This window comes from Myotis myotis, unplaced genomic scaffold, assembly GCF_014108235.1.
Source record: "Myotis myotis isolate mMyoMyo1 unplaced genomic scaffold, mMyoMyo1.p scaffold_m19_p_3, whole genome shotgun sequence".
NCBI classification, from domain to species: domain Eukaryota; kingdom Metazoa; phylum Chordata; class Mammalia; order Chiroptera; family Vespertilionidae; genus Myotis; species Myotis myotis.
The window spans coordinates 31,766,574-31,831,880 of record NW_023416335.1 but is presented as its reverse complement, the minus strand read 5'-3'; the positions used below and the strand labels follow the sequence as shown (position 1 = coordinate 31,831,880).

General features: G+C 38.9%; 1 protein-coding gene and 1 long non-coding RNA gene across 7 annotated transcripts; one reads left to right on the top strand and one right to left on the bottom strand.

Annotated features, from left to right (window-relative positions):
* Positions 1–6,889: 6,889 nt before the first annotated feature.
* Positions 6,890–28,291, bottom strand: ARGLU1 (arginine and glutamate rich 1). 6 transcript variants are annotated; one of them, XM_036297929.1, is made up of 4 exons: positions 27,710–28,287; positions 20,082–20,307; positions 17,705–17,788; positions 6,890–7,723 (listed from the first exon to the last, which is right to left on the bottom strand). In XM_036297929.1, the coding sequence occupies exons 1-4, from the start codon at positions 28,054–28,056 to the stop codon at positions 7,559–7,561; spliced, it is 822 nt and encodes a 273-aa protein (XP_036153822.1). In that variant the 5' UTR covers positions 28,057–28,287; the 3' UTR covers positions 6,890–7,558. The 6 variants fall into 6 exon arrangements, 5 of the variants coding, with proteins under 5 accessions (XP_036153822.1, XP_036153824.1, XP_036153823.1 ...); XR_004965852.1 differs by having other exon boundaries at positions 7,658–7,723; positions 17,705–18,280; positions 27,710–28,291; XM_036297931.1 differs by lacking the exon at positions 6,890–7,723 and adding an exon at positions 18,156–18,280 and having other exon boundaries at positions 27,710–28,291.
* Positions 28,292–28,340: 49 nt separating this feature from the next.
* LOC118650097 lies at positions 28,341–60,846 on the top strand. The gene is made up of 3 exons (XR_004965853.1): positions 28,341–28,475; positions 36,144–36,226; positions 60,625–60,846. It is a non-coding gene; the product is annotated as an uncharacterized LOC118650097 (long non-coding RNA).
* The last annotated feature ends 4,461 nt before the right edge of the window (positions 60,847–65,307 follow it).

Sequence of the window (65,307 nt, the reverse complement as noted above, 5' to 3'; positions counted from 1 at the left end):
AGTCAGCGCGGCCGGCGCGCTGTCAGAGCGCTATAAACGCGGGGCCCCGCCCCGCACAGCGCAGCCCATTGGTCCTCCGCACGCCGCGCCTGTTGGTTGGGCTGCTGGCCCGTCGGTCATCCGCCCCCGTCCGACATTGGGCCCCGCCAGGCGGGGCGCCGGCTGACAGGTGAGCCCCGCCCCCGGCCCCCGGCGGCAGAGCGAGCGGAGCGCAGGGAAGTCGGCGAAGGAGAGGAGCCGGCTGCTCGCCGCGCAGCCCCTGAGAGGCGGGGCGGGGACGCGGGCAGGGCCGCGCCGGGCGAGTGGGAAGCGGCGATGCACGGAGTCACCTGTCCCAGTTCCCAGGTCGCGACTTCATGGCCTGGCAAGTGTCCTAACTTTGAAAGAGGGACAACGTAGAGGGCGAAACTTTACCGACAGAGTCGAAGGCAGTGCGTTTCCCCGTGCGTCTTCCTTCTTTAAATGAAGTGATCCCTCTCTCTGGTCTGACTCCACTCCGCACGCGCATCCCTTCCTCTACCAGGCCTCTCAGTGATGCGTGTCAGACCTGATTTTGGTACCAGACGTCAGCAGGGGCCCAAACTAAGCCCATGGGGTCTAGAGTTGCCAAATGATTCCCAGGGACCGGGCGCGGTGGGGCAGCAGACATTGAGGGCGTGGACGTCCTGGCCCTGCATCCTCCGCGCCTCGCTTAGCATCGAAGGCAGCACTTCTTGGAAGTGTCGCCGGCCGCGGGACTTTTCCTTAATTAGCCTCCGGGACACACGCCTCCCCAAGGTGGCTGGGAATTTAGGGGTGACGGTATCAAATAGCGCCCAAATGGAGAGGTGGCAGGAATTCACTTGGGTTCTTGGCGAAGTGCTTTTCCAAAGAACCGCTTGGACAAGCGCCACCCTGTCGACTACTTCCACGGACCCACAGCGCCCACTAGCGGCCAGCTTGACATCTCTGCGTGCGAGAGCACAATAGTCTGTCTACCCACCCCGACCCAGTACAGCCCCCACCCCCACTTTTCCCCTCCATCTAATCGCGCAGAAAAAGTCCAAAAGACAACCTTTCTTAAATGACCAAGAGCTGACGAACACGGAGGAAATTAGGCACAGTACAGATGTACAGTTCAGTTTGGAAAAAAAAATTATGCCGTATATCCACAATATGCTTTCAAAAACCCCAACCCGTTTACTCCAGAATTTAATGTTTCAGGTGTAAAGAACTGAGCATATTCCTACAGTTGTAGTTCTTTACCCAACTTATCCGCTAAGCTAAATTTAAAACAGAAAATGTTAGAAAAATCGTGTTTAGATACTAGTTTGCTTTCACCCTTGTTTTTAACATTTGAAGATTTTTATGATGCATTAAGTATTCTTTTTTTTTGAAATATTAGCCATAAATTAATGTATATTTCAACTGGGCATGTAAAAAAATAGTAAAGGCTAGTTTAAGATCGAAAAGGTTATTTAGGATACGCAAGGTTGTGAAAACATATTATTCCAAGTTGATCTTTACTCGAGAAAACTTTATATTCAATTGCTAGTTTTAAACAAGCCTCAACTCAAGGAAATAATTTTTAAAAGACTCAAAGGCGGTAAAACCGATTCCAGGGAATCAGCAGATTTCCAGAAGGGCTAAAAAAAAAACACAGGAAAGGATAGGCAGTATTATTCATAAATTCACAAGGGTAAAAATAAGTCGTTTTTAATAAGCTTAAAGCATTCAAGAAATATATTTCTTAAATTTCTTAAATATTTCTTTTAAAATGTTCTTAAATTTCTTAAAATTTTATTTAAAAGCTACTAGCTTAAAGATCTTGTAAAGGAACTGAAAGTGAGTGTCTTAGTACGTTTTTATTTAGCAACCATACATTGTGAAGTTTAAGTTGTGACCTCTTAGCTCCTACATCCTCTCTTCAAGTTAACTAGAGGAAATAAAGGAAATTTGCATTGTCTGAAAATAACCACAGCTTCCATTTTTAGTAAATCAGATATTCTCACGTCCACAGCATTTTACCTTGAGAAAAATATAAATGTACGTATAAACTCGCTTCCTATTTTTGACAAAAAATTAAAATCCTACACAAGATTCCTGTTGTATAACTTTGGATTGTGTGAACATGTATCAACTTTCAGTAAATATGAATAATTAGCTATATATACTACGTGAAAAGCATCAGCAGCAACTTCAACATGGTAATGTTTCACTGCTGCTTAGATAGTAATTTCAGCAATTAAAAGCATCACCTCAAATCGTATGTCATGCCACGCCAAAAAAAAAAAAAAAAAGTCGTATGTACAAAAGACAAAGCTGAATTTTTAAGTATGGGAACCCAAGAAGAACCAATCACATCAGTTATTTAATACTTCTTTGCATTTAAAGGATTTCTATTTTACAATTAAATTGTTGGAGAAACATGGTATTTTTTGAAAATCTATAATTTACCAGCACATTAACCCATCAAAAATAAATTTTATTTTAGCATAAAAAGTTAAACTATTTCTAGAGTTAAGGAAGAAATTTCTAAAAATCAAATAAAAAAATGGAATTTAGTCAATTACAAAAATAGATATAAATTTGAATGTCAAATGAGGTGGCAAATGCTTAATGCAAGTTTAAAAAAAACAAGAGGGCAATCAATTCTGCCCAAGTAAATTCTCCTTAGTAGTTATGTTTCTGCCCCTTTGAATTCCTGAGCATGCATTTATCTTTAGAACTTAAGTTTCTTATATATTCCTTGCATGGTAACCTATCAATTCTAATAAGTACTTCAAAAGACATCTTTAACATACTTCTGTAAAAACAAAGAAAAAAGCCTTATCTAAATTTAACATTACTGAAACTTTATGTACTTAAATGTTGTCCAAGCCATGAACTTTCTATGGAGCTCTATATTTCTACTAAAACTGTACCTTTGTTTCCTGGCATTGCTTGCAATTTACTTCATACAAGTCACTTAAGTTTTTAGAACTCTTATGCAAATGCTCAATTTACTGGGGAAAACTTTGAAACAAGTAGAAAATAAAACCCTTCCTTAGATCAACTTTGTCATACACTCCTGCCCCATCAATAAAGCTCCTAAAATACAGATCACACATTAAAGCTTCTTAAACCTACTTATGAGTTTGGTAGAAAAGTATTAATTACAGTGGGTTCTTGGTCAAAAGAAAAATTTTCCCATTGGGAAATTCAGTGATAAATCATACATTATAGACCATACAACATATTCCTTATGAAACCAAAATATCATTTTCCACTATAGTTAGTAGTCATCTAAATCTCTAGCTCAATCTGCCATTGCTTTTAACATTAATGCAAAAAAAGGCAGCACAAGTGGAAAGAATACAGTTATGGCTCCAACTATCTTGTGCACCTGGCCTGAAAGAAACCTCATTTCCCTATTTGCAAATGAAGAACAGGTTAAGAGGACCAACCAGTCACCATTCCGAGTGGAATTGGTAGTTTGGTGAAGATATACTCACAAATATCTAGCTGTGCAGTTCTGATTTTGTCACTCAATTGTAGTAATTTAAATTCTCTTAAGTAGCATTCCCACTTTATGGACTGATATATATATACTGCAGATTATAAAGTTAAATTCTGCCCTAAACATATAAGGGATATTACTGACAGCAGTCATTTGATAAAAGGTCTCCTAAAATGGGTTGATAAAATTATTTTTGCTCCCTCTTTAACCCACTTTATAGTAAGACATTTAACAGCGTTTAGAAATGGCTGCAATTATATATTCCTTTAATTCTTTGTCGTCATTAGATCCATAGTGAAAACCTTTAAAGTGAAGGAAGCAATCATTATCCAAATGTGTACAGAGTGCAAACCCATTTTATTCTGATGTTAATAAAGTATGTTTAGTCAGAAACAATAGAAATATACTGACACTATTAAACACACAGGCTCACTCTTGCCTGATAGTGAAACTGCTGGGTCAGTGAAGTTGTAATTTTCAACTTACTGGCTTTCAGGTATAGAAAGACTAAAATATGTATAAAAGATACAACCATTTGAACATCCTCTAGTCCAGCGATAGCTAACCAGTGGTCCTCAGACCATTGGTCCCTTGAGGTCCGAGTGTTTGGCAACCGCTGCCTAATCAACCATTGAAGACCCAGGAAAAGAACCACCTTTTCGAGACTTCCAATGATGTTCAATCACACACACAATTTTGATAGTGGGTCCTCTGTATCCCATTCCAGTGTTTCCCAGCTGCAAATCAGTTATTCTAGTAACTATAGATACTAAATATATAAAATCAGGCAATGAGATCTAATATTCTGAAAATCAATGGCAAATCTGCTACAAAATGTATAGTGCAGTGTAATAACTACTCCAAGATTATGGACAATTATCTCAGTTGTGTTTTTTTAAAAAACATGAGTAAACATGAAAAACGAAGGTAATAGCAAAGGAATCAAGACCACCATTAGTGGCAATTCAACAAATGAAAAAGTTAGGTCTACTGCTTGGGCTTTCAACACACATTCCTGATTTCTAGGTTGAGGCCCTTAATTTTTTTACCTTCAGTGGTCCTCTTAGGTCCTTTCACTAATTAATAACAGTGTGATAATTGAGTGTTCATAAGAATACTGGAGGGCTCTAGCTGGTTTGGCTCAATGGTTGAGTGTTGGCCTGTGGACTGAAGGGTCCCAGGTTCCATTCATCAAGGGCACATGCCCGGGTTGCTGACTTGATCCCCAGTGTGGGGCCTGCAGAAGGCAGCCAATCAATGATTCTCTCTCATCATTGATGTTTTTCTCTCTCCCTCTACTTCTATGAAGTAATATATATATATATAATTTTACACAGAATACTGGAGAGAGTGACAGGTCTCAAAAATTAAGATAGCCCATCTTCAAAATTTCTCATGGCCAGTAATATAAAACAAACGGTTCTGGGTATAAACAAAGAGAAAATTGAGAACTGAAAACAGAAGCTCTAGTTAATAGTAAAGCTTTGGAGAAATTTTAAGTGACAAATGGAGGATCCTTAATATAAAATGAAACATTTCAAATGATATATAGAGTTCAATTAGCCAAGATTAGCCAAGATTCTATGCTATTTTACTTCATAAAATAAAACGTTTAAAACCACTGAAAATTCTTAAGTTGCTGGTGGCCACACAAAAAAGGCTATGTGCATATATTAGCACAAGTAAATGACTCAATATTAAACTGAGGACAGAAATGGCCTAAATGGCTACATCTTTATAAGGAAAACTGAAGCAGTAAATCTTTAAATATAAACCCTTTCCCCTCTTTGCAAACATTAACCAGTCCTCACACCAAACTAATTTAAAGGTTTAGTTTATACAAATGAGTTAATTCTGCAAACTCCACAATATAAATGGCAATAACCACTTATTTTAAATACTGTAATAAAAAGTCATTAGTTAATTCTATAATGCATTAATAACCTAAAAAACAAAATTGTAAATAAAGGCATATTTAATAAATTAGGGAACATCCAAACTACTAATAGACTGAGAATCTGAACTTTTATAATAGATACACAAAGGCAGTGAAAACAAATTACTACACATTGTTGCAGCACAGAAAAAATCAGGTGTATTTTATTAACAATTACATCCTCTTTCCTATAGCCTGGCACAGGAACAATCTCAATATCTGATGTGAGTCTCCAACAGCAAGCAGATACTGCAATATGTTATTACCAACTTACTGCAATGTGATTCCACACCAGATGTGGCAGTAAGATATTTTTTAAAAATTAAAGGCACGTGTAAGCTAATGTCAAATATTTTTAGTCTGGGTTACTTAGATACAATGTTTAAAACATTTGTATAGCAAAACAATTTTTCAATAAACATTTCCCAAAACTTGAATACACAACTTAGGAGCAATGGATCTGTACAAAAAAACAAAACCAGTGTAAGAATCATGAAATTAGTTAACCTATACTTAGAAGTTGAAAAATAACTTGTAAGCAACCTATATACTTTAAATAAAGTGAATGGTTTAGAATAAGTATCATGTTTATTAAGTCAGTTCTCACTACAGTTCATGCCTATTTAAAATTCTACCTTTAAAGATGTGTAAACTGAGTTTATTGTTCCGTACCACACAGACTCAGAGCTCAAACTAAAGCAACAGCGTTTTTCTTGGCATGCACACACAAAGTAATCCACCACGTAGTCGTTTCATTAACTTCTGTTTTCACTTTTAAGGACTGATCAAACTGTCTCAAAATATTGGAGAACATTTCCTCTATTTTGATGACATGTTTATGCATCTCAGGTAACATTTTTATATTCATATCCTTTTCTTTAATAAATGTTTTAATACCAGTACACTTAGAACATATGTAAAGATAAATGAGGCAGACTGTACTCTGTAAGAGTCATCCACATCACATGCAAAAACAAAATAAAAACTTGAAATAAGTTTGAATGTGTTTGTCCCCAAAATAAACGTGCAAGTACCCTACATTGCAGATGATTTGACTGCCTTAGCCTTTTGTGAAAGTACAAAGCTAAGTTCTTTCTGATGGCCCACTTTGAAAATAATCTAAGATCTATAAATTTGAGAAGCATTTTTCTGTAGTTTTCATTAAGTACAATTTATTGAGGTGATATTTATATCCTAAAATAGAGGTACAGGATTGAGAATTTAAATCTTTTTCTGAGTGCTTAGTACTTCTTAAAGGTAATACTGATGTCATAATTGCTGTATCAGCATAAATATTTGTAAAAATAGCCATTAAATACTAGTCCATGAGTATATTTAATATACATATAAATCCTATGTTAAAAGTATGAGAGGAAATATAGCATAGTTCTAGGATTTCTAAATTGCTGACCATCAAAAAGTAAACCACCCTCTTTAAGACTTAACAGAACTTTAAAAAAAATTGCTTCAACATATGAATTTAAGACGACTTTATTCAGCAAAATCATTTATTTACACAATGGGGAATGCTGGTTTGATTTTGTCAGTGAAATAAAAACAATTTGAACAGAGACAATACTGAACTGTATATATTTTGTGTTAGAGCTGACCAACTGTTTCCTTACCTGTATCAGGAACATCAAGAGCAACAGTATCATGAGGACACTGATTTAACAATATACCACATAGGTCCAACAACACCCCAGGAGCTTCCAATGCAATTACCAACTTTTTCTTTTTTTATAAATATATAAAAAAACAAAAAGTCAGCAAAACCAGCATTACGATATAGTAAACAGAGTATAACTCCGAAGTCTGTGGGTCAGTAAAAACCTTATCAGACCATCCACAATTTATAAAGTGATCTGCTCCTCTTCAGATCACTAACACAGAATCCAAACAGGTGAAAAATATATCACTTTCTAGAAGATAACAATGATCTGATAAGGATTTCACTTAATAGAAGTTAAGGGGGAAGAAAAGGAACTGCAGAGCATAGCCCCTATTAGAACAAGCTAACTTTCCAGATTTTCCAAATTAAAAAAACAAAAACAAAATGAAACAAACAAAAAAAAACACTTCAACATGAAGCTACAATACAAAGTTTTTCCATTTTTCTTTGTAAAAAGTTCAGAGTTTGCAATTTAATCCTGGGTTTTTAAGGAGAAGGACAGTTTGGGCCTGGACTTCCCCTTGCCCAGGATAATTTTTTGTTCTTCTTTTTGTTGACGTTGTCGCTCTTGTTCTAGTTTCATCCTTTCCTCATGAATCTTTCTTTGTTCTTCAACAATTCTCAACTGTTCTTCAGCCTGAAAGTTAGAAGTAAAAAGTTGAAAATTCTGTGAATTTCATGGCTTTCATTCGTGGTATTTGGGAAATTAGATGAGAATTTATTATCAATAGAAGCCAACAATAGTATGTTTAATAAAACTTGGCCTAACATCACACAAACAGTGAGAAGAAAAATATTGAGAATTAGAAAAGAATTTATTAATTATTCCTACATTTTCTAATTTTTAAAGAAATTATAAAAAAGCATTTATATATTTTGAAAATGAAAATTTCTACAAGCCATGCTTGAGATCAGTATACTTTTAGTCCTGTTACATATTTTTATAGATACCTTCAGTACCATTAGATTAACAGATTGTCAGTTACAAACCATGGTATGGATTTATTCAGAATATTTTACCTACCAACTATGCTAGCTAAATACATAATTAGCAAGCCATACAAAAAATTATAGGAGAAATCCTCACTGGGACTACATTACATTGTCAATATACAACCAAAAAATAATAAAAGCCTCTTTCTTTGGAAAGAAAAAAGTTAAAGCTTTTTTAACCTGGCTGACTATAAAATGGTGTCAATTTCAAATGGACACTTGTATAATTAACTCCTGCAGTGTGTTCAACTCCTTCAGTCTCATAGCAACCACTTCCTTTAAGCATTCACTATAGATTCCCCCTCTACCAAAAATACAGGCCGGTCACATGATCTTCTTCCTCAACAAGTCTCTCCTTGCACCCCAAAGGTACCATGCCTTCTTCCTTATTAATTTACAACCAGGTGCAACTTTACTCCTCTCTCAGGGGACATCAAGCAAATGTGTGGTGGTGATTTTGGTTGTCACAACGGGGGAAATGGCTCCTGGCATCTAGCAGATAGAAGACAGGTATGCTGCTAGACATCCTACAGTAATACATGGGACAGCCCTCCACAACAACGAATTATCTAACCCCAAATGTTAATAGTGCCAAAGTTGAAAAAACATTTTCTAACCCTTGGATTTTTAATCTCAATGATCAATGAGTTGTCCTTTTTTCTGTATCTTTTCTGTATATTTAAAATATTCACAGAGTCCTCTGAATGCCTACCTATTCGCAAACTCAACTATTAATATGTCATTACTTCCATCATCTCCATTAATTCTACTGAAATTATTTTTTACATGGTCAAAAACTAATAGTAAGTTTAGTGCCTGTTCTCTTCAGTTATTCTCCTGCCCTTGAACTTGAGTCTCCTGTTTATTTCCACTGATAGGTAATGGACTCAGAATGCAAGATAAAATGTTGAAATTTTATCTTGCGGGTAAGAAAAACACCATTTTTTTAAATACATAATTAACACAAAGAGGTTTATTTTACCTTTTGCTCTCAGATGGGGAGCGGTGGTGGTGACAGGCTAAAAGGTGAAAGGTTAAGACAGTGGGGGGCAAATCCACTGTGATCAAGTAAGGTCAGAGATGAGGAAGATCAGAATTATAATAGTGGGAATCTGGTGGGTAGGCAAGATGGAAAAGTAGATTTCCATGTATTTCTAGGTCTTCATAGTCAAATCCAACACAGAACTGAAATCTATCTTCTTCCTCTCAGATCTTTTTCCTAAGCTACATTTTCAGCTGGCTAATGTAAAGCCACCTGGGAAAGCTCTGGGCACCTTCAAATTTCAACATGTTCAAGATTTAAATTTCAGTAGCCTAACCCTAAAATACACCAGCCCTTTCAACATTCCCCACTGCCATCCACATACTATAGTTTTCTGTCTTTTTCCTCTTTCCCTGCCAACATCAAATAGTCATAAAGTTATGTTCTCTCACCTAGAGTTTTTTTTTTCCATTTCCAATTGTTACCGTAACTGTTCAGGGCATATCTCTTACAAACTTAAAATCGTTTCTGTTTCCAGTCCCTGCCCTTTGACCCACCCTACACAATGCTGCAAGTCTCAACCTTCTTAAGCATTGCTCTCTCCTGCCCTCAAACTTCCAATGATTTTCAATGTGCACAGAATATAGCTAATTTCCTAAATTAGCATCCTACCTAGGACTTCCTTTTATACGGCCCCAACTGTTTCTACTATTCTCTCTTAAATTGTCCTTTCTATCTTGCTTCCCCTCCTCCTCCTTTGCTCATGCCACTTTTCCTCCTATTGAAATCCAGTCTGTACACCAAAATCCACTTCAAATCACCTCTCTCTTGCTTAGACTTTCACTGGTAATTACAATAAAAAATTATCTGCTTCTGACCATCTTCAGTAAAATCATATGCCAATTACTTTACCCACAGTTTTAATAAATTATCACACATTTGGAGGTAAGAGCTGGCATGTGCAACTGAATCAAAGTGAAGCTTCTTAGTGTATGCGCATATCCTTGGGAAACCCTCACCAACACCCAGACTCACTTTTCCCTAAGGTTCTAATTCAGCCCTGAGGAAAGTAGATTATAACCTTGGGGAGTGAAGGGTTTGAACATCACAACCTCAAGACATAAGAGAAATCTATTTACAAATAGCATTTTTTACCCTATCACATTGATAGAAATTCAAAAGTATAGTATCAAGTGCTAGCTTATGAAGAGTATATTGGCAGTAATCTACTAAAATTGCATCTTCATAGTAATTTTACCCAGCTATTTAATTTTCTGGAATTTATTCCATAAGTGAACTTGCACGCATGCAAAATTATACAAAGTTATTTATTGCAAACATAGTTTGTAAGAGACTGAAAAACCCAAATATTCACCAATATGGAACTATCAATAAATTACAGATCTATAAAACAAAACATCATGAACTTTTTTTAAAAAAGGTGTCCCCTATATACTAAAATAGAAAAAAATCTCCAAGTTACACTATTAAGCGAGAAAAGCAAAGTACCAAATACTATGTATCATATGTTACTTTTGTGCAAAAAGGGGAAAATAAAAATGTATGCTGCCCTAACCGGTTTGGCTCAGTGGATAGAGCGTCGGTCTGCGGACTGAAGGGTCCCAGGTTCGATTCTGGTCAAGGGCATGTACCTTGGTTGCGGACACATCCCCAGTAGGGTATATGCAGGAGGCAGCTGATTGATGTTTCTCTCTCATCAATGTTTCTAACTCTCTATCCCTCTCCCTTCCTCTCTGTGAAAAATCAATAAAATATATTTTTTAAAAAAATGTATGCTATTTGTATCTGCCTAACAATGCATTATAAACTCTGGAAAAAAAATTAAAACATAATTGAATATACCTTTGGAAATGGGAATGGTTAGTGGATGGACGGGAAAAAGGTAGAAGATTTCATTGCTTATTTTTCTAAAACAAATTTTTGAATCATACAATCACATTACCTAATCAAAAAATTAAAAACAAGATTTTAAAAGTAAAGTAATTTCTTTTATATACAAACAATCCTAATTCTACTGCACTGAAATTACTTTTAGATTGGATAAAGAAAAAGTTTCAGTTTCACTTAGGTCTACAAATATAGGCGATAAAAGTATGTATGTATGTACAGCAGTTGTATTACCACAGGTAACAGGGGTACCCTTAGTGTCTTACAAGTAAGTACTTGATAATGGAATAATTTTTTTTTTTAAATATATTTTATTGATTTTTTACAGAGAGGAAGGGAGAGAGACAGAGAGTTAGAAACATCGATAAGAGAGAATCATCGATCAGCTGCCTCCTGCACATCTCCTACTGGGGATATGCCCGCAACCCAGGTACATGCCCTTGACCGGAATCGAACCTGGGACCTCTCAGTCCGCAGGCTGACGCTCTATCCACTGAGCCAAACCGGTTTCAGCAATAATGGAATAATTTTTATAAATAACTTAAACAGGGACTATCCTGTCTTTACATTAAATATTTGTATTTTGTTCTATTATAGCTTTAAAATAAGCTTAAACATTATTCAATCACAGCTTGGCAAAAACAAACAAACAAACAAACAAGAAAGAAAAAGTAGACTTGTCTAGTAAAAACTAAAGCCATCTCTCATCTTAACACAGTGGCTCTCAAGTGATGAAAAACCGGTTTCCTGCCCATCCATCTGTATGGTCCGACCCTATACCTTATTTGTTTGGTACTCTTCTAAACCCTACCCTCTCTCTGCAGTAACTGCCTGACTTGCTGTATCGTTCCTGATGACTCCATTTGCTAGAGAATATACATTGTTCCTTCCCCTCTTGTTTCAAATTTATGCAAAAGGCATTATTCGCAATGATGGAGGGAGGAAGGAATGTGCATATGTGTAAATATGAACAATACTAAGCTCTCCTATAAGAATTACGTAGTAGGCATCATGGAGGCCAAAGAGAAAGCTAACACCCATAATATTAGAGTCATTACACCCAGGGTACTGTTATGTCTCACAAAGATGGCTTTCAATCCTATACCTCACTCCAAAAATTGGCGAGATGAAATACATAAAAGCAAAACATACCATTATAGAAGGGCCTATTTATCCCTCTCAGTATCTTCTGTTCCAACTTCCTTTACCTAGAGGTCTTACTGCCATTTAAAAAATTATTTATTGTAAGCGTTCTTCTTTGCAGCAGTCTCTAACAAATAAGAATACTGAAATCTACTACTCTCCACCTGAAACATGTATTAAATTTAAAAAATACAGATATAAATATTTTACATAACTTATAGGAATGATGGAAAAAAAACAAAAAGTATTATAATTAGAAATCATGCCACTAAGAAATAACTCAAAACTATTGGTTCAACAAGATAAACTAGCACTACTGACCTAAAGTCTCATGCTGCCAACAACATTATCATATTTCCCTTCTTTCCTTAAATATTTATTATTTTAATGGGGCTTTCAATAGGAAGATGAAAGGACAACAAAAATAGAAATCTCAATATGTGTCTTGCATCTTTATATAATAACATTTCAAAAAATACATTTTTATTGATTTCAGAAAGGAAGGAAGGGATAAAAACATCAATGATGAGCGAGAATCACCAATTGGCTGCCCCCTGTACACTCCCACCGGGGGTCTAGCCCAGCATGTACCCTGACCCAGGAAATGGACAGTGAGAAACGGTGACCTGGGTCATAGGTCAAGATTCAACCACTGAGCCACACCAGCCAGGCTACAATAACATTTTTTTGTGTCCTCCTACACAAAGGATATTCTACTTTCCTTGAAAGCATATAGAACCAAATAAAAGTTTCTCCAACATCAATAGTAATTTCTTATGCTTTCAAATTTACTGAACACAAGAAGTAAATTAGTTAATTATGTCTAAATTCTTTCCAAAATTTCTCAAATTCAAACTTCTTTTTCCAAAAGATACCTTTTCACTGAAGTTTTATTGATAACATGAAGTCAGAATAGTGTCAAACACAAATATTCTAGAACCACTAGTGCTAAAGGTCCATGGACCAGTGGCAGTCTGCAAACTAATAGATCCACAGGTATAAAAGTGTTTTAGAAGCTTTAAAAACAATTATTTTTCTATTATTTGTCTTAACAGTATTATGCAAAAGTAGGACTCTAAGGCAAATTGAAATTACAATACAAAAAATAACTGAACAATTACCACCACTTGAGCAATACTGCTCTGTAATGTACTTGTGCTCATCTTTTCCCAGACACACAGAAAATAAGGTTCATGAGGGTAAACAAAAAGTCTACTAGATGAAAATAAAGAGGCCAAACTGTCCCTAGACACTTAGGCACCCAGACACTCAACCCAGAGTTAGAAGGAATCAAAATCTTGGCAGGGCACACTAAGTTAAGAAGCTTTGCTCTAGAAGTCACAATCTGGCATTCCAGGCCACCCACAAAGAACTCACTACACTATCCAATCTCCTATGTCCTAAGAGAAATTCTATTCTACTTGATGGAAATTCTGTTTCAATCAATGTTTTAAATACCAATTATAGAGTCCCTCTCTTCTAGAAATATCCATGCCTTACAAACCATACTGTATTTACCTTTCAAAGCTCAACCTTCAAAGCTCAAATTAAGATGCACACTTTCTTACTTCCTCCTAACTGCACTGAGATTTTCTCCTTACATGTAATCACTAAGAAACATTATCACATACAGGGTGGTACAAAAGTAGGTTTAACCCAAGCCATTATGCTCAATTAATATTTGACAAAGGAGGCAAGAGCATACAATGGAGTCAAGACAGTCTCTTTAATAAATGGTGCTGGGAAATCTGGTCAGATACATGCAAAAAAAAAAAGAAACTAGATCAGCAACTTACACCATACACAAAAACAAACTCAAAATGGTTAAATGACTTAAATGTAAGACGAGAAACCATAAAAATCTTAGAAGACTCCATAGGCAACAAAATATCAGACATATGTCGTAGCAATATCTTTACTGATATAGCTTCTAGGACAATTGAAACTAAGGAGAAAATAAACAAATGGAACTACATCAAAATAAAAAGCTTCAGCACAGCAAAAGAAACCATCAACAAAACAAGAAAGCCCACTGCATGGGAGACACATTTGCCAATGCTATTTCAGATAAGGGCTTAATCTCCAAAATTTACAGAGAACACATACAACTTAACAAAAGGAAGATAAACATTCCAATAAAAAAATGGGCAAAGGACCTAAATAGACACTTTTCGAAAGAGGACATACAGAAGGTTGAAAGACATATGAAAACATGCTCAAAGTCACTACTCATCCTAGAGATGCAAATCAAAACAACAATGAGGTACCATCTCACACCTGTCAGAATAGCTATCTTCAACAAATCAACAAGGACAAGTGCTGGCGAGCATGTGGAGAAAAAGGAACCCTCGTGCATTGCTGGTGGGACTGCATACTTGGTGCAGCCATTGTGGAAAACAGTATGGAGTTTCCTCAAAAAGTTAAAAATGGAACTCCCATTTGACCCAGTAATCCCACTTCTAGGAATATACCCCAAGAAACCAGGAACAACAATCAGAAAGGATATATGCACCTCTGTGTTCATAGCAGCACAATTTACAATAGCTAAGATTTGGAAACAACCTAAGTGCCCATCAGCAGATGAGTGGATTAAAAAATTGGTACGTCTACACAATGGAATACTACGCTGCTATAAAAGAGAAGGAACTTTTACCGTTTGCAACAGCATGGATGGTACTGGAGAGCATTATGCTAAGTGAAATAAGCCAATTGGAGAAAGATAAATATAACATGATCTCACTCATATGTGGGATATAATGATCAACATAAACTAATGAACAAAAACAGATCCAGAGACAAGGTAGCATTGAACAGACTGTCCAACCTCAGAGAGAAGAGGGGCGGGGGGGGGGGGTGGGGGGGGGAGGGAGGAGAAAGGCGGGTGGTTAGAGATCAATCAAAGGACTTGTATGCATGCATATTAGCATAACCAATTGACACAGACATTGTGGTGGTGGGGCTTGCCCTCTGGGGTGGGAGTGGTGGCGGTGGTGGGGTCAACTGGGGGAAAAATGAGACATGTAATACTTTAAACAATAAAAACATTTTTTTAAAAGTATGTTTATAGTAGTGAGTACACAAAACAAGTTTATTCTTGTATTATTATTGTATTATTTTTACATGAACTATAAACCTACTTTTTCCCCACCCGCTACTTATTGATAAGTATCGATATATCTTATAGTGACTCCTTCTCCAATCCATTTGTATTGCTTTTCCTACTTAAGCAGATTTTAAGGTCTTTTTACTGAAAAAGCAGAATTAAGTCTTCCCCTTACATTCTGGCTTTCAAAAAAACCAGGACAGTGATATTAACTAAGAATTCATTTTACTGTGCTCACTAAGTTTAAGGTATTTCCAGCATTGGCTCTTATACGGGGGCACAATAAAAAACCATGCTCCAAAACAAGGGGAACCTTTTCTGTGCCAAGGGCTATTTGGATATCTATTAACATCATTTGCGGGCCATACAAAATTATCAACTTAAAAACTAGCCTGCTATATTTGGCCAAACATTTAATTAACTTAACCCTTAATGCCTTGGCAAGACCAGACCAAATGATTTTGCAGGCCTTATATGGCCTGTGGGCTGGATGTTCCCCACCCCTACTTTAGTACCAACTACCCCCAAGGTTCTAACTTTTTTATATTCTTATCAACCATGGATACATTTTCTATGGTTCTCTTTCACTTCCACCTTCAATGAGATCCACTGTTAATTACTAATACCATCCCAGATCTTTCTCAGTGCCCTTATAAACAGTCACAGAATTTGTTTTTTCTAAACCACTTAACTAGAGCTTACAATTTGCTTTTCCCCCTCGTCAGCAGTATGACTTAGCTGCAAATGTCTTCCTATGGCTGTATGATTTTTAACACATTTCTGAATAGACAAAACTTTTTTAGACATCTAGAACCAAGAGTCTCTTTTGAGCCATGTCTTCATTCTGGGTACTAAATAGCACTAATCCCTCATTCATCCTAAAGTAAAATCCCTTCTATCTCTGACTTATACTTTTACTTGGAAGTAGAATCACCCATATGCCACATTCATGATGAAAATGCTTTTTCCCCTATACAGAAATGTCTGATTATCCTTTGGTTTTTGGAATATTTATGTCCACAGACTTTTAATTTAGCATTCTTTTTCATCAATTTTTTTTCTGTTTTTAAAAAATTACTTCATCCTCGACAGACAGCTCAGTTGGCTAGAACGTTGTCCCGATACATAAAGGTTGGGGGTTTGATCCCCGGTCAGGACACATACAAGAATCAAGCAATGAGTGCATAAATAAGTGGAAAAAAATTACCTCAATATCCTTATGTTGGCTTCTTTAAAATTTAAAAATTGCTTTATATCACCTTTTCCATCTCTGTATCATGTTATAATTAACTAGAGGCCCGGTGCACGAAATTCGTGCAAGGGGCTAGGTCCTTGCAGTCCCCAGCCCCGCCCCCTGCCCACTGGTCGTTCCGCCATCTGGTCTAATTAGCATATTAGCTCTTTATTATATAGGATTAATTCTCCATACTTGTTAGATTATAAACTTGGAATAGGAAAAATAATTTACTAATCTGGTACACTTATCATATATATATGTATATGATCCATCTATTCTGTCTAGCAATCGGTAACAAGGCAACTAATGCAAAGTGAAATGTTGCTTATTAGTTGGTTTAAATACTTTTAAGACTGTTTTCATTATTTCAGGCACAGAAGTGTGAACGAGGGTAGAATAAAAAAAAAAAATTGGGAATGAAGGTAGTACAATTTTCTCCAGGAAACCGGTTTTAAACAACTGCAAATTTTGGAATTTTCTTCAGATTAATTAGAATATCTAGATGGTCCCCAAAGAGATTACTGTGGAACACAGTAGCTAAATTCTAGTCAACTATTCCACTCTTGCCTCAAATACCTTAAAATGACCCTGAGAACTAATCTATACTAATAAAAGGATAATATGCTAATTAGACTGGGAGACCTTCCAGGATACCTTCCAGACATTCTTCTGGACAAAGCCATGGTGGCGGGGCCAAGGGAGAGGCAGTTAGAGGCCAAGAGGGGAGGGCAGTTGTAGGTGATCAGGCCAGGATGGGTCGGCAGTTGTGGGTAATCAGGCTGATGGGGGCGGGGCAATTGGGGGTAAGCAGACCAGCAGGGGGCCAGTTGGGGGGGAGCAGGCCAGTGTGGAGGGAAGGTGGGGGCAAGCAGGTGGGGCAGTTAGGGGCAAGCACACTGACATGGGGGCATTTGGGGCCAAGCAGGCTGGCAGCAGGGGACAGTTAGGAGCGAGCAGGCCGGCAGGCAGAGTAGTTAGGGGCAATTAGGCAGGCGGATGAGTGGTTAGGAGCCAGCAGTCCCGGATTGTGAGAGCAATATCCGACTGCCAGTTTAGGCCTGATCCCTGTAAAATGGCAGTAGGACATCTTTCGAGGGGTCCCAGATTGGAGAGGGTGCAGGCTGGGCTGAGGGACACCCCCCACCCCATGAATTTCGTGCACCAGGACACTAGTAATAATCATAAAGCACAAAATTATTCAACAAATTCAGAAAAAACAAAAAAATATTATTCATGTATGCTTTATACATACCAGTTTGGCTTGTGCTTCGGCAATTTTTCGGTTATTCTCTTCCAGTATTCGCTCTAGCTCCTCACGTTTTGCACGTTCTTCCTCCTAAAGGGGAGGACATGTTAAGATGTTAGAAAAATAAAATGTTTAATTTTATTGATAAATATTTACTAATCTTCCTCTGAACTTTTTTGATCTGATTTACAGGGTAGCTTTATATAAAGCTACCTTCTGTCTGACAAATGATAAACTGTGCAGCCACTAAAATTTGTTTCTAACCCTAAATTTCAATCATCCCTCCCAGTCCAAACAGCAACCGACTAAACCCTCCCTAATTGATAGTTTCCTGGCAATTATTACTAGTACTTTAATATCACACAAATCAACAAGGACAACTAACAAAACTGGAATAGTATTTACCAAATTAAAAAAAAATAATATAAAATATAAATAAAGTGAATATTTGTCTCACCAATTATGTATACCTACGTATTCTTTACCTATACTCCTTTAATCAGCATTAAAAGTTGAATATTTACTGTCTTGTCCAGTGTCCTGCAGAGTGTGCTCCTCGGCTGCCATACACGCCAGCTTCCTCTTTAAAATGATTTGTACTGTTAGCTTGGCAATACCTGCATCAGCAGCTCAACCATTTATAAACAACATACAAGGAAGGCTGAGCTGAGGAATGCAGATGTTTATGGTAAGAAGGAACAAAAAATGTAATTCATCATTCCTAAGGCAAACAATTAATAAGAAAAATACATTTACTGTTAGTGAAAAATACAAATGGTAATCCATACTTCATGGAACTAAGGGCTTCTTCCATGGGGAAAATGGACTTAACATTCAGATGTTGACAATTTCTAAAGGCAGCTTATCTTGTCATCTACAGTCTGAACTGAAATTCAGGAATCCATGGGGTGCATAGTCAGGAAATAAAATTCTGTAGTTTATTTTTTCTTGGAAAATTTAATGAGATTTTTATAATGCAAACTATATGAAGATTGCTCGATGGTTTGGGCAGTGTTAAGATCACAGCAGACATATTCAAATGATTTTAATATTTGGAAAGACTGGCAGAGGGTTGTGTCCGTGTTAAAAAAAAAAATATTGTTAATATGAAACAAAAAGCACATGAAGAGAAAAAAATCTTCCTATGATTAATAACTCGCTACAACACAGCACCATTACTCCAAAAATATCTTCATAATTAAAAGCCCTGATACAAAAATTTCATACTTTCAGTTGCATTAAGTCTGTGATATCCACCAAATACAGACATGTATATATGTAGTTAAAGACAGCACAAGGGAAAATACATTTGAAAAGCTAAGCTTACTCAAAACAGAGATTAATGTCAATTTGTCCACAATAATACCAGGACTAAAAATGACAATGAGGCATATATTTTGAGTCAAATATTTAAATTCAAGAAAATATAACTATAGGATTTCCAGTGGCACACAGCAATTGAATTCATATTCACTATGGAAACTATGTTGAGGGACACTCAGTGCTGTAAAATAATTTGCTTTGAGTGTGTTTCAGAGACTTTCAACAAGTTTTAGGATCCTGGAGTAATCAGTGCAAGTAAGCCATAAAGCTTCAGTAGCAAATTACTGTCTCACAGAAAGACATTTTCAACTTCTGCTCCAGCTGCTGATAAAACAAATCATGTGTTTAGCTTGACTCCAGACAAGGACAACCTGTTCCTTCATAACTCTCTAGAGAAAAAAAGGAGTTGTTAGTAGATACTAAAAAGTGGATGAATAATATGGACATTTTTCCTAAAAAGATTCTTTGAAACACATTAGGAAAATGGAGGGCCTTATGATCAAAACACTAGAATTAGTCCATGGTGTTGAGGCAGAATTTGGGGCAGGAGATGAGGGATAAAAGAAGAGAAAAAAGAGCAAGAAAACCTATTTATCAAAAGCAGGTGCTCTCGTCACTCAATGTTAGGCCCTGCTCTTTTTAATCTGACTGAAGGCAAAAAGCCTCTCACAGTCTAGGTAATAAGAACGATAAACAGAAAAGAATACATAACCACAGGTGGATTTTTAACCTTGTCCCTTTAAAACTCCCTGTGTCCCCCGACCCTCCCAAAAAAGAATGTAAGTCCTGCAGCCATGGCAAAAGTTTCAAACACTTCTCAAATATGTAAGCCAGTTCCATTAAATCAAAAAGTTTCCTTGAGTATGTTTTATGAAAATAACTTTTAAATATCAGTCAGCACTTCTGAATAGCTAAAAAATTAACTTTCGCAGCAATGTTAAGTTTAGACGAGAAAGGAATTAGTCTGTATTCCATCTCTTTCTGAACTGAGCAGGAGGCACACCCAAAACTGAAAGTTTTGCCATGGACTGTCTCTACTTTCCAAACGACCGAGCGTTACCTCTCTGGCTTTTTGTGCTGCAAGCTCAGCTTGTCTCTGTCGCTCGAGTTCTTCGAGCAACTGCTTTTCCATGATGCGCTTGGCTTCCTCCACCCTTCGGAGAACTTCTCGCTCAATTTCATCCTTCCTTTTCTCCAATTCTTCCTCTACCCTTTTTGCTACCAATTCTTCCACTCTTCGTGCTGTTTCTTCCTCGATGAGTTTTTCTTCTATTTCCTGCTGCCGGCTAGCGAACAAAATGGAAAAAATGACTTAGATAATATAAGAAATAAACCTAAAATTTAAAACTAGTTATAAATCTGTAAAACATTGAGCCTGATTATAGGTTTCTATGATTTTACAATTCATTTTCATGAATCATTCAAGGATATAATAGAAACCATGATGTTAAGTGATACAGAAATTCAAATAAACATAAAAGCATGGTTTTTTCCATCACTTTCTGAAATTAAAAAAGCAGTACAGTACATACAAAAGCTTAATTCACCAGTTTTTATTTAGAACTGTAGAGCAAATGTGAAACAGGAAATCCACTTTTGTTATCAACTTTGCAATGAAAAGACAAACTGTAAATACTAGTATATGGACTTGCTCATTTGCCAATCCACCCAGTCTAAGGGTTGAGCTGCAAAGAAGTCAGGAACAATCATTATGTAGCAATTACTAGTAATTCAGACCCGCAAAATTCATTCCCCTCTTCTACCCTCCAGGCAAAGTCAGAAGACAGACTCAAAGAGTTTCAGAGTGCCAAGGCAATAGTTGTATAACTTTTAGTGAAAATGCACCTTATTCAGATTCTGAACTTTACTGTATCTTTTCTTTATTTAATTGGTTTTCAATTAAAAGTTCTTCTAGAGATGGAAAGTGGATAAAAAATGTATCATCAGTTCTATTAAAAAGCCCAATGAACCAAATACTGTTTTAATTTAACTCCATTTAGATATTATGAATCAACTTACTTAAAATAAAATTCTGCATTGAAAGTACTGTCGTTTATCAAATCAGTATAGTGGAAACCTTGTTTTATACCACTGGTGTCCAATGACTGCCTCACACATTATCTAGGTTGAATTGAAAACCAAAACATAAAAAAAGACCTCATATATCTTGATTTGATTACACCAAATGACAATATTTTGAGATAGACTGGAAATATATTAAAATTAATTTCAAAGGTTTCTTTAATAAAGTGAGCATTAAACACCCAAATCCACTTCAACTATATTTTGGGGGGTGATTCAATTTCCACTCTAGCGCTTTCATTCTCAATTCCTGTTACTACAGTGATACCATCCTAATACTGACTTACCTTTCACATTCTGATTCATGTGAAAGATATCTTTGCATTTAAAATCTCTACATTTTTTTTCTGTCAAGATAACAGCTACTTGAGAAAGCATAACTTCTTCCAAATTTCTACGTATTTCAAATATCTATTTTGAAGATTTTTAATTCCTTTTTTACCTTTATTTTTATTACTGACACTATTACAGATGCCCCCACTTTGCCCACCTCTACCCAGCCCCCACCCTTCCTTCCCTCTGGCCATCACCACACTGATGCGTTGCTTTTTTTAAAAAATAATTACTCCCCACCACATTAGTGATTTTATTTTAAAAAGGCACAAAAGCCTAACATGCTCTAACTGGAATTTTCTTTTACTCCTTTTTAATATCCAATAAAAATACAGCATTAGGGTATAAACCTTATAGCAGCTCAGTAAGAAAACAGATACCTACCCCAACATTAAAAATAAATAGCTAGGAATGTCTAAAGGAAATCAGGCAGCAATTTCAATGGAAATTAAACTACATTTCAAATAGAAAATTTTTGTTTATCTACTTCATCCAGAAAAAAATAAATAAAAGATAAAACAAGTAAGACTGACAACTGCTAAATCTGGATGATGGATGTATTAAGCTTATAATATTCTCTCTACTTTTGCATTAAGTTGGAAAGTTTTCATAACACAAAGTTTTAAAAGTATACACACCCATATATACATATTTTGTTAGTTGGTTCTTATGCAGTTAATAAATTAGGAAAGCCTAAGAAGAAACTCTATAATGGTACAATTCAACTCTTAAAGGAAGGACAATGTAAAAAGTTCCAATTAAAATTTCCCATGTAAAGTAAAAAAGAAGGAAGAACAGGATAAAGCTTTGGTTAGTTTATCAATAGAAAAGTTGCCAAATTAACTTAGAAATTTGATAAAGGTAAAAAGACCTGATACAGATTCAGGGTTTTTGTCAACCAGTCCTTAAGTAATAGCAATAGCACAAGGGCTAATAGGGCCTCATTTCCAAAGATAAGTATGTAAGCAAGCAAGCAAGGAGAAAAGGAGCCTAAATAAATTCAGTTTATCACTTACAACAAAAGCCAGATCAGCATGGTGTTAGCTCCCCCATGTCTCTGCTCCCACTGATGGGTACCAAACCAGAGGGGCTGGGTGACAGGTACAAGCACAGGTGGTGGGTTGCTCTGCTGCTAAGAAGTAAATTCTAACTACAGTTCAGCAGTTTTATAGCCTGAAGGGGAGGGCAAGTGGAAAGTCCCAAGCTCAACTAAAACAGGGAGGATGAGAAATGGCCTTATAGAATTTCTCACAAGGCTGCTTATCTCCCTTTGTTCCTGGAGGAGCCAAGAGCAGCCCACCATGACTATAATTAAGCCTTGCTGCTGTGTCCAACTGGGAGACAGGCTAGGAAGGTTACACCCCTACAACAGAGTATTATCAAGAACATAATCTTTGTTGTTGCTGTTATTCTTGGTAAGGTTAAAATTGCTACTCTAGTAAATCAGAAAAAAAAATTTTAATGAATTTTTAGATCTAGTGCTGAAAAAGCTAAAATCTAATATTGCTTTAATTCTCCTCCCTGTAACACTGAATTCAGAAAACCAAAGGGCACTTGTACAACGGAATTAAGCATGAGTTAATCTTTATTGATGACAAATTTACCATAATCAATGATAAAGCAGCTACTACACCAACTCATAAGAGGCACTGCAACTTTCATAAAACAAATAATCACTTTTGTTACCTTATAAAAGATGTATCACCTAATATCATTGCCTATCCACTAACTCAAACTTTTGCCATAGGAATTGTCAATCTCTTGATGTCCTTTTATCTCTGTAATCTTTTCCTCTGGCTTTTCTGCAGAGTCCATTTCCTTGCCTAGATTTTGGGGCACTGATGAAAGATACCAAATCTTCAAGTTTTTCAATGGAAATGGTGTAACATTAGGTCTCCTTGATCTCAGGTGTTTTAAAACACTAGTCACAATTGATTTTAAAATGGCAACTATTAAAATATCAAGGGCCCAGAAAAACAACAGTTAAAGGAGATCATGAATTTGTACATAGCAGCTTAAAACATTATTTTAAAACGTCTTTAAAATGTATGAACTCAACCCTAGGAGCTTACTTCTCGGAACTACTTTCATAATATTACCAAACAACATTTACTAAGTATTGACTAGGTACCAAATACTCTGCCAACAGGTTTATATACCATGTCATCTACATACATCTTTGATGGTTCCTGAGGCTAAGCAGGTTACTAACTCGGCTATACCTCATTGCAAGAGCTAAAAGGTGATTCTCAATCTGGGTAGACTCCAAAGCTAATGATCTTAAGCACTATACTACCCGTCATTGTTTCTCCAGGACAAAAGTGAGAGACAAAGGCATACACAACGATCTAAATACCAAAATAATTATTTTAGAAATTCATAAAAATCGTAATTCATAAAAAGTCATAAAAATCTTACCAGCTAGACTGTATGTCCTAATGCCCTCACCTCCCCAAAATACATAGTTCCATCTACTAAATTTGCTTACAAATGCTGCTCTCACAACAAGTTCAAGTAGTCTTCAAATGATCACTCATATAGATCCCATGTTCAGTTTAGATATTCTAACTTAGCAGGCTCCCGATTGGTCATGCAGTTAAACACTAAGCCTACTGGAATCTAGATATTGCCAATTACCATTTTCCTGATTTGCTGCAAGTCATTTTCAGCTGCCCACTTTTCATCAGTTAATACAACATGCATACAGCATCTCAAAAGATAACCATATGAAAACGACAATAAAGGTGCAGGGGAGGGCAGAGAGGGATTCACACTAAATGGCCCGGACTCGTGGAGGAAAGGCAGAGCTTTTGAACCAGGTGAATTAGCTATGGCATAGTATGCTATGCAAAAACCAGGGGGAAAAATCTTTTTAAATTTTAAAGGTCTGCCTTTTATTGCATTAAGATTGTAACTTGTAAGACCACTTCTTAAATTCACCAGGCTCAATATGGCTGCATTTACATAAATTATATTAAACAACATTACTTATTGAGGCCCATTATATGCCATTGTTTTGATAATTTAAATGCACAATTTCTAATCTTCACAATAAGCAAGTCAAGTATCTTTGTTTCAGATAAGAAATCAAACTTACAGGTAGGTGATTTATTCAAGGCCTCAGAATTGTTAAAATGGCAAGGCAATCTGGTTTCCATCCTTACCACAAACTTTCTAATTAGTTAATAAGCCCAACAGAAGATTCTAATTTTGCTGTCTCTCTCCATCGCACACTGGACCTCTTGAAGGTACAATTGACAGTAGGCATTCTTCTGGTACTTCTTCTCAGCTTCCACCCAACCCAATTGAAAATACAAACATTCCCTTAGGTTCTTTCAATCCCTGGAACTCTTTTCCACCCTCTCCAGGGGTCATTCTGCTCTCAAGGTTCCCCCAGGTTTGTCCCTCTATCAACGTTGTGTAAACTGACTATATCCAAAAATTAGTGCCCACAGTGAAAGTGCGAAATAGAAACTCCCTTTGAGGGAAACTCCCTTTCCCTCATCCCTCTCCACTGGGTTTCTGACATTTTAACCAGTGTCTGAGACACAGTAGTTAAACATTCGGTGGCTGAGATAGAATAGCCACAATATAAACATGAACCAACATTATTACTGCTTTCTTTTCCTATGTTTCACGTCCAATTTTATTTGTTCTAAATGTTTAAATATCATTCTTTGGCAATCCCACAACTGCTCCCCCACTACTCCTGTGTGGACTTACTATAACTAGTTTCTACCCTATACAGCAATCAGGGATTTTTTTTTTTTTTTTTTAATAAAAGGCCTTATGTCATTTACCTGCTTAAAACCTTTCCTGTTTCTAGGGTGAAATCCAAGCTCCTTAATATGGCATACAAGACCCTTCCCATGATTCCCAGCTTCGACTTGACCTTTCCAGTTACTCCATGACTTTAGTATTTATAGAACTTCATGTTCCAATTAACATCCACCTTTTTACTTTTCAAGTATCCTTCTAGGCCTACTCTGACAATCTCTATTTTTATCCACCACTCATTCCGTAGAACTGAAGTGTTGACCCATCCAAGATACTTCTTCCCTTCTACAGTCACCTCACCATCACTGAATCTGTACCTATGTCTTCCAGTAAGAGCAAGATCTTGGAGAGGGGTCAATCTTTTTTTTTTAAATATATTTTATTTTTTACAGAGAGGAAAGGAGAGGGATAGAGAGTTAGAAACATCGATGAGAGAGAAACATCGATCAGCTGCCTCCTGCACACCCCCTACTGGGGATGTGCCCACAACCAAGGTACATGCCCCTGACCAGAATCGAAACTAGGACCCTTGAGTCCGCAGGCCGACACTCTATCCACTGAGCCAAACCGGTTAGGCAAGGGGGAGGGGGTGCTGCGGGTCAATCTGTATATTAACAGCACCTAGCACACTACCAGGCACATAAATTGGGTAGTTGAATGAACTAACCAATAGGGATTTGGAAACAGAAGAGTTCTGCCCATTCTCGTGGCTTCAAAACCTGGGTCTTTCCCTTATTTCCTTTGCATTATGTCAAAGGCACTACTAAACCATATTAAGTAGCGCCCACAGTATGACACACGAATTCAGTGTGCAGGGGGATGCTAGCTCTGCCCATTCCTTCCTTTATAAACGCTAAAGGTAGTTTGCTTTTCCTATCAACTTGGAACTACAGAGCTGCTCTATTTTCTCAGTTTCATCCTTGGACTTCTCTGCTGTTTATGTTTGCTCACTGCTAAATGATTCTAACTATTCTTAGCATACCACATTTCCTTCCACTTTCCTACAAGTCTTAGCTTTCTAGTGAATGTAAAGTGTCTAGTGAATTGAAGGTCTCCTTTGCTTTCACATGAAAAACGTATGCAATATCTTAGGTAATTTTAAAAAATATTCATCTGTTGATAGTTATTTGAGAGCTACATCTTTACAGTTAATCTTGTTCCAGACCAAAAAAACTGGATTCTATATAATCAAGGTTTGTTGAGAAACAATTACTTGTATTTGGTTTTCATATATATCGCTGCCAGTTCTGAAAAATAAAGGAACGATGAAAGCATTGCTTACATTTTAAAATGAATGCAGCAAAATACCTCTCCAGGTACTGTATACTCTGTAATATTAGTGTCCCAGTCCCCTACCTCTCAGTAACTTTGCTCTCAGAAACAGGTTCTGCTGAAAAATCTACATAATACAAACCTAAATGCAGAAAAATTAAAACCCCCCAGTCAATCTGGTACACACAAAGTAAAGGAAAACTGTCTCCGGAAGATTTTAAATTCTCTGCCTCATGAGCATTTATTTTCTAAACATGCGCTGAAGAACGGAGGAAGCCAGCCAGTTCAACAGCGGAAGTGAACCTATCTAACTCTACCTTTCAACCAAACTGGGGGAAAGGAATATCCAGAGCACAGCACCCAAACTAAACGCTCCGTTTTATACGCAAAAGTCCCTCCGTTTGGGATTACTGACACCTATTCTTGAGTCAAAAGATACTTGAGGAATACATTCCACCCAAACAAGACTTCCTGCATGCGAGCAAAGTCTCAACATCAAGTACACTACAAGGGGAACCGAATGGCAGAGCTGGACCGAAGTTTGCCACAGAAGCCTGTAATTCACAGCTCATCCAAAGCAGCTGGCAGAAAGAGTAGGAGACTGACTGGGAGGGTGTTACCCAGGGGAATGCCGGCGTCAAAACGGACTGTACTGCATGCACACTTAAGGTGTGTACAATTTGTCTTTACACCTCACATCACAAAACCAAACACGGAACAGCAGCCGCGACATTTCAACTAGTAGGAATACATTAAAATAGAATGTATTGGGGGTTGGGGGGGGGGGTGTGAGGGGGTACTGTTGGACCCTATAGGCCTAAAAAGTATCTTATTTCGGGGAAGCCCAGTCCCACAGGGAAGCGGCAATGCAACAGTGCTCTGGGCAGCGGCGATCGGCATCCCACGGGTGGGCTCCTTCCTGCTCTCGTCCTGCGGGTCTGCAACAGCCCTGCACACGCGTCTCCGGGCTGGCTCATCGCGGCCACGCAGCTCTCCGGGCCCACGCGGAACTCCACCCCCTGCTTCCTGCGCTCTCCACCCTCTCTCGCGCCAAAATCGCGTGCTCCCCTCTACGCCTATCCGGCTCAAGTCCCGCTATTTCCCTCCCCAGCCCAGTCCCGGGTATGTCCTGCCCTAGGCTCCCCGGAGGGTCCCCGCGACCCCCCGCAGCTCCCCGGCTCGGCCTTCATCCCGACCCCCCCCCCCTCCCCCGCGGGCGCTCACATTTTTCGCTGCCGCTCGAACTCGGCTTTCTTCTCCTCCTCCTCTCGCTTCTGCTTCTCGTCCAGGCTGCTGCGCTTGCTCACCGTGCGCCCGAAGATGTCGATGCGGTCGGGCGGGGACGAGGCGCGCTCCCGGTCCCGCTCGCGCCGGGACACGGCCGTGTTGGTGGAGCGAGAGCGGGACCGCGACTCCCGCCGCCGGTTCCGTTTACTCTCCCGGGACTTGGAGCGCTTCCGCACGCGCTCCTTGTCTCGGGACCGCGACCGGGACCGGCTCCGCTTCTTGTTGTGTTTGCTGCTCTTGGTGTGTTTGGAGCGGGACGAGCTGCGGCTCCGAGACCGGCCCATCCTTCCGGGCGGCGCTGTGCCTAACTAACCGCTGGCCTCAGCCCCGCACGCGCCTGGACGCTCTCGCCTGGGCCTCCGGACGCCGGCTGGCGACTCGCTGAAGCCGGGGGAAGGAAGGCTGTCCGCCAGCTGACTTTCCGTCACTCCCTCAGGTGCACGGCCGCCACGAAGGCCACCTCCAAAGACAAGGCCCCAACACCCGGAGTTACTAAGATGGCAGCCGATGCTGCACCGGCCGCCCTTCCCACAATGCCCCGCGCGGAACGCGCTGTCGCGCCAGCCCCGCCCCCGGACGATTGTTGCCGAAGGCCAGGCGAGCATTTCCGAGTGCGCTCGGCTCCTTCCGCCAGCCCCCGCGCCCCTCCCAACGCGCAGGAGCCGAGGTCCCTGGCTTCAGAATAGTACACTTTTGCTTTCTGGTAAGATGCCAACGCCTTAAGAATGAACCTAATACGCTGTGGTGCGAACGAAATCGTGTCTTGGCAGGAACTGACTGCTTCATTTTTCTAGGCTCTGGTTTTGTCAGGCAGCCCTAAGTTACATCAGAGTGACCCTTCGCAGATGACTTGCCTCTCTGAGCTAACTTCCTCATTGGTACAGTGGAGATAACCACAGGCTATGAGGTGGTTGTGAGGCTTACAGGAGATAAAATAGGCTTTGATAAGTGAGAGCCTATGCTTTATATAGGCCTCCATGTGCCATTGTTTTAAATGCTTTGAATTTATTAACAGGTGTTTAATTCCTGTTAATATGGATGGGTACACTGACGTCCAGAGGGTAAAGTTGCCCAGGTCACACAGCTAGCAGGTGGCAGAGCAGGAGTGTGCAAAATCCTTGCACATAACCAGTAACCCCACCAAGCCCTAGCCAGGTGAGCTGTAATCCTACATAGTACAACAAACTGCTACTGTCCTTTTAAACAAGCAATAACCTATGAAAAGTGAAATAAAAACATTTTCTCCACAATGGCAGCAAAAACTATAAAATATTTTGGAATCAAATTTAACAAGTTAAAAGATCCTGATGATGCAATCCCTCAACCTTTGTTGAAAGTCAGAAACAAGACCTGAGTAAATAAAAACCAATGCCCCTTTTTTGAGTGAAAGATCAGTATCAAAAATATGCCAATTCTTTCCAAGTCAAATGACAAAATTAGCACAATTTCCATCAAAGCGCCAAATTCTCTTGAGGATGAATTACAACTAACTAATTTTATTTTTTAAAGCATTTTATTGATTTTTTACAGAGAGGAAGGGAGAGGGATAGAGAGCTAGAAACACGATGAGAGAGAAACATCGATCAGCTGCCGCCTGCATACCCCCCACTGGGGATGTGCCAGCAACCCAGGGGACCCCCCCGCCCCCCCCCCGAGTCCGCAGGCCGACGCTCCATCCACTGTACCAAACCGGTTAGGGCACAACTAACTAATTTTAAATGTTATATGGAAAATCACACAGTCATGAATTATAAAGAAAACCTTGAAAGAAAAGAGTAGTAAGAGTTTGCCCTATAAAAAAAATTAAACACAAAGGTTTTAGCACATAAATAGGAAAATAATCAGTTTAATAGGATAATGTAATTCTTTTTCTTCAGATACATTTAAGTAAAATAACATTTAATAATTTAGAATTAATAGAATTACCCCCATTATACTGGAAATGTTTATGTCAATCCATTATCTATATTATACACATGCACACACATACATATACATGCATTTGGAATGATGCCCATCAAATGTTAAAAACAGTTCTTCCAATTAGTTGGTATATTGACTTCCTAGAGCACTGCAAACTGATGGTATAAAATAACAGAAACATATTCACTTACAGTTCTGGGGTCCAGAAGTCCAAAATCAGGATGTCAGCAAGGCTGGTTCTTTAGGAGGCTCTGAGAGAGAATCTGTTCAACACCTCTCTCTTTGTTTCTGGTGGTTGCTGACAATCCTTGGCATTCCATTTTAGTCTCTGTCTTCACATGTTATTTACTGTGTGTCCTCTTCTTACATGAATGCAAATTATCAAGTTAGGACACATTATAATCCACTATGACCTCATGTTAACTTAACTACATCTGCAAAGACCCTATTTCCAAATCAGGTCACATGAATTTTGGGGGGACATACTATTCAATCTGCTACAATTTATATATATATTAATCCTCTCCAGAGGATAACTTTTCCATTGATTTTTTAGGGAGAGTGGAAGGGAGGAAGGGAGAGGGAGAGAGAGAAAGAAACATCAATGTGAGACACATTGATTGCCTCCCACACACAATCTAATCAGGGCCTGGGATTAAACCTACAACCCCAGTATGTGCCACTGAGCCACACTGGCCAGGGAACAGTTGAAAATTTTGTTTAATTTATTGGTTTTTAGAGAGGAAGGAAGATAGAGGGAAGGGAGAGAGATAGACAGATAGAAATATCAATGAGAGAGAAACATCATTGATCTACTGTCTCCTGCATGCCCCCTACTGGGGATCAAGCATGCAACCTGGGCATGTGCCCTTACGGGGAATGGAACCATGACCTCTAGGTTCCTAGGTGGATGCACAACCACTGAGCCACACCAGCCAGGCAATAGTTGAATTTTAAAAAGCTTTTTTTTCCTAGTATTTTTTTGCATGTCATGAATTCTTTATAATAAAAGCATGGTACTTTATGAAAAGAATAGGAGATGTTTCTTTTAAGTAGTACAGGAATGTGAGAATGTCACAATCTAATATATGATAAGGATAATGCTTTAATTTAGTGAAAACATGGCTTATTAATAAATGCTGCTGTCATAATTAAAATAAAGATATTAAAAATAAGGTACAATTAATTTAGATTTTCGTATCATAACAGGAACAAAAACTAGTATAAGATGGATTGAAATCTAAATATATTCAAAAGCTTAAAATATTTTTCAAATATAATCATGTAAAACATAAAAATATGAAACAATGGTTCTACAGCTTGGAGATTTTTTTTAAAATACAAAACCCTATTCACAGAGATTTTCATATAGTGCTTGAGCCCCAGAATCTCAATTTTTAAAGAAGCATTCAACATAATTCTCTTGTAGGCATTCCACCAACCATAGTTTGAGAAACACTGGTATAAATGAATAGGTTAATAGATGTATCTACATAGATAAAAGACAACTTTGGGAGAAAATATTTGCAATATTTAGCAAGCAAGTTATTAATATCATTAGTATAGAAAGAGTTTCTAATAATCAATAAGAGAAATATAATTCAATAGAAAAAAGAACAAAGGATATAAACAAGCCATCACAGAGAAAACACAACTGTTAGTAGGAGTTTATTACAACCTGTTTAGGGTGTAATTTGGACATGTCTATAAGCATTTTAAGTTTTTATACTCCATGATTCAGCCTTTTCACTTTCCAGAATTTGTCCCAAAGGTATAACAGCACTATATATGACATAATGATATGTAAGAATATTTATCTCAGCATTGTTTGAATGGCAGACAATTGAAAATACAAATGTTAAAGAAGAAAACGTTCTGTGTTCATTGAAACCCATGGGTTAGCATGCTAACCTGAAAAATGTATGCTGAATACATGCTGAATGAATAATAGTTGAGTGACTTTTACTTTGCATATGTGTTTGGTTCTGTTATCATCATAATTAGCTAGTTATTTAAATTAATAAAGGGAAGAGAGCAAAGGGAAGTCAGTACCAGAGTTTATGGAGGTGAAGGGATAAAACAGAGGGGGAGGCAGACACACACACTCATACACTCAGTAAAGTGAAAATGGCTCAGGGGAGGTGCTTGCCCATCAGTCTAACCTAGGAAAAAGATAATTGGCTAGGGGGGTGGAGTAACATGAAATTTTGGAAAGTTAATTGGTCAAGTTCCTTTCTTGAAGGAAACAATGGAACTTTCTCTTTCTTTCTCCCTGACCAGCACTCACTCACCTGTGGGTTTGCAAGCTCCCTCGCCATAGCCTTGTGGCCTTGGCAGCCACATGGCCCCTGGCTGTGGGGACTCCACATGCAGGATGCTGAACTGGACTGTACTTTAATATGGAGCAGAAACTATGGGCAGTGGCCTTTATTCTGTCCCTGCTGAAGACATGGTTGGACTGTTTCCATGGTGAGAAGGACATTGGAAACCCAGGAGTTTAGTTCCACTTGAATTATTACCCACCCTCCAGTGCAAATCTCAGGGAATTCTTTCCCTCATGACATTGCAAGAACTCCACTTCCACCAACAATGGTCCTATTTCTATTGTTTTGTTTTTAGACTCTCTTTAAATTTCCTGTTGCCCGCCCCCCCCCCCCGCCATTCACTCCTATTAAAAGTGTTTCCTCCATTCATCTTTGAATAATTATAACCCAATATAAGTACCATGTTGTTCAAAAACAGATCATTCTAAAGAATAATCTTCTAATGAAGAAATTACCAAGGAGATGCCTGTATTTATTTTTCCTCCTAATTCTTTACTAATTCTCAACACCTTTTGTCAGCTTCTCAGAATATGAGATGTATCCTGTAATGTGTTAATGAAGCTTCATTTATTCAGGTCATAAATACTAAGTACCTAGTTCATGCAAAATACTGTGCTAGTTGTTAATAGATTTATACCTTTGCTGAAGAAATAGGCAGAGCCCTTGGCACCAAGTACCAATCTCTGGGTAGCTCACTTATCAACTGATCAGTCTTTGCTGTTTCTTAGATCATCTTCCTAACTTTTCCCTAAGCTATTTGAAACCCTATTTATACACATCCTTCCCTACCCCACTCAGTCCCTTGCCCTTTGGCAGGTTAGTTCTCCTTGGCAGCACTTTTCATATTTGTAATTTTTAGAAAATGTTAATTAGTTACTTAATATTCATCTCTCTTATGAAAAAAGTGAGCTTCTCAAGGGGAGGGGAGGGACCATGTCTGATTTGTTACTTGTATTTCCATTTTGAATGTAGAACTTTGCACATGGGAAGCATTCGACAAAACATAATTTGAAATGGTAAACATGGAATGAGTTACCTGTTTTCCCTTAGAAACCTTAAAACGTTGCTTCTTTTAAAACTGCTTTAGACAATTCAAGATTACAGAATATTACATAGTTTGAACATAGAAAAACTGATTTTACAGCTTTGGCAGTAAAATCAGCAAAACTCTAGTTTCCAAAAAGCTATCTTTTGATTCAATTCAGAATGTTTGGTTCTGCATACAACATACTGCTCCTCCCCCCCCCCCCCCCCCGCCCCCAAACAAATGTTACTCTTATTCTTCATCTAAAACTATTGTCAGGAGGCCCTATGCTAGGCAAGGTTAATTATAAAATTGTATGTATGTCCCTATGCAAATATTAAAGGGGGGACAAAAGCCAACTTTGCCTAAGAAACAGAAAGGAAATGCTTTACTCAGAAAGCAGGAAAAAATGTTTTCAGACTGAGAGAAACACACAAATAGTTCTAGCAGCAACGAATGCAGAGATCTCTATCTTTTCTGCTCAGATGCCTGAAGAGCAAAGCAGCAAAAAGGCAAAGGACGCCCTCTGGAAACTTGTTGAGACTGGCTGGTGACTAGAGCTGATCTCTGAGATGGGCGTGTGAACTTGGCAGGCCCTGACATGGAACCAGTCCAAAGTGGGAGGCCAAATTTAGTGTCAAATAAGAAACAAATCCCGACTTAGTAAGAGGAGACTTTATTCAAAAGGATTATTGCCAGAGCTAGGGTGGGGGTTAGAAGACTATCACAAAAGGGAGAGGGAAACCTATGAAAATAGGGAGAATGTCCTGATAATAAGATCTGCAAGTGTCTCCAGAGTTAGGCAAAAAGGGGTTTTCTTTTAGAAAGGAGAAAGAGAGAGAGAGAGAGAGAGAGAGAGAGAGAGAGAGAGAGAGAGAGAGAGAAGGAAGGAAGAGGAAGGAAGGAAGGGAGGGAGGGAGGGAGGGAGGGAGGGAGGGAGGGAGGGAGGGAGGGAGGGAGGGTTAAAACATGGCTAGAAAGTAAAACAAAATTAGAAAGAAAATAACATTTACAATATAAAGTAAATCAGCAATATAGTAATACAGTACTTTAGAGCAGAGGAGCCCCTCATTTGCTGTTTTAAAATACTTTTAAAAGTAAAGCTGTATTTTTCAACAAAAAATTTTTCTCCACAGGAAACAGTATTGTATATGTGTGATTAATTGCCTAGATACTTGCTTGGGAACTACACTGCTAAGCAATTGTTTATCATCTGAAAATCTTGTGACATTTAAAAAAGAAAAACCTCTTGGGATTGCCTTATATTTGTTCCTCAAAGAATCTGTGCTACAGAAAGTTAAACTTCCAAACCAGGTTTTAATTCATTTTTCTCCTCAAATCAAATACAGTATTTTGGCTTTAGTTAGCCTCAGGTGAAATAAAATAGAATAGAAATGATTTTTTTTCCCCTCTTCATTCCCCATTTAAAAGCCCCATTAGAAAGGAAAAAATCGTGTTTATATTTCAACTGCTGCATAACAAACCACCCCCAAACTCAGTGGCATAAAACAACCATTTCATTATGGCCCAAGGTTCTGGGGGTCAGGAATTCAGACATAGTACTTCAGGCTTGTCTTTGCCCCACAGTCTCAGGGCTCAACTGGGAAGACTCAAAGGCAGAGGGCAGAAGAAGGAGCGTGGCTCAATAACCTGGGGCCACACGGACTCACATGGCAGTGGATGCTAGCCATTGTCTGGAACCTTAGCTGAGACTATCAGCTATATCGCCTACATGTGGCCTCTTCATGTGGCCTGGGCTGCCTCACAACATGGTGGCCTGTGGCACCTCCAGATGTGAGTGACTTAAGTAAGACAACAAGTGAGACAGAAGCTATCTAGCCTTTTCTCATGTTATTTCAAAAGCTGTGTGGCTCATTTTTGCTGCATTCAATAGGTTATAAGTAAGATACTAAGGTTAGCCCAAATTTAAGTGGAGAATACTTACATACCACCTCTTGAGAGCTCAAAGAATGTGCAAGTGTGTCAAAAAATCATCACAATGCCCTTTACAAGTCAATGTTTCACATAACCTGTAATGAAAATGGTAATGCACTCTAGTTGGAAGATGTCCAGTTCCTGCTTGATTTGAGTAAGATATTGTACCTCTCTAGCCCTCACTTTCCTCAGCTACAAGATGAAGGGCTGCCTGCCCTAGGTGGGCTCCACAGCTCTTTGCAGAGCTATGATTTTATGGCTCTTCCTATAATCAAAACCTTAGAGAGTCTAGTTTGAATTTCATATCTGACCTTTATCTGAGAGAAAGCTATGATGCCACTGAGAGCAGCATGCCATTCTAGGGCAGAATGAAACAGAAACACACCACCACCCTCCAATTCTAGTTCTTCCCATTGTAATTACTGGTAAACATAGCATCCACCTATTGCAAGTGCTAGATGCTGTTTCTTTGCCTCCTTTGCCTTATTTTCTCTCCATCCTTATAGCAACCCTAACCTTGGGATTTCTTTAAATACCTTTTGAGGGATCTGCTCAGGCCCACTCCCTCATGGGGAGATGGCTTCTCAGCTTCCATTAGAAAAGCCCAGAGTCAAGGCTGTTGACTTTCAAAAGCAAAGTTGATGTGATTATCAAAATAGAAAATGGTCAGGAGGTAGGAGAGGTGGAGGGGAGGGGTGGGATGTCTGAACTGACCAATTGAAATCTTATGTGAAGTATATTGCCACCAAACTCTAACTCAGTGGTGGTGAACCTTTTGAGCTCGGCGTGTCAGCATTTTGAAAAACCCTAACTTAACTCTGGTGCCGTGTCACATATAGAAATTTTTTGATATTTGCAACCATAGTAAAACAAAGACTTATATATTTTTGATATTTATTTTATATATTTAAATGCCATTTAACAAAGAAAATTCAACCCAAAAAATGAGTTCACGTTTCACCTCTGACACGCGTGTCATAGGTTTGCCATCACTGCTCTAACTAGATGTGTTGGTAGTATATCACATTGAACGTACTTATTGCATGGGCCATACTTATACCAAAAATGCATTGTTAATCTGAAATTTAACTGGGTGACCTGTATTTTTATTTGCTAAATCTCATAACATTAACAACATATTCTTCCCATTTTTCTTTTTGTCAAGAAAATTCTTGCTGCACCCTGTGAATTGCTGAGACCTGCTGATTATATATTTCAAGAACCTCCAAACCCTTCAGATTTGCCAAGGTAGGCTCTTGCCTGTAGAGCACTCTGAGATAAGAGAATCCCTCTTTATGAAGAGGTCATAGAGGATGCAGCCACCAATGACCCTCAAATTGAACCCAGTGCAATCAGAGGCCCCCACCCTCTCCTTTGTCCTTAAAATATATGTGTGCCCACTCTTCTCACACCAGCAGTCATTTCAGTGATGTGACCTTGAAATAGTAATGTGTTTCTAAGATCACCTGAACCCTGGTTAAGGCCTCTAGCCTCTATATAAATTGTAAGATTCCAGCAAGTAGGTGTGGAGATCTACTTGTCTTATGCACCCAGGACAAGCCTGATATAGAAGGTCCCTTGCTTTTTACACCTGCCAGTGTAGTTTCAATAACTATTTTTTTTTATCCTCAGCCGAGGATATTTTTTTCCATTGACTTTTATTTTTTTTAATATATTTTTATTGATTTCAGAGAGGAAGGGAGAGGGAGAGAGAGATAGAAACATCAGTGGTAAGAGAGAATTATTGATTGGCTGCCTCCTGGATGCCCCTCACTGGGGATTGAGCCCACAACCCAGAGATGTGCCCTTGACCAGAACTGAACCCAGGACCCTTCAGTCCGCAGGCCAATGCTTTATCCACTGAGCCAAACCAGCTAGGGCTCCATTGATTTTTAGAGAGTAGAAGGGAGGAAGGAGGGGGAGAGAGAGAGAAGCATGTACATGAGAGAGACACATCGATTGCAGGGAATCGAACCTGCGGCCCTTTGTTCTATAGGCTGATGCTCTAACCACTGAGCAACTGGCCAGGCCTATAACTATTTTTCTTATTATGGATGGACGTTGAGTATTTTTTCATATGTTTAAGGCTTACATTGGCTTTTCTGTGAATAGTTTATATTCTTTGTGTATGTTTTCTTTCTTTTTTTCCCCCATTAAGTTCTTAATTTCCCTCTCAAATTCTAGGAACTCTTTTTTTTTTAATTAAATCTTTATTGTTCAGATTATTACATTTGTTCCTCTTTTTTCCCCCCATAACTCCCCTCCTCCCAGTTCCCACCCCACCCTCCGCCCTCACTCCCCACCCACTGTCCTCATCCATAGGTGCACAATTTTTGTCCAATCTCTTCCCGCATCTCCCACACCCCTTTCCCCCCCAAGAATAATCAGTCCATTCCCTTTCTATGTCCCTGATTTATTATAATCACCAGTTCATTCTGTTCATCAGATTATTTATTCACTTGATTCTTAGATTCATTTGTTGATAGATGCGTATTTGTTGTTCATAATTTGTATCTTTACCTTTTTCTTCTTCTTCCTCTTCTTAAAGGATACCTTTCAGCATTTCATATAATACTGGTTTGGTGGTGATGAACTCCTTTAGCTTTTCCTTATCTGTGAAGCTCTTTATCTGACCTTCAATTCTGAATGATAGCTTTGCTGGATAAATGCCGGGGTCCAACCCCAGCAGGTCCAGGGGTCCCCAAAGGCGTAGATGGAGTCGGCGAAGAAGGAATGACACAGAGACAGTGTTCAGTTGATCAGCAGCCTAGCCAGGATCTCCAGCCAGGATCTCCAGCCAAGTTCTGGTCTGGATCTCCAGAGAGGTTCTGCTTCAGATCTCCAGCCAGGTTCTGTGTCCATGTTCTCTTGCTAGGTTCTCCAGCCAGGTTCTGTCCAGGTTCTCCAGTCAGGTTCAGTCACCAGGTTCTAGTCAGGTTCTCTTGCCCATTTCTGTAGTCAGGTTCAGTCCAGGATCTTTTGCCATGTTCTCTCCAGCGAAGTTCTTCTGTCTCTAGTTCTGTGTAGGTTCTGTGCCTAGGTTCTGTCTCTCTTGGTTCCGTATTCTAAGTTCTGTGTTCTAAGTTCTGTGTTCTAAGTTCTGTGTTCTAAGTTCTGTGTCTTGCTGTCTTATTACATCTGTATTTATACCAGTTGATTCAATCCTATCAATCTCTATTACAAAGGTTAGGGCGTTTCTTATCTCCATTCCAGGGAGTAAAGATTATGTAGCTTAAGCATGATTGTTCATAGTTAAAGTGATTAATTACCCACCTGGCACTAGTTAAGAGGTTTTATTCCCTCCCTAACTTCAGGGGAAAATCCCTACCTGGGGAAACAACCTTTCTCAGAGACCTTGGTTAAAACACATAGTGCCAAGAAGGTGAGCAAACATATTAAGAACAGTATGCCATATATGCCAGGTCCCTTGAAACAGCAAGCATGGACCGGCTCCCGGCAGATAAAGTAATCCTGGTTGTAGGTTCTTGGTATTCATCACTTTGAATATTTCTTGCCACTCCTTTCTGGCTTGCAAAGTTTCTGTTGAGAAATCAGCCAACAGTCGTATGAGTATTCCCTTGTAGGTAGCTGAGTTTCTTTCTCTTGCTGCTTTTAAGATTCTCTCTTTGTCTTTTGCTCTTGGCATTTTAATTATGATGTGTCTTGGTGTGGTCCTTTTTGGATTCCTTTTGTTTGGGGTTCTCTGCGCTTCCTGGACTTGTAAGTCTATTTCTTTCACCAGGTAGGGGAAGTTTTCTGTCATTATTTCTTCAAATAGGTTTTCAATATCTTGCTCTCTCTCTTCTTCTGGCACCCCTATAATTCGGATGTTGGTACGCTTGAAGCTGTCCCAGAGGCTCCTTACACTATCCTCGCATTTTTGGATTCTTTTTTCATTTTGCTTTTCCGGTTGGGTGTTTTTTGCTTCTTCGCATTTCAATTCTTTGACTTGATTCTTCCGCTCCTCTGGTCTGCTGTTGGGAGTCTGTATAATATTCTTTATTTCAGTCAGTGTATGCTTAATTTCTAGTTGGTTCTTTATCACAACATCGAGGGTCTCATTAGATTTCTTGAGGATCTCACTATATTTATCGGCTGTCTCACCAGTCTTTTCGAGGGCCTTACTAAGTTTATCGGCGGCTTCTAGACAGTTCTTGACAGACCTTAAAAGTGTGGTTTTGAACTCTATATCCTCCATTTCTATCAGTTGTGTCCTGTTTCTTTGTCTCCGCATTTTTTATGCTTTCTTGATGCACACCCTTGTGGTCTTTGTGCGCAGTCTTGTTGTAGTTAAGCCTTGGTTGTTGTAGGTAATACTGGGAGGGATTTGACCTCCAGGCCAATTGGCTGTGAGAATCAGCTGTGTCTGCAATGGGAGGAGAACTTCTGTCCTCTAGAACTAGGAACTCTTTTATACCAGGAAGATCGATTCTTTGTTTTGAATATGACTGAAAATATTTTTCCTCAGTTTATTGATATTATCATGTCTTTTCACTATTGATATTTATTTATTTTTGGCTTATGGATTTATCCTATGCTTACAGGAGAATTAAAACCTCTTCCCATGAGTGGCTGTGTCTATTTCTCCTTGTGCATCCTGGTTTGTTTGTGGGTAGTTAGTGCATTACAAAGTGCTCCTCATGTCACTTATAATGATTTGGGGCCAGAATTCTACTCTGTCTTGTTTTAGTATCAGGACCAAAGCTTTCTTTTTGTTTGCATTCGCTTAGTTGTACTTTACCCATCTTTTTATTTTCATCTGAATTGAATCACTTTTATAGGGCACATCTCTTGTGCATGACATAGTGTTGGATTTTACTTTGTGATAAAATCTGAAAATCTTTCTCTTTTAATAGGTGATTTAATCCTGTTTTCATTTAATGATTAACAGATATGTTTTGTATTAGCTCTGTCACATTATTTTATGTTGTATGTCAGTATTTAGGGTATTTTTAAAAAGTCTTTTACAATATAATCTGTTTGCTTTGTGTACAGAATTTTTATATTAAAGGTATGTATTCACATTTTATTGACTACTTTTATATACATAACTAGAGGCCCAGTGCACGAAATTCATGCACAGGAGGGGTCCCCTCAGCCCAGCCTGCACCCTCCCTAATCTGAGACCCCTTGGGGGATGTCTGACTGCTGTTTTAGACCCAATCCTGGAGATCAGAGGTCAGGCCTAAACCGGCAGTCGGACATCTCTCTCACAATCAGGAACTGTTGGTTCCTAATTACTCAACTGCCTGCCTGCCTGATTGCCCCTAACTGCCCCCCCCCCCTCGGCAGCCTGATCACCCCTAACCACCTCTACCTGCAGCCTGATTGCACCTAACTAACCCCCCTGCTGGCCTGGTTGCCCCCAACTGCCCCTGCCGGCCTGGTTGCCCCTAACTGGCCCCTGCCGGCCTGGTTGCCCCCAATTTCCCCCCCCTGCCTGCCTGGTTGCCCCACACAGCCTGCTGTTCACTTGTTTGGTCATCTCTCACTAACCAACCTGCCAGCCTTGTCGCCCCATGCAGCCTGCTGTTTGGTCATTACTATTACTGTGACGGCATCACTGACAATTTGCATATTTCTCTATTATTAGTATAGATACTACACATACTTTTTACTCACTTATTTTTTTTAGACAGTATTGATGACATTAGAATCATCCCCATTCCTCTTTTTCTTAACTTGATTCTAATTAATAATAATATATTTCTTAGGATTTACATTTGAACAGTGTGATCTGCTTATACTTCTCTTACTTGGTGTGTCAGCTTTGAATCACATCCTCCCACTCTCAGCGCTCAGCAGATTGTCTTCCATTCTCTTCCCCTGCTTCTGTTTGTTAATTGTGCCATCTCTACATCATCAGCATCATGGCATATGCATTCTTCTCTTTCCCCTTCATCACCGTAGTACCTTTGGAGCCAGTCCTTCTGTGATGGTTTTGGTTGACTAAAGTTCATTCTCTGAGAATTCCTCAAGAATGTCTAATGGGAGTCGTGCTCACTGAGTTCGTGCAACTGCAAAACTCTCTGTCCCCTTTGTATTTGAAGGATACCTTCATTTGATATAAAATCCTTGAATCATGGGTTTGCTTGTTTTTGTTGCTGTTTGTTTTTAATCTTAGAGTGACTGCTCTGTTGTCTTCTTGTGTTGACCATTGCCCTGAGGAAATCAGAAGCCAAACTGATCTTTTTGTCTACCCACCCAGAGGAGTCTTTCTTTAAGGTTGGATAACTTTCCTAGCTTATGTATTTGCACTGATGATACTAATACAGTTTCTCAAACATAGTGTGTGCTCTTCTTATTCAGAAACATGTTTGCTTTTATGTTTGGAAAGTTTATTTTTAATTCTTTATTTAAATATGCTTTATATCATTGCTATTACTATTACTATTATTATAGGTGAGGGGATTCTAACCATGTGTACATTGTTTTTCTTTGCAATCTTTGGCAGCTTCTATCTTCCTTTTAATACTGTTAAATTTTTAATTGACATTGTTCACTTCTCTTATCTCTAGCTTCTATTTTTTACTATGCCTTCAATAGTATCTCTTATCCCTTATTTGACTTCCAATTTATCTTCATTTCTGTATGATTTTTTCTTGTTTTGTTTTGTTTTGTTTTGTTTTTACATTTCTTACTTGTGTCCTCATGTTTCTCTTATGGGGCCTTAATACTTTTTTCTTATTAGACTTCCTTTTTTTTTTAAGAATGACGGTGTTCCTTGGTTACTGATGTCAAATAATATCTGGTGAAGTTTAAGTGAATAAAGCAATAGACAGAGTCATGTGTCACTAATAGTATAAAAGAAAGGAGAAATAGAAATGTTTGTATATGCATAAACTATTTCTGAAATGGTGACATTGTTGGCCCCCAGGTGGGAGAATGCATGTTTGGGAGATACTAGCAAAAGGGAGATTTTTTTTTTTTTTATTGTATGCTTTTTGTAACTTTTTAATTTCAAACTATATGAAAGTATGATTACTTTAAATAAAATGAACTTGAAACAAAACTTAGGTCAGCTGGAAATACATATATACTGAAATACTCATGATAAGTTTTTACAATAAGATGAAAAATAATGTCAGCAAGAGGTCCCTTGCTTTAACAGACATTAAGTTCGATAGATTTCTAGATATAAGTGGATTTAGGCCAAGGTTAGAGTCACAGATGAATGGGTCAGAATAGAAATGGAAGAACTGTCCTTGTCCCAAAGCTCAACCCCTAAATTGGGTCCAGATCCCATTACTGCTTGTTCTCCTCTCATCTGCATGGTTAATTTTTTTCCCCTTCTCCTGAGTTAGTTCATCAATTTGCAAACATGCTTAATTAATTCCCATGTTAAAAAAAAAAAAAAAAGTCCCTGATTCTACACTTCTTCAAGCAGTTCTCCAAACACCTATTTTTGTGTTTACTGTTTCTATGTCTTCACCACTATTCTCCTTACCCTCTACTCTCTTCAGTTGGGATCCCTACTTCTCTACCGACACAGCTCTTGTCCTTGTTGCCAGTGACCCCTGCTCAGCAATGCTCTATTTGCAGTCCTGATCTTACCCCTCAGCAGCTTAGAGAAGATCCTTTCTTCCTTCTTAAAACACTTCTTTCCTGGTCTCAGGGCATCATACACTTCCCTCCTTCAAGGGTCATTCCTCTGCATTCTCTTTCTCTTCCGCTGATTTGCACTCCCTCCCCAGGGAATCCTCCAGGCCCTGCATTTCACCTGAATGCTAATAACCCTCCCAAACTTGTATTTCCAGCCCTGTTCTTTATCCTGAGGTCCAGACTTGTATATCCACCCACTCACTTATTATCACCACTTGAATGGGCAGTGAGAATTTTAACCTTACCATATTCAAAACAAAACTTTTATTGTTCCTTATTCAAACTTTCTGCAGCCCAAGTTTTTGCCACTCAGTTCTTCAGGCCTTCTCCAAATTCCATCCTTACCCTATGTCCAATAAATCACCAAGTCCTATAAGCTCTAACTTAGGTACATAGCTTGAGCCTGATCTCTTCTCACCATCTTTGTAGAGCCCACCTTAGTCTCTCTTAAATGATTCCCAGTTCTCCTTAATGGACCTCTCTAGTCCTGGTTCTGTTCCACTGTCAGTATTCTGGAAGCAAAGGCACAGATGTGCTCATTTAAGCAATGCAAATCAAACCACATACACTCCCTTGCTAGAACAATCTTCAAATGTTTTTTAGTGGCCTACAAAGAGCACTATCTGAGTCTCTGAACTTCTGCTTGTTCATTTTGGCTCAGCTATGTTGACCTTCTAGGTCTTCCTCACAAATACCAAACTTATCTCTCCCCCAGGGTCTTTGCACTTAGCTGTTTCTCTACCCCCAGACTTTGAGAAGTTTATTTCCTCACTACATTTGGGACTCCCTTGCATTATTCATCTTCCTTTTGCTTCTTTCATGTGTCTGCTCAAATACCACTCCTCAAGGAGGCAGGCCTACTCTGACCACTTTTACTAAAAGAGCTCTCCTGTCCTCTCCACACTATCATCCTCCTGCTTTACTTTGCATTGTTTTTCTTCTTCCTGATTAGCACAGTGTGTTTATTGTTCCTGCCTATTACTTGAACAAAAGCTACAAAAGAGAAATCTTATCCATCTCATTCAGTGCTACATCCCTTGTGTTTAAAACAGTGCTTAGAACATAGTATTTGCTCAATAAAGATTGGCTGAATGAGTAAATGAATGAAACAGATAAATAAATACTGTTTTGAAGATTCATCTGCATGATATCTGAAGGCTGAAGCCAAACTAGACACTATCCAGAAATTTAAGTTTATGATTTTCTTAGTTATATGGGTGAGTAGGGACTCCAGCTGATTTTTAAGTAACTGACTTTTCTTTCCATTGTTTCAGTTTGTTTCATAAAAGGTGGTTCCACCTGATAGTGACAGGATTAAAATGCAAAGCCATGCATGCTTAGAATCAATTTATATCTGTGGGGAAAGTTATTATTATTTTTGCTTAAAATGGTTATATATCATGTTGGGCACTCCTACTGCCAAGAGTCTGAGATCATTTTATTTTAAATGTGGTGTTTCTTGGTTGGTCTCAGATGCTCTGCAGTATGTGGGGGTGGATACGCATGCGAGTGCTTTTGTGTGCATTTATTTTGAAAAACTTAGAGATTGGATTCAAGAAAAACTTTATCTCAAATGAGAGGGGATAGGTTTAACCATTACTATTATCCAGACCCCTTTCTCATTTCCACAACTAGGACTTAATATAGGGACTTTTGTTTAAACACAGTGAACACATGCAATTACAGAATTATGAAAAATCATTGTAATACAAAGGTATAAACAATTGACATAAAAACAAAAAGTATAGGAGAAGAGACAATAGCAGATGAATTCAGAGTATTTTTACAAGTTGGAAAGTGGAAGCAAAATGGTAACTAGCTGAGTTAGGAGAGGAGCAGAAGGCAGAATCTCAACATTCTGGAAGGCGGTATCAAGGAGAACTGAGCCAATGGAAGCAGCAGGTGTGGGAGCAGACAGGGGACAGGCCTGGGGGGGAAGGAAGAATGATTGAAAACCTGAATATAGAACAGTCACATTGCTGGTCGCTGCTTCCCATCCACCACCAGGTGACCAGTTCCCCATATGTCTGCTGGAGACAAAGCCAGGGAGGGAGATGGAGAGTGGGAACTTGACAGATGGAGACAAATACTTTATGACAAAAATATTAATAAATTCAGCTATATTATAACCAAATGGAATTTTGTCCATAATACAACTTATTTTAGATCAAGGCATTAGATGTTTAGTCTCATTTTATGCACATGATCTGTGACGTGTGTTTTGTGTTAGATGTTTGCTGTGTGTTGTGTGTGGGGGAGGTGTGTGGTGTGTGATTTTTTGGGTTTTATGTATGTGTTGTGTGCTGTGGTGTGTTTGTGTGTATTGTGTGTGAGGATGTGGAGGGTGTATGTGTGTGTTGTGGTATGCTTATGTATATATTGGGTGTGTTATGTGTGGTATATGTGTGTGTGGTGTGTGTATCTTATGTTTTGTGTGTAGTGTATGTATTGTATGTGTATGTGTTTTATATGTGCTGTGTGTTTTTGTGTGTATCTATGTATTGTGGTTTATTTAGATGGATATTGTGTGTGTGTGTGTTGTGTTTTTGTGATTGCAAATATTGTGTGTGGTGTGTGCATGTTGTCTTATATATGTTATGGGTATGGGGTGTGCAAGTTTGTGTGTGTGTGTATTGTATATGTTGGGTGTGGCTGTGTGTCGTGTATGTCTATGAGTGTGTGCTGTGTATATTGTGTATGTGTGTTGTATATGTTGAGTGTGGGGTGTGTGGGTTGTGTATTGCATCTAATTCTTGCCACCTTTATCTCTCACAGTTCTACTATAAGAGAATTCTTTTCATTTCAGTTTGTCCTCTAATTTTTCCTAAACACATTATCCACAATTTCATTTCCTTAATATATATCTTAATTGAAATGAATTTTTCATTTTTCTTTCTCATATTTACCTTTTTGTAAAATATTTTTATTGTTGATAGTATTATAGATATTTCCCATTCCTTCCACCCCCCCGTTATTCCCCCATTCCAGCCCCTCCTACCCCCCTGATCTTCACTACCCTATTGCCCATGTCCATGGACTATGCTGCCTGTTTTTTAAGTCAGGCTCAAGCCTGCCTTCTTCTTGACGTCCTGTTTGACCTCATCAGTCCTTTGTCTTCCACACCTTTAACCTGTATTTCTCTGGTACTTATCATATGTTGCCTCAGGGTGTTGTTTTACTTTAAGTAAATGTATTTTCTGTCCAACTAGAACTTGTGACTTTAAATTTTTGTTTTATTTTATCTCATTTCTACATAAAAATGTGAGACATTTATTTTACCTGATTTAGTAATAACTTGGCTGCAGAAAGAGAGCAGGAAGCAGCTTTCTCTGTTTTTTTAGTAGGCAGTCCCTAACCTCAGATCATAGGTATTGCAGTTTTGCATTCATCCTACCTTTTATGGTCTCAAAGTTTACTCCCGCATATTTATGTGCTGATCTAAGATTTAACTTAATGAAGTTCATATGCTTTTTTTAACAAACAGAAATCTTCAACCAGTGTTTCAGTGTTTTTCCTTTAGTTGTTTTATTTTGAAATAATGTTATATTTAAAAAAGAATTATATAGGTAGTAGTCCCTAGAATATCTTTTCTGTTTAGACACATACATAAATATTTTTTAACTAAAATGGAAACAAGATATATTGCTTTACAATCGTTCTTTATGTCTAAAAATATATTGAAGGCCTGACCAGAGAGCTCAATTGGTTAGAGTGTCTTCCCGATACAATAAGGTTGCAGGTTTAATCCCGTCGGGGCACTAACTAGAAGCAACCAATGAATAAATAAGTGGAACAACAAATCAATGTTTCTCTCTCTCTCTCTCTCTCTCTCTCTCTCTCTCTCTCTCTTTCAAATAATAACTTTTAAAAAATAATTAAAATATGTGTGGATATCATTTATGTCAGTAAATACATACCTACATAATCATTCTTTTTTATTTTTTGTTTTTATTGATTTCAGAAAGGAAGGGAGAGGGAGAGAGAGAGAGAAACATCAATGAGAAAGAACCACTGATCAACTGCCTCCTGCAAGCCCCTCACTGGGGACCGAGCCCGTAACCTGGGCATGTGCCCTTGACCAAAATCAAAGCTGGGACCCTTCAGTCCGCAGGCCAATGCTCTATCCACTGAGCCAAACCGACTAGGGCTACATAATCATTCTTAAGCCTTCATAGAAATGACAAATGTACCATAATTTAACAAATCCTTTACATAGGATGTTTACGAACTTATGCAATTTATAACTTTTTACTGTTTAAAAAAAGTGTAGTGAGGTTATGTGTAGTTAAATACTTATGTATTTCCTGGTTTATTTTCTTGGTGTAGATTGCTAGACATGAAGTGACTGAGTTAAAGGAAATGCATTTATAAAGACTTCTGTAGCTCATTGCAAGACTGGCCTGCAAAGATTTTGCCTTCCCACCAGCTGCACTCTGAAAGCTTTCTTTCATTTGATTCCTAACTGCATTCAGTATTATCTTTTTCATCTGGTTGACAAATTTTTCCCCCTTTCCTTTTGATTTGTATTTTCTGATTACTAGTGAACACTTTTTTTAATGTTCAATGATTGAATATCAGATGTCAAATGAGTGAAATTCTTAAGCTTTGATGAGTGATAGGATATTCAGTGTGGAGAGCAGCATGGGATGACCTCCAGGGGTTTGGGAACATTCAGGGCTCTGGTAGTTGGGATTTCAAGGAACAGTCATAGAAAATAGCTTGAGGAGACTTTGGGAGACATTCATAATGAAGAACCTCTTTTGGGTCTACATGGACACTCAAATGGAGATTTTCAGTGGGCAGTTTAAAACACAGGAGACTGGAGCTCAGGATTGAGTTTGGGGGTGGAGGTAGGAGTTAAGAGTCATTAGCACACAAGTATTAGCAAAGATCAAAGTTTTCGAGGTCACCAGCAAGAGATAGCTATGGAGTGGAGGAGCAGAAGGTTGAGGAGATGAACAGTAAGCGCATAATGGAAGAAGACAGGAAAGGGAGTCACTTAGCCTTCAAACCTTCAAATCTCTTACATTAGAAGGTGAACAAGAAGGTAAATAAATCCGCCTTGAAGCATAAAGGACACTTAAATTGGCTTCTTGTTTGACTTACTCCATTAGGTTTGGCTCATGTAGATCCATTTCAGTGCCAAAAAAAAAAAAAGTGTTTCATTGCTTTAAAACTTTACAACATTTTAAATATTAACTTCCTTTTTTTTTTTTTTATTAATCTGAAAAATAAGAAGAAAAACTTAGGACGTATCTTCTTCTTTGCCATACATTCTTTCTGACCTTCGGGAAGCAGCTCATGTGAACTTTCCCTCCGGCCCGCGTTTGAACTACGGTTAGTCTTTTCCAAACCTACCTTTCCAGGTTGCTTCTTAGTGTCTTCGAAATCCAATAATGATTGCTTTGTGGGAAGGAGCTCTCGTGCTGATCCTGGGCCTTGAACCTAGGATGACACTTACAGTAAGAGGTGTTTGGCAACTTTTGTGAAAAGTTTTGGATTTCTTATTCTGTTGCCATCTTCCCTCAGAGCATCTGCTTCTTTCTTTGTGTACTCAGCTCCTGCCCTTGAGGCTTCCTCTCCTCTTCCAGTCCCCATCCAGACATTATCACTGCCCTGAACCTCAGTAGACTCTGTATTTACTCTTTGACTCTCTCTGCTTCTCAGAGCCCCAGATAACTCCCCTGTCTGTCTGTCTGTCTGTCTGTCTGACTTAGCCCATCTGGAGCTCTCCTGCGGAACCTCCTTGGCCTCCCAGAAGTTGTTTAGATACATAATTCCTAAAGATGATCTTAACCTGGTAGTCGTGGGGCTTCTTGACATCCACTTAACTGCCACAACCTTTTGCATCAAGGATTCAGGATCTGGAAAAGTGGCTGATGCACAAATGAATACACTAGACAAGAAATATAAATTTAGAAGGCATGGGGGAGCCAGGCAGATAACTTCCCTCTAAAGGAGAAGCTTTCTGAAACCCTGGACCCATCAGCTTTTATTTTATTTATTTATTTTTTTATTGATTTTTTACAGAGAGGAAGGAAGAGAGATAGTTAGAAACATCAATGAGAGAGAAACATTGATCAGCTGCCTCCTGCACATCTCCCACTGGGGATGTGCCTGCAACCAAGGTACATGCCCTTGACCGGGATTGAATCTGGGACCCTTCAGTCCGCAGGCCGATGCTCTATCCACTGAGCCAAACCGGTTTTGGCCCATCAGCTTTTATTTACTTGAATACACTTTTGCCCTTTAGGAATGCAAACAGGCATATCAATGGTAAAGTTTGGTAAACAATAAAAGGATTATCAGGTTAGGGGATTGCCTTCAGCCATCTTGCCAACAGCAGGGTAATATAATGCTGATTGAATATCAAAGTCCATTAGCCTTCTAGCAGACTTCTCACATTTATACATTAACTACTGTTGGTCTTTGCCTCTGGCACTTAGCAATGTATAAACTAGGCAACAGTTTGCAATGAGTTCATTCATTCATTGTCATCTCATGGCCATTTCTTCTTCTAGCTCACTTACTCCAACAATTCTGAACCACACATGAACTGCATTTGTTTGATTTGAACACTCCCTTATCACTCTGTGACTCTTGGAAACATCACTCTTTTTAATTTCTTCCTCTCTTGGTAACATTCTCAATCTCTTGGTCTTTCCCCCATATTATAATTTATAAACTCTGGCTCTGATTGCAGCCATCTCCAAGCCTGGTTAATCTACAGACCCAACTCTCTAGCTCTTCTGTAACTTTACCTGTTGGAAGTTACAAGTTACCTGGGAAAATTGTACACCAGGTTGAAGGGTTTCAATGAAAATTAATGACCACAAAGCCCATATGAACACTTAGCATTCCCTCATCGTTCTGCTATGTTCTTTAAAATATTCTCTACTTTTCTACTCTTTTCAAAACTGATATATCCCCTCCTCTCCACCTCCCTCTCTGTCAGCTGTCAACCTCGACTTCCAAGCAAGCAGATAGGAAATCCCTCATTTTTCCTCACCAAAGCTACACATATCTGCCCCCTACATTCTGTTATAAGAGTGAGACACCTCTGCTGTTTCTTAAAGGCAAACTCCTTCCCTTCTGACCTATGCCATTCTCCCTCACCGTCCTGCTCCTGGCTTTTATTTCTGAAGTTTCTCTTCCTTTTTCTCTGCTTTGTCTATTTCTCTTTCTCTACTAGCTTGTTCACATGGGCACTTTTGTTTTCCATCTTTAAAAGGATTTTTACTGACCTGTCATACTTTTCTGCCTACAAGGCTATTTCTTTACTCTGTATCACAGAAAAACTTGAAAAAGTTGTTTACATTTATTGCTCTAGCTTCCTCAATTACTATTTATTTTTAATTTTTAAATGTGAGATAGATTGTGAAATATAGCACACATTCAAGAGTGTGTAAACCATAAGTGTATTTGTTTTCATATATTAATTTGTTATTTATATAAATAGAAGATATATTTAGAAGTCTGTCTAAAATAGAACATCAGCAGCAACTTACAAGTCCCCCATGTGATGTTCCTGAGTCACATACTTTGCCTCTCACTGAAATAACCACTTTCCTGAACTTTGTGATAATTGCAGTATCTTTCTTTATAGTTTACCATTTTTATGTCCCCATAAACTACACATTTTTGTAGTCTTTCTGTTATGTAAACCATATTATTGTTTCTGAGACTAGTTTTTGCTTTTTTGTCTTTGCTTTACATAATATTATTGAATTTCTATTGTGTTCATGTGGGTAGCTGAATTATGTTCAATATAGTATGGTATTATATGAATATGTTAAGATTCTTTCTCTTTTCTACAGTTGAAGGATATTTATATTGTTTCCATTTTCCCTTTTTATTTGCTAATACAAATAATGCTCTATGAATATTATTATATATAGGTACATGCAAGAAATTCTCCAGGAATTGAGTTGACAGGTAATAAAATTATACATGTTCAGACTAACTAGATTGCAGATTTTTCTTTACAAATTTACACTATCCCAAGCATTCCACAGTTTCCATCATTCTATACCCTTGACAACCTTAGGGTATAGACTTCAGACTTCTTAACTTTTTCAGCTGTTGGATATGAAAATGCTGGTTAGTTGTAGTTCTAATTTGCATTTCCTATATTGCTAATAAGGTTAATCATTTCTTCAAATGTTTATTACCATTTGAGTTTCCTCTTTTGTAAAATTCCTATTTATATATTTTCCATTATTTGTTTTTTTCTTATTGAGTAATGGGAGTTCTTTATTTTCTATGGTACTCCTGATATTATATGTATTGTAAAACCTTCAGATACTTTATGTCTAGTATTTTTACCTTCTTTAAGATGTCTTTTGGTGAACAAATGTTCTTAATTTAAGTGTAGTCCAATGTATCAGCCCTCTCTTTAATAAAGTATCTTTCTGTCTTGTTTTTAAACATCCTTGCTTACTTTGAGGTCATAAACATCTTCCTTACTTCTCATAATGTTTCAAATTTTATCTTTCACAGCTAAGCTTTAATTTATCAATCAAATGCAAATGGTCCAGTTAAAATAAAAAGATTGGAATTTTGGAAGTCCAATCATATGCTTAAATTGTCAAAGTCTAAAATTAATCAATATCTATCCTACATCTAGAAAAATATAAGGACTTAAAAGATGAATTCATTTAAAAATATATTTTTATTGATTTCAGAAAGGAAGGTGGAGGGAGAGAGAGATAGAAACATCAGTGATGCAAGAGAATCATTGATTGGCTGCCTTCTGCACGTCTCCTACTGGGAATGGAGCCTGGAACCTGGGCATGTGCCCTTGACCAGAATTGAACCCGGGACCCTTCAGTCCGCATGCTGACACTCTATCCCAGGGGTGGGCAAACTTTTTGACTCGAGGGCCACAATGGGTTCTTAAACTGGACCGGAGGGCTGGAACAAAAGCATGGATGGAGTGTTTGTGTGAATAATATAAATTCAAAGTAAACATCATTACATAAAAGGGTACGGTCTTTTTTTTTTTTTAGTTTTATTCATTTCAAACGGGCCGTAGTTTGCCCATGGCTGCTCTATCCACTGAGCAACACCGGCTAGGGCTGAATTCATTTTTTAAACTCTTCTAACTGTGTCACTATCATTGTCCCACATTGCCATTTTCCCTATTTACTGATTTGCACCATTTTGCTCTTCATTTCTTCTTCCATCTCAGATGTTCCATCTGGATCACTTTCTGTTTCCTTTAGGCTTTCCTATAGTGAGGTATAGCCAGGGGAAAATTCTCAGTCTCAGAAAATGTTTTTTTACTTTGCCTTGTTCTTAAAAGATATTTCTATTGGTCTTCAATTTTAGAGCAATGGTAAATTTTTGACAGCATCATTCTTCTGCCTACTGGTCTTCATTGTTGCTATTGAGAAATAATCTGAAACTCTAATTGCCACTCCATTAAATGTAATACTAGTATGTGTGTTTTTTTGTTTTGTTCTGGCTCCTATTTTTAATCCCATAGTTCTTTCATTTTTCTGTACTGTGTACAGGTATGAATTTCCTTTTATTTATTGTGGTTGGTATTTACTAAGTATTTGAGTATACATACTGATGTCTTTTTGGAAATTTTAAGGCAATGGTAAATTTTTGACAGCATCTTGATGTCTCAGTAAATACATCCTCAAATATTGCTTGTTCTTCATTCTTTCTCTCTCCATTACTTCTGAAACTCCAATTAAATATATATTAATCTTCTCAGTGTACCTTCCATTTTTCTTTACCTCTCTTTAATATTTTATAAGAAATTAAAGGTTAATAGGCATTAACTGAGCAAAGTTGGGAAGGTGTCAGTGTATTTCAGAGGGGAAAGCTTGCAATTACTTGAGAAAAGGATTGTGTGGCTGGTACTGACCAAGAAGGAAGAGGTATGTGATGAAGCAGAGATGTACACAGGAGCAGGTTGTTTAGGGTCTTTAGCTAAAAAGCAGTGAGAATCATTGCAGGATTTAGAGTGATGGTTACAGGATCAGATTTATGTACTGAAAAACTCACTTGGCCTTTGGAATAGAGAATGGATTGGAAGATGGCCAGACAAGAGGTTATCATAGTATTCAGGCAAGATGTTAGCGTGTCCTAAGGTGGTAATAGTTGAAATTAGGAGAAAAGAGTAGAATGAGATATTTGAGACAAAAATCAACAGAACTTTGTGTTTTAGAAGTTTTGGCTAGTATAATGAGAAGGAAACAGAAATAAAGGACATATTATGACATAGACTATCAGATGCCATTATTTTCAGACTATATACTTAGGGAATCTCAAATCATCAACTCAAATGCTATTTGAATTAGTAAAGATATTTATAACCTTAATTTTCCCTACTCCATTTACTTTCTCACTTTCTAGGTAACTATTTAACCCTTTCTCCTCTCTCCTCAAACCTATATTTTTTTCTATCTTCTTCAGTGCCCTTTCTTGGTCACTTTTCACTCCTGACTGTGATTTCTATTTCAGAGAAAAACGAAACCAGTCAGAAGAGAATTTCTGCATGCTCCCATCACCATACCTGCCGTCTTATTTATATGAATATATTTCCTTATACTCTATATTTTTTTGTGTTCCTAGAGATGAATTATCCTCATTAAGGCCACACCTTCCACTTATTCACTGGCTTCTATTCCCTTTGCTCCCTTAAATCTTGCCTTTCTCTTGGCAACATCATTTTGTCTACTCTGTTAGAATATTTCTCTCGGCATAAAATTATATCTCTTTTTTCTATTTAAAAATCCTCCACTTGACCCCATGTACCTATCCAGCTATGATGCCATTTCTTTGCTCCCATTTGTAGTAGTACTTCTCAGAAGAGCTCTCTATACCCACTGTTTGCAATTTCTCCCTTTCCATTCTCCCTTGAGCATACTCAGTAGGTTTGTGCCCCTACCTCACCACTGGACCTGCTTCCATTAAGGTCATAAATCATATTCATGTTGCTAAATCCACATGGACTGTGGCCAATAACTGAATGACACAGGGGTTTTAAATGGCCACACCTTGCCTCAAGGTAGAATGAACTCTGTACACAATCACCATTCCAAATCTCCCTGTGGGATCAGACTGAAATTACGTCCTTGCTTGGCTTTTCCTCCTGCTCTATCCTGCTTCCTGTGCTCCTCTTCTCCTAAGATTACTCTCTAAGTAAACCTCTTGAACAAATATCCTCTCTCAGGCTCTGCCTCTAGAAGCCCAATGAAAGACAGTTCCTCTCTGCCTCATCACTGGATGTTCAAGAAAAACTTTCCACATCTGTGTCAAATATAAAATGTTCCTAGCTATCATAATTAACCTCCACCAAGTTGTCAGTGTCTGAAATGTTCAGAGGTAGTTATGTGCTGCTCAGTCTTTCTCTCTCCCTGTCCTACTTTCACTCAGCTCAGGATATCTTTCTATTAAAATTGTAACTAGCCTCTAGCACCATTCCCAATAATTAACACAGAGCTGGCACATAGAGGTTGTTCAATAAATATTTTTAAATGAAGGGATTATTTAATGTAACCCTCTAATGGACGTTATCCATTTGCCTATTATCCTTGTTCTAGTTTGTATCTTCTGCCTTCTACTATCTGTAACCTTGAGTAGATGCTGACTTCTTGCACACAAACAGGACATAAACTAAAAAGACAAAGTTATTCTTCTAAAAGACAAGCTCCTCAAGAATATGAAAAAATGTATTCATAAAACAGCTTCTTAGCAAATGTGAGTTCATTTGTCAGTTTGTAATATTAGAGGACATTGTGGTTAGGAGGGATCTTAATGGCATTTATTCCAGTCACTTCCTGTTCTAATCTTCCATCATTTGATGAAGCAGCATAGGCATGTATACAGGCATGCAATAAGGTTTGTTAAATCCATTTCCCTGTTGCCTTGTTTATCTTTGTATGGCTCTGATTGGTAAAAATTTATTCTTTCCTATTCATGCATCATCATGACTTCTAATACCAGTTATTGGTCTAAGTCTACTGATTTGGGCAATATTGAATGTAATATAATTCCTTTTCCACAAGATAGCCAGCCATTCAGATATTTGAAAATCATTATCCTGTTTCCTCTGAGTTCCTTTAATACTTATTTTGTCCTTATTGAAATTCCGTCTCTCTAATGTGCCCTGATTCCCATCTCCACTGGCTTCTCAAGGATTTCTATTCCCTTTCTTTGCCCCATGTCAAGCTCTCTAATGCTTCATTTCTTTTAGAACTGTACATAATCTGGGAGAGTATTCCCCCACTCTGTCAGACTCAATGTCCTTCTTTTTTAATAAAAAATATTTTGCAGTACTCTCTTTTATCTTCTAAAATGAAGTTCATTGACAATATAACTTAAACCTAGTAAAATATTAATAAAATACCTTAAACATCATGAATAGAGAAATAAAAGAAATGCAATTTATAATAGAGCTTATATTGTATAAATATATAATATATATATTTTTTTTCACTTAAATTCTTTTATTTTATTTTATTTTTTTGAATAAATCTTTATTGTTCAGATTATTACAGTTGTTTCTCTTTTTTCCCCCTATAGCTCCCCTCCACTGCTTCCCACCCCACCCCATGCCCTTACTGCCCCCCATTGTCCTCGTCCATAGGTGTAAGATTTTTGTCCAATCTCTTCCCATACCCTCCACACCCCCCTCTCCCCCAAGAACTATCAGTCCACTCCCTTTCTATGCCCCTGATTCTATTATATTCACCAGTTTATTCTGTTCTTCAAATTTTTTATTCACTTGATTTTTAGATTCACTTGTTGATAGATATGTATTTGTTGTCACTTTGTTGTTCATAATTTTTATCTTTACCTTTTTCTTCCTCTTCTTAGAGAATACCCTTCAGCATTTCATATAATACTGGTCTGGTGGTGATGAACTCTTTTAGTTTTTTCTTGTCTATGAAGCTCTTTATCTGACCTTCAATTCTGAATGATAGCTTTGCTGGGTAGAGTAATCTTGGTTGTAGGTTCTTGCTATTCATCACTTTGTATATTTCTTGCCACTCCCTTCTGGCCTGTATAGTTTCTGTTGAGAGATCAGCTGACAGTCGTATGGGTACTCCCTTGTAGGTAACTAACTGTTTTTCTCTTGCTGCTTTTAAGATTATCTCTTTGTCTTTTGCTCTTGGCATTTTAATTATGATGTGTCTTGGTGTGATCCTCTTTAGATTCCTCTTGTTTGGGGTTCTCTGTACTTCCTGGACTTGTAAGTCTATTTCTTTCACCAGGTAGGGGAAGTTTTCTGTGATTATTTCTTCAAATATGTTTTCAATATCTTGCTCTCTCTCTTCTTCTGGCATAATTTGGATGTTGGTATGCTTGAAGTTGTCCCAGAGGCTCCTTACACTATCTTCATATTTTTGGATTCTTTTTCTTTTTTCTTTTCTGGCTGGGTGTTTTTTGCTTCTTTGTATTTCAAATCTTTGACTTGATTCTTGGGATCCTCTAGTGCAGTGATGGTGAACCTATGACATGTGTGTCAGAGGTGACACACGAACTCATTTTTTTGGTTGATTTTTCTTTGTTAAATGGCATTTAAGTATATAAAATTAGTATCAAAAATACAAGGTTTTGTTTTACTATGGTTGCAAATATCAAAAAATTTCTATATGTGACAGGGTACCAGAGTTAAGTTAGGATTTTTCAAAATGCTGACATGCCAAGCTCAAAAGGTTTACCATCACTGCTCTAGTCTGCTGTTGGATCTCTGCATATTATTCGTTATTTCAGTCAGTGTATGCTTAATTTCTGATTGGCCCTTTTTCATATCCTTGAGGGTCTCACTAAATTTCTCGGAGGTATCTAGAAGATTCTTGAGTAACCTTATAACCATGGTTTTGAACTCTATATCCAGTAGTTTGCTTTCATCCATTTCTTTCATTTGTGACATGTTCTTTGTCTCTGCATTTTGGCTGCTTCCCTGTGTTTGTTTCTATGTACTTGGTAGGTCTCCTTGAGTTGATAGAGTGGCCTTGTGTGGATGGTGTCCTATAGGGCCCAGTGACTCAGCCTCCCTAGTCACCTGAGGTGGACACTCTTGATGCACCCCTTTGTGGGCTGTTTGCACAGTCTTGTTGTAGTTAACCCTTGATTGCTGTTGGTATCACTGGGAGGATTTGACCTCCTGGTCAATTGGCTGTGATGGCCAGCTGTGTCTACACTGGAAGATCTGTTGTGCAGGAGACACCCTTATGGGGCAGGACTTGCTTCAGTGGGGCTTTGGTGCTCACTGAGTCTGCCCTTTGAGTGTGTTGTGTCTCTTATGGATGTGAAGAATTGTAGTCTGTTATAGTCTCATGCTGACCACTGGGTACACTGGCTCTTGGATCTCCAAGGCGGTGCAAGGTCAGCCACTGTCTGGGGCCGATCAGCAGGAGCTACAGAGACATCTGCAGATTCCTCCTCTTTGTATGGGTTTGAAAGTGCCCAGATGAGGCCCAGCTGTGTAGCAAGGCTGCTGCTGCTGCCAGGTAGTGGTTCTTCTTTTGGAATCTCTGGGGCTCTCTGACCCAGCTGCTGTTTGTTTTAGGTGAAAGGACAGGCCATTCATATGCAAAAGCTGATGCACACAGCTTGGGTAGGGTTGTAAATTGGGTGGGGCAGGGTCTCTGGGAATCATCAGGGTGGAGCAAACAGCAATGGCTGCCCTGAACTGGAGAATTCCCTGGTTCTCCGCATACCCCACACCCGTGCAGAAACAATGCTCGCTGGGAGCACCTCTAAGAGTAAGCCACTCTCGCATTCCTGTCCCAATGCCTTCAGTCCAGTTTCCCCCCATTTTACTCTGGGTCCCCCAGAGTCTCGCTTGGACCTGGAGTTCAGAGCAAGCAGGAGCTTGTATCTCCCTCCAGTTTAAAGAACAGCACATCCAGGTTCCAGCACTTTTCGTGCCTCCGCACCTCTTACCAGTCTCAATGAGTTTTCTTCACCTCTCTGTTGTGGAACTTCCACTCAGCCAGCTTTCCCATGGTTCTGGGTGGGAGTTATTCTGCTGTTTAGTTATAACTTTTATGTGGTTGTGAGAGGCAGCAAGTATTGGTGATTACCTATGCTGCCATCTTGGTTTCCCTCTAAATATATATTTTAATACGCAAATGCTTGGGCTTTATGGTTAGTAGCTTGTTAAAAGGCTCCTAGTTAAATTACACCTTTGTGTAATTTACAAATTTACAAATTACAAATTTACAAATTTACAAATTTTTGTAATTTGTGACACCATTGTGTCATCCTTTCTCCTTGAGTGCAGGTGGACCTAGTGGCTTTATGAATAGAATAGAATAGAATAGAATAGAATAGAATAGAATAGAATAGAATAGAATAGAATAGAATAGAATAGAATAGAATGGGGCAATATAATTAGAAATCACTTCCAAGATTTTTTGATAAAAGCCACTATGACTTCCATCATCCCTCCACCCACAACCCCACTCCTGCCCACTCTCACTCTTGCTTCTTCTTTTATTTATTTATTTTAAAATTTATTGTCTAAAGTTTTACGTATGTCTCCTTTTTCCCCTGGGCAAGCCCCCACCCCTCCAGTGTCTGTGTCCATTGGTTATGCTAATATGCATGCATACAAGTCCTTTGGTTAGAGAGCAACCAAAGGACTCTTGCTTCTTCTGATGAAGCAAGCTACTATATAGAGAGGCTCATGTTAAAACAAACTATGTACAACCTCTGCCCCATTGTCAGTGAAGAATTGAGGCCCTCCCTTCAAAAGCCTCCATGGAACTGAATCCTGGAATGCCCGCATGAGCCAGTTTAGAAGCAGACCATCCCTAGCTCAGCCTTCACATGAGTGCAGCTCCATATGATATCTTGGTTGTAGCCTTATCAGAGACCCTGAGCCAAACGAACCAGTTGAGCTGTACCTAGATTCCTGACCCAGATAAACTGTGAGATAATGAGTGTCATTGTTTTAAGTCACTAAATTTTAGGGTGATGAGTTACTCAGCAGTGGAAACTAACCATCCACAATAAAGTCATGAGATTCCTGCATCTGCTTCTGGGAGTCATTTGGATTTAAGAGAAGCAAGATCAGAAGTCATTCTGAATAGAAAGCTCAGGGACACAGAAGAGCAGAGATCTGAGTGGACACTGATTGAAAACCAATGTTGGATTATTAGAAATTAGTTTTAGGAAAACGACAGTTACTCCAATGTTGAAAAAAAAATCAGCCCTTCTATAGCCCAGTAATCTTCATACCAGGTATTCTATGTTAAAAAACTTAACCAACAAATGAATTCTTGTTGCCTCTACTTCTTGGACAAACACTATGATTGATTTATAGGATTCAAATGTTTTCCTAGACAAATGCTATAATGCTTTAAAAATGCATGTTATTAATATTCTTTTGAATAGCCTTTTCCACTTAAGTGTGTACTAAGTTTTTTTTTTTAACTTTATTGTTGAAAGCATTACAAATGCTTCCTCCCGCCTTGACCTCCTCCCTCTCTTGCTCGCCCCCTCTCCAGGCCTTCCCCGCAGTATTGTGTGTCCTGTGTACTAAGTTTTAACTCCAGCTGCACTTTCCCCTCCTCTGCTGAGCATCAGGATGTCCCTTTTCCCCTATTTGATTGTGTGAGGCCCCTCCCTCCCTAATGACCATCGGGAAAATCAGAAGGGCTTCACAATTGATGGTGCTTTTCCCCCAAGGAGATAAAATAAGAGGACGAGGAAACTATCCTTAATTAAAGAGTGTAAGTTGATAATGTGTCCAGACAAGTTACAGACTGAGACTCTTAATGTAAAAAAAGAATAAAAGGAGGAAGTACTGTACTCATAAATGAACTCTATTTATTATTTGTAAATATGGGGACAAAATAATTTTCTTTGTTATGATATGGGTCAGGGGTGATGATAGTATCATAGAAAACAAATCTCCTCTTTGTAGCACACCTCGTTGAGAGCAGACATTCAGGCTTAATTTTAGATAAGATATGTGAAAATGGTGCAGGTCTAAGGTCTAGCTCAGTGATGGCGAACCTTTTGAGCTCGGCGTGTCAGCATTTTGAAAAACCCTAACTTAACTCTGGTGCCATGTCACATATAGAATTTTTTTGATATTTGCAACCATAGTAAAAAAAAGATTTATATTTTTGACATTTATTTTATATATTTAAATGCCATTTAACAAAGAAAAATCAACCAAAAAAATGAGTTCGCGTGTCACGTCTGACACGCGTGTCATAGGTTTGCCATCACGGGTCTATCTGCTCTTTTCAAATTGCTCTGCATACCTTTTCTTCCTTGGCTGAGCCTCAGGGTGTCTCTAACTCCTGCCTACTAAATGTCAGTAGTTCCCCTTCACTGATTGTGACAATCAGAAATACTCCCGTAAATTTTTAAAACTTCCTTCTGAGTGGTGGTACCCCCATTGAAAATCACTGCTCTATTATTTCTTTTAACTTCATCATCAAGTCCTGTTGACTCTACTGTCAAAACAAATCCTGCCATTTGTAATATGTGAATAGTCCTTGAGCAAGACTCCGCCCTCAGCTCAGGAAAGGCACAGGAGACGCAGTCCTAAGTCAATCAATGCAGTTCATTCATCGGGCGACAATGGTTGGTTTAGGGTTCATGACCCAATCAGAGCCAATGACACATAATGGAGCTTTTGCTTAATATCTTGGGAAAGAGACTCTGGTCTCCCCAGCCAACTTGAATGACAGAGGGTGTAGGGTGTGGATCTGCTATAGACATTTTGCATCTCATGAAGCCCATAGTAAAAATCAGCCTTGTGGAGTGCATAGTTGACTCTGGGTTCCCTATAGGTGATTCTTTCCATGCTGTAAGTCCTTTTATGGTAGAAATACAGTTTAAACCATAAAAATAGGATCCAGGGAGAACTTGTATATGTAATCTGTGATCCTAGTGCCTTCATAGAATATTTTCATGGCACTGCCTTCATCTCTGAATCAGTTATATGCTCTCAAAGGCTATATCCTCTACCCTCAGGGAAGGGAAGAAAAAGCAGGGTCTGCACACACACACTTTTCTAGTCTTAATTATTTTGTTTATTGTCTGTCTCCCCCCACTAGAAACTTACCTTTATAAAGGCAAGACTTTTCACCTGTTTTGCTCACTGCTGCATCCCCAGTGCCTAGAACAGCTGCTGAGAGATGAGGGGAAGGTAAGTTTTGGTTTCCTGGTTTTCTATACTTGCCACCTAAACAGTATTCATTGACACACACCCCTTTTCTGTATTTTTCTTTAACTTCGTATTATGGGAAACTTCAAATATATACAAAGTAGAGAAAATATAAATGTACTTCCATTCTTTAATATTCCACTTTCCCAGTGTATTGTTCCCTAAATAAATGACTACAAATCCATTTGTCAAAGAACTAGGAATCCTTACTGTATTCACTTGCCATAGGGACTCCTGAGGAACTGGTCTCTATTTAGTGGAGCCTGGGTCAGAAAACTGGCTCAGGGGTTGAATTTTATCACACCTTTCATTTGTGACATCAGTTCTGGCATTGCAGTATTGCTTAACGTGGGCCATAATTTTGTTCAGAGTTCCCAGAGTCATCCCAGCAGCATTTTGAAATGATCTCCCAGAGTCCTTGTCAGGATTTAAATCATATATTGCAATAGACTGCACTCATATAAGTCACCTCACCCTTACCCAACTTTATCTTTTGCGGCCTTTGATCCATCATCTTTAAGACCCAGTCCCATAAACAATCTCTGTCTCGGTCAGTATACATGGGCTGGATTCTGCAAGCCTCTGGGGTTTAGTTCCTTTTACTCGGCAGCAGGCCCAGCACTTCCCTGCCATGCACTATTTGCACCGCACTCTAGTTATTGACCTGATGGGCGTGAGAGTAGGGAAAGGTTGTGTATTGTCTTCCAGTGCAGAGATTTCTGCTTCATGTTCAAACAAGGCACACGTACCGCTTCAACAGGGTAGAGAGGGCCCCTTTGGCAGGCCCACCTGGCTCCGAGTGGAGTTTTAGCATTCCAACCACCAGCATTAACTCTGATGTCTCCATTCAGGCGGTAGGGTCCCAGTCATACCAAGTAAGCCACTGACATTGTCATAGCAGATTTCCCAGGGATGAAGAGTCAGATTGTTGGAAGTGCTGCTATTCTCATAAACGAAGTCCTGGGCATTAGCCTTAGCTTTTTCTGCCCTCCATTCATAGGAGGTGAAAGTCTTAGATGTCACCAATGAGGCTTTCTAACTTTCACACTTCCAATTGCTGAATCACAGCTCTAAGCCTCCCATTGTCTTTCTTTAGTGATCAGTGATTCAGCAAGAGCCACCAGTTTTCATTGTTCTCAGAGGAGGTACCTTTTGGAATCTCTCAAAAGCCTGGGTATTGCACCTACCAAGGCAGTCTCTTCCACACATTTCCCATCCCAGTTCATCACCAATAAAAGTTTTAACAATTGTACCTTTCCAGCAAGCTGGGGATTGTCAGGGCCTCACTTCCCACCAGGTTGTTGGGTTTTCATTTCTAGCCAGCATGTGGATGATCCAGCTCTATGATTCTATTTCAGAGTCTTTTTCCTTGGATCACTTCTGCCATCATCTGTCTTAGGTAAGGTTCTCTGGGAAACAGACCTGGGGAGAAAGATCTGTGCGAAACAAATTTATTGAGGAGTGACCTTGATATCTATGCCCATAAAGAAATAGCAGAAGTAACCCTGGGCAGAGGGAGATCTGAAGTTTGTTGTTGAGTTTGAAGGGCCTCAGTCAATCCCACTTTGAGTCTCAGCTGGGATGACCTTTTAGAATTGTCTGACCACGAGGGAAGGGCTAGGCCTCTATATCCCACTTTCATCCACCAGCCACTAGATGTGAGCTGCCATGAACTTGGGCAGGGCAGCTTTCTTCACTGAGGGCAGTTCACAGAGGGATTCAGCCAGGAGCCACCAACCCCTCCCAGCAGCTGGGGGGTGGATGGTATAGGGGTCCTGGGAACCACTAAAGCTACTACTGTCCCTTTTTAAACTCTCTTGTCTCATCTGCTCCACAGTAAGGATTGAGTCTACCCAGGCTTCATTCTCAGGCCTTTTCTTTGATGCATATTTTTTTGGGGGTGGGTGGAGGGATGTATCATATCTTCTCCCATGGCTTTAACTACGCCCTGCGCCTGGATCATCATGGTTTTCTGCTCGCTGGTTCATGTTTCTATTTGTACCTCACCCTTTTGACTGCCCACCTTTCTCATTGTCTGCCTGTCTTATTCATCCCCTAAATACTGCTTCTATCCTTGTGTCTTGAATACCTTGCTACCACACACACTGTAGACTTGGGCCTTGGTTCTCCTGTCCTCAGCACTGATATCACAGCCTGGATGGAAGTGGAAATGGGATGGATAGCTTACTGCACATTTTCTACTTATTGTCTTGGCACATGATTTGCTCTCTCCTTCCACCCCCAAACCCTAGTCCATCATCGACACTGCTGCTGGAGGACACTTTCTCAAATACAAATCTTTAGCCATGCAATAACAGTTATTGAATATGTGCTATGACTGCCTGGATTATTTTCTGGGCATGCCGTGGAAAATGATACGGAAAAGTCCCTGCTCTCATGTAGCTTACATTTTAGTATAGAGATACAGGCAATTACCATAAAGAAATGAATAAATGAAGGAGTGAATGGATAAATAGTAGATAGTGATAAATGCTATGCCAAGAATTAGAGTAATATGATAGAGCGACGGAATGGCTCTCAAAGGCTTCCCATTGCCTTCTGGGTACAGTGTAGACTCAGACTCTAGCATGGCACAAAGGCTCCCCTGGAGACGAGTTCTGGGCCCCTGGAGAGAACTGGGTAGGGATTCTTCTGGCCCCTGGGTTTGGTCATTTAGGTGGTAGGCTTTTCCCAGAGGGCTAGGCGTCTGACCTGGGTACCTCCTTCCCCTTCTCCTCTTCCTTCTCTTACCCTCTCAGGATCCCCAGTGCTGGAACAATAGTGTTATGAGCCACAGTGACAAAAGACCAGCTGGCCTCAGCAGGTTTATTCTTGTCAGTGACTGAAACCAGACAATTAACAATCCATTTCAGTGGTGACTTTTGCCATTATTTTTGGACTTGCTGAATGGAACATGACTTTTGGGAGGAGAGATTGTTTTTAAACCTGGAGGCACAATGATCATTGCTACTGGGCTTGTCACTGGGCATTGATTCGCAGCTCCCACACTTAGCATTGTCCCTTCTAGCCCATCTGCCGCTCTACAATCTACCTCACTGAGCTTATGGAAGGAGCTTGTGTTAAGTAGGAAAAGTAAACAAAAGCAAAACAGAACCAAGCATGTTATCAGTGGGTTTCGTGTCACGGATGCTAATTCCTCAAAAGTGCTGGTTCTCATCAGGAACCATGACTTCATTTCCCTGCACAGATAAAAGGGGAGCAGACACTCCCTTCCTCTCACAAATGGAAGCTCCTGGCAATTTTGCTTTGGCAGGCCCTACCTTTGCTAACTTATCAGGGCACCTAATCATTAATCTGAAGATACTGATGGCTGATTCCCTAAATGCCCCGGTGCCCAGCCAGAGCTCTTCTCCCTCCCCCTACCTCTTTTTCCCTTTTATTTGGGCTTTGCCTTTATTACTTTGTTTCCACGTGTCTCCCTTCTTTTCAGGCCTGAGTCACTATCTTAGCTTCACTTCCCCCTGGCGGCAAGTATGGTAAATTACCCATAGGAGTGTGGCTTACAACAGCTCCAGCTTACTTGCTCTAATGCAGACTGAAATGATGTTAAAACAAGAGAAGACAAATATGTATCACTCAGGGGAGTTTCAACTTTTATTTTAAGCACAACAGATGGTCCCGTAAAAAATCATGAGATATTTATCTTTCATTACTTGATTACAACATACACACCCAAAATTACAACTGTATAAATCAGACTTTATCACTTATACAATCAAACCTTTTAAGTATTTTTCTATTATACAGTAAAATATAACTTATGAAAAATAAAAATTATTTGTCTGCATGTTTATATCTGAATTGCAATGTAAATGAAATTGGTTCTGTAAAGTTGATATTATTCACATTAATTGACCTTTTGAGAGGACTCTACATGCTTTACTGAAAAAAACTGTGTAACACTAGGGTTATGCCGGTGTTTCTGAGGTTGATAATAGTTTTAAGAAGGGTGAGCTGGCCTGACTGGTGTGGCTCAGTGGTTGAGCATTGACCTGTGAACTAGGAGGTCCTGGTTCAATTCCCAGTGGGGGGCATGCAGGTGGCAGCCGATCAGTGATTCTCTCTCATCATTCATGTTTCTATCTCTTCCTCTTCATTCCCCTCTGAAATCAATGAAAAAAATATTTTAAAAAACAAGGGTGGACTGATCTGTATGATATGAGAAAGGCTAGGAAGACCCTACTGCAGCTAAAACTTTTACCCTATGTCACATGGCCTGACATGATATCTTGGGCTGAAGGCAGATGTCATTCAAACCAACTAATTATCAACACTTTTTTATTTTCATGGTTAAACCTCAAAAAGCCTAACTCTGAGGCACTGGAAAGAGGTGGGGGAAAAAAAATGGTACTGTAAGGAGCTGTTCCTGCCAGGGGGAAGTTAAAGAAGTTAAAGGAGAGGATGGGGGAGCATTCTAAGAGGTGGAAAAGGAGTGTGAATACGGAGCTCATAGCTACCTCCAGCTCTTCTCAGGCACAGCCTTATAAAGTGGATGACCCGTGAGTCCTTACGAAAAGTTCTCCCCCCAGGATGTCAGTGGTGTAGGCCAGGA

What these genes read in the sequence shown, in the direction of transcription:
- ARGLU1 (XM_036297929.1), bottom strand. Translation starts at nt 28,056, where the DNA reads ATGGGCCGGTCTCGGAGCCGCAGCTCGTCCCGCTCCAAACACACCAAG. An exon ending in CAGCACAAAAAGCCAGAGAG is followed by an intron (nt 17,789 to 20,081) that starts GTAACGCTCGGT and finishes CCTCCCCTTTAG; the next exon opens with GAGGAAGAACGTGCAAAACG. An exon ending in CCGAAGCACAAGCCAAACTG is followed by an intron (nt 7,724 to 17,704) that starts GTATGTATAAAG and finishes TCTAACTTTCAG; the next exon opens with GCTGAAGAACAGTTGAGAAT.